Source organism: Manis pentadactyla, chromosome 8 (genome assembly GCF_030020395.1).
Source record: "Manis pentadactyla isolate mManPen7 chromosome 8, mManPen7.hap1, whole genome shotgun sequence".
Taxonomy (NCBI): Eukaryota; Metazoa; Chordata; class Mammalia; order Pholidota; family Manidae; genus Manis; species Manis pentadactyla.
In genome coordinates, this window is record NC_080026.1 from 131,942,809 (window position 1) to 132,013,392 (window position 70,584).

Sequence of the window (70,584 nt, forward strand, 5' to 3'; positions counted from 1 at the left end):
GCTTCCAGCGGCAGTGCAGTGCCATCTCTCCTCCCTGGTGCAAAAGCCCGGCAGCCTCCAGGTCTTGCTCTGCTGATCACCACCGTTACAGACCCCACTTCTGGGCTGTGACCCATCACAAGAGTGGCTCCAGTCTATGAATACCCTTAGGTCGGTCACTCCAGGGAGACATGCCATCACCACCATTTTCCTAATCAAAGTCCTTGAGGTTCTTAAACAACTTGCCAAAAGTCACAGAATTAAGGACCAGAAGTAGGTTTTTGAAGCCAAGCCCCTCAGATGGCTCCTGCCTGCCTCACTGAGTCACACTAACCCATCCTGGAAGGGAGGAAGGGAGTTTCAAGAGGAGGGAAGAGCATTAAATGGGAAGGTATGTTACAGAAGATGCAAGTTATTCAGCACTGGGGCAGCAAAGTGATAGAGGCATGGGGATGGCGTGGGGGATAGGGTCAGGGGGTGGTGAGGACTCAGTGGGACCCTCAGGGACTTATTCTCTGACAGGGAAGGAGCGTGTTGAAGCAGTGGGGAAGCTGCAGTCACGTTTTGTTTCAATCAGCTGGTTCACTCTGCAGTCTGGCAACGTGGAGATGGAGGATGGGCTTGCAGGCAGAGATGGCCGGGAGGGTGCCTGGCTCCATCTCTGTTAGCTGTGGGGTGAGGCCCGGGGAGTCACAGCCTTCTGCCTTTCAATTTTCTCATCTGTAAGAGTACTGGATAAAAAGTTTTCACCAACTTATTCACACTACAGGTCCTGCTTGTTTCATCTGCCCACTGCAGTAGGGAGAGTCCTTATTTCTGAGGGACTTGGCTATTATTTCCCTCACCCCACCCCTTTATAGTGGTAGCTAGCCAGGCACCCAAGGCCCCAGCAGGGGTATGCCCCCTGCCCCTCTGGTGCCCAGGGCTGAGTGAATTCTGGGGCAAGGCCTCCGTTCTCACAGGCTTTAGGTTCTGGCTTTAGGAAATACTGCCCTCGGGTCTAGGCACCCAGGCTCCGGCCCCCAGCATCTTCCTCAGGCTCCATGCTGTTGGACCTCCTGTTTCTTGGCTCTTGGCTCCAAGAACCCCCCTGGACTCTGGAAGCTAAGAGAGCCCGATATCTGAGCAGTGCTTGGGAGGGGAGGGTGGTTATAAATATTTGGATTTTACTTTTTAAAAACATTTTTGTTGTTGTTGTTGGAAATGTATCAGGCACACAAGGGAACAACCCAAATACTGAAGAATAGAACTCCAAGCCTCCCAGGCCAGCCTACTCCACCCCAAGGTCAGCGCTCTCAGCCTGCCAGCCCACCTGCCCTTGAAGGCCTCTGCTCTGGCGCGGTGCAAGTTTGCCTATCTGCTGGGTATTGGGCGGGAGGCCGCTGCCCTGAGGCCTGGCGCCTCCCTGGCACTGGGAGCTCCTTCAGGTCGCCCCTGCCTAGATTTGTATCTGTCCTAAAAGGTGCACCTGATTCTGGTGGGAGATCAAGGGGAGCTCTTCCGTTTAACAATAGTGTTTTAAGAAAACCATGAATGTAGTGAAAAATTCAAACAGTGCAATGCCCCTCTCTCTCCCTAGACCCCGCGCCCCCCTCCCCCTTCGTTACCAACTCCCCACGGGGCTTTCCGGAACTATTCTGTGCGTGTCCAAGCATGCCTTGCGTCTGTAACAACTTTAAAAAAGAATCAGACGTGAATGATTACATTTTAAGTGTTACTGCTTTTTGCTTAACTTTAACAGTGGGTCAGGCGCTGGCTCTCTGCCAGCCCTGCGGGTGCCGCCTTCTGTGTGCGGCCGCACAGGGTCCGCGGTCACGGTCGCGCGTGCTGAGCACCGGGGGCAAGTACAGAGGTGCTCGTCCTCCTCCCCGGGAGCTCGTGACCAGGGCCGGCGGAGCCGCCGCCGCCCAAGGTCTGAGCAGCGGCCCCTCCCGCTGCCGGGGCGGGTCTCCACCTTGGCAGTTTGCGGGAGCTTTTCCGGGCCCGCTGGCTCGGGGCGGCCGGAGGATCCCCGGCGCTGAGTCTCTTTTTAGTTTTAAGGTCTCGAGTGGCGATGAGTGAACCCGCGAAAGGCGGATAAAGAGGACGCGTGGACCGGGAAACTGCGCCCCGCGAGAGGGCGGGCCCCGTCCTGCCGCGGCCCCCGCCCGCCCCCCCGCCATCCGGCCGCCCCCTCCCGGGCGCCCAGCCAGGCCCTGGGGCGGCGCGTCACCGCCGCGAGGCCAATGGGCTGGGCCGCGCGGCCGCGCGCACTCGCACCGGCTCCCTGTCCCTCCCGCGCTCCTCCCGGCGCTGCTCTCCGGCCCTCGCCAGCGCGCCGCCGCCGTCGGAGCCGCCATGCAGCCCCCGCGCGCCTCGTTCCCGCTGCTGCTGCTGCTGCTGCTCGCGGCGCCCGTCTCGGCGCAGCTCCTTCGGGCCGGCCGCTCGGCGCCTACCGCCGCCGAGTGTCCGGAGCGCTGCGAGCTCGCGCGCTGCGTCCCGCCGCCGGGACCCTGTGAGGGCGGCCGCGTCCGCGACGCGTGCGGCTGCTGCGAGGTGTGCGGCGCGCCCGAGGGAGCCGCGTGCGGCCTGCAGGAGGGCCCGTGCGGCGAGGGGCTGCAGTGCGTGGTGCCCTTCGGGGTGCCCGCCTCGGCCACCGTGCGGCGGCGCGCGCAGGCCGGCCTCTGTGTGTGCGCCAGCGGCGAGCCGGTGTGCGGCAGCGATGCCAACACCTACGCCAACCTGTGCCAGCTGCGCGCCGCCAGCCGCCGCTCCGAGAGGCTGCACCAGCCGCCGGTCATCGTCCTGCAGCGCGGCGCCTGCGGCCAAGGTACCAGCGGGAGGCGTCCCCAGGCCCGCGGCGCGCTGGGTTCCGGGGAGCTCCCCGGTCTCGCCCTCCGAGCGCTGGCCAGTCCCGGCGGCACGGCGGGAGCCGAAGGGCAGCTCAGCGTTGCGGGGTCTTGAGGGCCCCCACTCGCTGGGAGAGGGCTTCCTCGGAACTAGGCTTTGCGCCCAGCACTGGGTGGGCTCCGCGCCCGGCGGGTGCTGGGAGCGCTCTGTCCCCGCAGCCCGGGGCCGGAGTGACGGGACATCCCGCCGCTGGCCAGCTGATGGGTGCCCCACGGGGAACCGCACAGCGCCGGGGAACGGGTACAAACAGGAGAGGAATGTGGGCATGAAGAGAAGTCCTGGGGACTGAGGAATGTCCCTTGTGCTGAGCGAACCGTAACCATAGGGACCTCTGGGATCTGTGTCTGTCATTTCTCTTGCCTCTACTTCTCTGCATCCGCCTCCCCCTCCTCCCTTAAAATTAACCCAGCATTCATTTTATTGGGGATCCTGTCCGCTGAAACTTTATTTAACTTTGTATTTGAAAGGACCGGAGTTGCCGGACCCGCTCCGGTTTCCCCAGATGGTCTGTCCGGGCAGGCAGCCGGGTTAGCGCCGCCGACGTTGCAGGAGCCTCGCTGCCTGCCTTGCTTCCCGTGTTTTGAGTCAACCCTACAAAAATAAAAGTGGCTCTTTTGGAATAATCTGAACGGGACATTGAATCGTGAAATCTGCAGAGGCAGAAAGGGCAGGGATTCGGGGTAGGGATGAAGAAGCAGCGTGCTCCTTCTCCTTTAAGCATCTCTTCTGTGTTAAGGAAACCGGTTCTGGCAGGGGGTGTGGTGGAGACATGGTCTCGCCCGCGGGACCTTCCAGAGGGATGCTTCTCATCTGCAGGCAGAGAGAGCATGTGGAAAACAACCTCCGGGGTTCAGCTGTGGCCGGTCTAGCCGTGCAGGGCCAGGCCGCCGTGCTTGGCGGTGCCCTTGGCCGCCTGCTTACGGGGAAGTGCTTGGAGAGGGGAGAGGGCAGCTCAGCGGGAGGGGCCTGTCTAGATTTTATTCTGGTCCAGGACCACCAACTAGGGCTGGCACAACAGGGCTCACACGGCGAAGAAGGTGCCAGAGGGGTGTAGGAGAAATTGGAGGCTGTGTATTCCCACCCAGGGGCAGGAACCCAGCTTCCCTGCTCAGAAAAGAGCCTAATGCGGAGCTGGAGGAGAGTTAGGCCAGAGAGAAGTGATCCAACAGCGACAGAAGGGTGGACATGAAGAAAAAACGGGTTGAGTGCCCACTCTGTGCCCCAGTCCGCGTCCCAGGTGTGCTGCACAGGCAACTTCCTCTGGTTTCACGGACCCTGGAGGAGAATGCTTCTGCTACCGTCCTGTTTTACAGATGGAGGGACTGAGGTGGAGCGATGTGCCCACGGCCACTCAGCTGGAATTTGAACCCAGCGAGCCTTACTCAGAGCCAGCCCAGTGCTCAGCTGCCCGGGCGGAGGAACAGAGGTCAGGCAGGGTAAAGGAAGTTTCCAGAGTTCTGGGAAGTACATCCCAGGCAGAGTGGAGAACAGCCTGAGAAAGCCTGAGACCTGTTTGGGAGGTGGTGTACACACTGGCCAGACTGGGGACATTTGGGGAGGGCAACAGGAGTGACCCAGGCTGGTGGCGCAGAGTCCCAGAGTCGAGGCCCGGCTGTGCTGTGTACTCAGATGTTCTTGAACTGGGGCTGCATAAAGAAAGTCTGGCAGAGCCTGGCTGAGTGGTGGTGGCTTGTGGACCACAGGGGTGGGGAGTTAGGGTGGTCCCAAGAGTCTGGGTGTGACGGGGTGGCTTTACAAAAGCATATTGCATATCATTGTCAAAATCAAGCCAGCTGTTACTTTGTAGTCTTGCTGCATGGGGTCCTAAGTGGCCCGATTTGAGCCCCTGATTTATTACCAGAGAGGCAGAGTTGCTCAGGAGCTTTGGAGTCTGGGGGAGTCATTAGTAGGCGCTGTGAGGAGAGAAATAGGTCCTCTCCAGTTGGCCCTGAGGCCCACAGCAGGCTCCCAGGAGAGCCAGGCAGGGACAGCACAGAAGGATGAGTGTGCCTTGAAAGGAGAGACAGAGGGCGGGTGCTGGTCTCTCCCTTCCCTTCTGCTGCAGATATTTATTGAGCTCTGCAGTGTGTTCAGCGCTGTGTGTGCTTTGCCTGCCTGCCTCACATATAGGAATCCCCTGATGGATAAATGGAAATGTGAATGAATCAAGAAATAAGAGGGCTGGGGATACACGGCCATCCAGTCTTTCCTTAATGGAGAGCTGGGCTTTGCGTTTCCCTCTCCCCACATCTAACACTCTGCCCTTGGGAGGCCAACTCTTCCCAGAGGTACCTCTGAGGACAGGAGCCTGGCAGCCGAGACTTCATTCAGAGGAAGCCCAGCCCACGAGCAGGTCCCTTGACGTCATTGTTAAAGGGGGTGAATTGGCCGCCTGCTCTGGCTGAGACAGCTGGCAGGAGTGCTCTTTTAGCTAGGGTGGACCTTTTGGAGAAGGGTGCCCTTGGGCTGGAGGCCTGAAGTTGGAGTGGGCCGTGTGAGGATGTGGAGATGCAGCTCCCCTGACAGGAGCAGGCTGCACGGTTTCCATGGTCGTAAGGAGGGTTTGTCAGGCGCAGGGAGTGAGGGAAGAGAGGTAGGAAATTGCTTCAGACCGAACAGCACTTGGGAGTCGCGGTGCATCTTTGAATAGAGGAATGTGTCACCGTTTAAAAGAAAGCACTTTTATTTGTAAACTATTTAACGAAGACTTCAGAGAATGTCTCTTATCATGGTTCTGGAAATGAAGGCAGATAATCTATTTCAGAAATCAGTGCGGCTGTCAGGGTTTGGATGGGAAAGTGTACAATTATTCTAGAGAACAAAAATCTGTCACCTTCCGCCATGGGCAGAAGTTTGATTAGTTTAAAGCAAAAACTCTCTATGGTTAGGAGACTCCAAAAAAGAAAGAAATTACAATTAATAATAGTATAATAATAAGGGCCAACATATATTAGTGCTTATTCTGTGCCAGGTGTGCATTAACCCATTCGATCCTCCAAGCAGTCCTGGGAGGGTGTGCTGCAGTCTTCCCAAGGCTGCCCCTGGGAGACAGTCACCAAGCAGTTCCTTGCCCAGGACTTGAACCCATGTATCTGGTCCGGAGCCCATTCATAATCACCATGCTGACCTGTTGACAGAGAAACTATGGTTGTAAGTCAACTAAGTTGCAGCTAACAGCTGGAATAAACAGCGCTCCAGATGGCCATGGCCTTGCGATGCAGCACAGCACACGGTACAGCTTTCACTCCCCAGGCACGGGGACCAGAGGACCTGCTTGCCCCCAGTTGCCATCAATGCAGCCCTTGCTGAAGAAAAGTAAAAGAGCTGAAGGGGTTGTAGTAAAAATGTTTTCAAACTGCTTTTGGGGAGAGAGAGGCCCCTCTGAATTCCCAGACACTGCAGATGACTCGCCAGGAAGTGCAGCGCTACAGATCTCTGCTAAAAATGTCCAAGAAGCCAGGCAAAAGGCCTGAACAAGTCTCCCCAGACGTCAGAAACGTAGTCCATTTCTCCTTTTACTGTACGGTTCTACTGCCCACCTTCCCCCAAACATAGTCCCGATGAACATGGACCTCTCCTGCCTGGTCTCACCTGGACCTGATGAGGGAAGGCCTCCAAAGACGGAGGCTGGCCTCACCTTTCTGGTGAAGAACCGCTGATTTTGAAGTCTTTTGAACCATTCATAAGGCTTTGCTCACTCTCATTGGCTGTCTTCTTTTGTTCTCTGCTGGTCTTGCTAAAGAGTTGAAATATTAAGGTTTCATAAAGTCAGTGAGTTAACAGTATCAAAAGCCAAGCATTTGAGTAACTTCATCCCATCCAGAAGAGCTGTAAATAGGTTGCATTAGAGCTTAAAATAACTGTATTCAGTAAGCAATTATGGGGGGGATGATGAGCTAACTGTGGTCAGACACCCGACAGCCTCAGGACCTCGGGGCTGGATTCTGAGTCCATTTGGAGTTGTGTGATCCTGGACTCAATTTCGTGCTTTGGATTGAGAAATCAGACTTTCCATGAGCTTATATTTCAAGTGAATAAATAGCTCTGGTCAGGCCTAATTTGAAGAAGAAGTCAAGCTTGGCAGTGGTTGAGGGTTCCTTAGAAGGCCAGCTGGAGTGGAGGGGCTGGGGGGCTTGCAGCTGGCTCTGACCCTTCCTAGGCTGTTACCTGACCAGGTGACTGATCCCTGACCTCTCAGAGCTCAGCAAAGGGAAAATTAGACTGGATGATCTGAGGTTCCTTCTAGCTGGAAGGGTCTGTGATTCTTGTAAGAAAACCAGTCTCTGAAAAATTGTGCTCACCTCCTCCCTATTTTAAAGTCTGGGCTGACTTCTTTAAGAGTTATTTCTCTTTCTTAAATTATTGATGGTTAAAGTCAAGGTTACCCTTGAATATATGTGGCCCATCTTGGGCTTGGTTGCCTTGTACGTCAGCTTTGTGCCAGCCACTGAATGTCCCTGGGTGAGCGCTATGCTGACCTGCCCACCTCCAAGAGATGAGCTCCCCCAAACCTGGTGACCCTCACTGTCTCCCAGGGGTCCTGAGGCTGGGCTGCTTGGGTTCTCTGCAGGGAAATTCTTCCTGAGCCATTTCGCCTTTCCTTCCCCACCTTCTCTGCCATTAATTTTTTAAGAAAGAAGGAAAACTATTATCAACAGAGAAATGAGAAATTTCAAGTGCTTTTCCAAAAGGTTCCCAGAAGTGGCAGAAAAGCTAGTGTGATTCAGTGTGGCTGGGTGACGTGTATCTAGAGCCACCTATGGACACCAGCCAGTACAACATGCCACAGGACAGAAACGAGTGGCAATGAAGAGGCCTGTTTATTGCTGCTGGAAGGGCACAGAGTGTGGCTGTTGGAATTAGTGATGAATTGTATTTCTAAGTTCATATAGAGCATTTCTTGAACACCTATTAGGTACTCTGAAGGTCCACATATGGGGAGTCAGATGTGAGTAATGCTTAGTAGCCCATGATCTCAAGGAGTTTGTAATAGGTTATGTAACACCCAGCTTCAGGAGTCTAAATGTGTGATTCATTGTACGTGACTTTATCTCTGTAAATCTCAGTTCCTCCTCAGTAAAATAATGAAAACGATAGTACATATGTGCATACTTCATAGGGTTGGAGAATGGAAACATCTAATCATATGAAGTGCTTAGAAGTGTGCCTGATGTGTTACTAGAACTCAGTCAACATTAGCTATAACAGTGTCATCATTGACCCATCTAACAAGGGGTCCTCCTGGTGGGGAAAGGGCAGCAATGATCTTGGCTCCCTGGGGGTCAGGCTGGTGGGTGGGAAGGCTGCATAAAGAAGGAAGGTGATACGATATGGCATGTGTGTCCCAGAGGCTGACTTGGAATTTGCCAGTTTACACATTAGAAAAGTTTCTCTGGGTAGAGGGACTCAGATGTTACCTTGCCTGACAGCCCTTGAAGCCCCCAGTAGCTGCCTGTATCATCTGAGAAGTGTGTGATTTCTCGTGAACAAAGAGCTGCGTATCTGCAATGCCTGGATTTAACAAATGTCACCTTGTTCACCCTCCCTGCAGTTTGTGACGGGAAGGGGACAGCTGTGTATAGAAGCCCTGAGACCTTGAATGAGGATTGGTGGTTTCTATGCTTTGGGAATTCCTCACAAGGAAAGATTTGTCACATCTTAAGGAAAAGAAAAAGTTTGGGAATCTATGGATACCCTATTATTTTAGGTACCTAGAACAAATTGTCAAGTAAGTGCATTTTATGAAAACAGTCCTCCACAGCATCATGTGACAGCCAGGAGCTAATCCCCTCTCTCTAGGCACATAATGGTCTCGGAGGATATATTGTTGTGGCTGGAATTTCTGATAATTTTCAACTTTGAATAAGTCCTGTCTTAATGAGTCAGAGCCTTGTGCAATGTTTGCAAGCCTTAGGAAACATCGTTTTCATTAGTTGTGCAATCAGATCTCGAGATGAAGACGGTAGGCCTGTCTGTCTGAGGAGCTGTTTTTTTTCTCAGTTTGGTGAGATTTGCAGTAGAGTCCCTTTCACATAGTCTTGGGAGAGACTTTGCCAGATCATTCAGCGGTTGAGTCATCTCACATCCCTTGACTAGGAGAGCCCTTTCTTTGGTGCCAGTATTCCAGGTGGCCATCACCACTTGTTGGGGGTGGATGGACACAGAGGATCTGCTAGTTGGCGTTGCTTGGGCCGGTGGTGGCCACTTGGGTACAGATGAGGGAAGGCCCCATGTTTAGCTGTCACATCTGCTTTTCTCTAGCATAGAGTAAGCTAGCCCAGGGGACTGGGGGCAGTACTTTCCAGAACAGCCAGAAACAGTGCTGGACAAGATTGTGACCTACCACCTGGACAAAACACTGCCATCGCTGGTGGCTTCCTCAGAGTTGGGCTCTGTGCAAACTATGTTATGGGTTCGCCTCTTTCTTCCCTTAAGGCCTCCCAGGGAGGTGGTGGTATCATCCCCAGTCCCTATGCTGACGAAATAGATATGGCTCCAAGAAGTGAGTTGTTACTGTCCAAGGCTACCCAGTAGGGAGGCGGGGCCAGGGTTTGGATGCAAGTGTGTCTCACTCTCAAATGACTCTTGGGACCTATTTGACTCAAACACTATTTAGAAATATGTTGTTTAACCCTCACATCTGGGGAGTTACCCAGCTGTCTTTCTGGTATTGATTTCTAGTTAAGTTCCATCATGGTCTGAGAACATGCTTTGTAGGAGTTCTGTTCTTTAAAATTTGTTAGGGAGTGTTTTCTGGTCTAGAATGTGGTCTGTCTTGGTGACTGTTCCGTGAGGACAGCAGAATATTCTGTTTGGATAGAGTGTCCTATAAACATCAGTTAGGTCTTGTGGGTTGATAGTGCTGTTCCGGTCAATGCCGTTATTTCTGATTTTCTGCCTGTGTGGTCTGGCAGTTCCTGAAAGAGGGACGTGGAAGTCTCCTGAGACCGTTCTGAAGTTCTGAACCGGTGTCTCCTTTATAGCCCACTGGTGTTGGGAGACCTGGGTTCCAGCCCCGCTGGGACCTTCTGGATGAGTTACTGACTCCCTTTAGCCTCAGTTTCCTCATCTGCGACCTGGGGGGTAGTGCAGCTGCCTGGATGACCTCAGAAGGACACTGTGAGGGTCCTTTGTAAACTGGAGGTGCTGAACCTCTGATCAATCATTCCAGACTCTTGGAGGACTTTGGTAGAACCAGCACCGAACAGTGGAGCAAGAAGGGAGGAAAAAGTGGTTTTCTTCCTGGGTGTCAAAACATGGGTCTCCTCTGGGCATGTTCTGTTGTCCTACTAAGGCATGGTAGCCTGTAGTCAAGGGGACTGAATTGTCCTCAGTCACTGACCTATTGTTTCAGGGACGCCAAAGGTGGAGTTTACTGGAAGCTCCAAGGGCAGAAAGCTTTGGTTCAAAACACCATCCCAGTTATTATACAGAGCACACAACCCTCTCTTGTGCCTACACCGTGGAGGGTATAAACTGCTCACTGGGGAGCCTGCAGTCTGCATTCTGAGTTTCTATTGAACATTTATTTGCTGGTTAAGAAATGGACTGAGTTGAGATTCCTTAGATGCTAACTCAGTGCTTCTTCACCAATTTGATATTTTTGGTTCTGAAAAGTATTGCTCAATATGGGTCAGCCCTCTTTGGAAAAAAAACCCAGTAGGAGAAATCTGATCACAGCACAGAAGATACAGGATGCAGGGCAAGAATTGGAGACCATGGGGAAAGGACTGCTGTGCATGCATCCCTGTGGCTGTGGGGGGTTCTGTGATCTGCTCCCTTGGGGTGCCCATCACTGGCCAGCCGTAGAACCCCCCATCCTCTGAAAAAATGCCATCCTGCTCTTCTCTTCTGCAGCCCCTCTCTAACCTTAGCTCCTCATTTTTGTTTTTCCTGGGATCTTGTGGAGGTGCTCTTAGACCTCCTTCCCTGCAGGAACACTGATGGCTGGACAAAGCCACCAACCAGCTTGTAGAGAGGATTGAATCCCAGGGCATAAAACTTGAGTGTGGAAGGTCCTTCCAGGTCCGATGGGCTAACCCTTCACTTTACATAGGGGGAAACTGAGGCACCCAAAGTTAATGTGACCCTCGCAGTACCCAGCTCCTCACTGGGGGATGAGTGTGGACTCAGTCCTGAGGCTCAGGGCAGAGCCCTTCCCACCTCAGCCACACCTTCCTGCAGGAACAGGTGGGTGTTTGGGAGAGGCCAGCGTCCAGCCATGTGATTTCCCCATGGGACTGAGAAATGGGGGGTGCTTTCATTTGGATTCCCATTACAGAATGATGCTAAAGAAATTTTTTTTTCCCTAAAAAATGGTCTCTGGGTTGAAAGATGACCCAAAAGCTAATCATGTAGTAACTGATTTTGCCTTCAGGAGTTATAACCACATACTAATTACTCCAGAACCATAATTACAATGTTCTTGTTGAAGGGGAAAAAATAAGTATAAATATTGTGGTGGACACCGCCGATAAACTGGGGCTGAGAAGCTTCAATGTCTGCTTAATCTGTGGTTAGATTTTCTTCAGGATGTATATACCAAGTTTTTCCTCTCTTAGCATAAAGTCTCTTTGATTTCTTTCAACATGCTGTTTAGACATTATGGGAAATGCAGTCCTACTTTTGATGAAATAATCTATCTGTTTTTAAAAATTATGAATATAGTTTAATCACATCAATAATAAAAGAAGGAAAAATATGCATGATGCCACAATCCTTGCAGTAGCCTCATCACTTCTGTCCTGAGCACGACGCCATTAGGGTCTCTAGTCCCGTCTTTGCGTCCATTTGGACCGTGGTTGTTACTGTGTTTTTGCAAGCACACTGAAAGGAGCATCTGCACTTTCATGGTTACTTCTTTATCTAGGGTTATTCCCTGGGATAGATACTAAGAGTGCAACAGCCGGGGAAAGGGTATGGATTTGTTACAGCCCTTGGTGCACACAGCCAAGTTGTTTTCCAGAAGGCTGTACCCATATTTGTTGCCATCAACTATAGAGTTATCAACCTCTTAAGTCACTGAAAGTGGGGGCAGCCACAAAGAAATTCTCCTGAGAGAAATCCTCCAGGAGATATGGATAGGAGGGCACCAACCTAGCCATTCTGCTCAGCTGGTAAATTAGCGGGTTTGTCTGTAAGTTACTTTTATTCTCAGGTTGATTGTTTTAGGAGATAAGCAGGGTTTGGGGTAGAATGAGCACTTCTAAAATTTGGTTTTACCTGGGGTCAGAGTTGTGGTCACAGACCATCTGACCTGGAAGGGCTCATATGGCTGGCAGGTCGTCTGGTCCAGCACTGGTGCTTTCAGCAAGGAGCAGGGCCTGGCTAGGGACATGAAGGCCGCGGTCACCAGGCAGGCTGGGACGGAGAACCAGAGCCCCTGGCTGCCCAGCCCAGGGCTCTTCACACTGACCCTCTGCATGCCAGCTCTGCCCAGGATACAGGAAGGGGCCAGACTGGTTTTGTTTGTTTTGAAGAATATGTTTATCCAAATGTTTTGTACACACAGACAGAAATATAACACGAGCCACATATATAAAATCCAGTTTTCTAGGAGCCACATTAAAAAACTGAAAAGAAGCATGACATTTTTAAATTGCAGTTCTTTGAGATAAAATTCACATACATTCAACCTTTTAAAGTGTGTATAGCTCAGAGTTTTTCTTTATTCATAGAGTTATTCAACTGTCATCACTGTCTAATTCCAGAACATCTCGTCACTTCAAAAAGAAGCCCAATCCATCCCCATTACGTGCATCCCACACTTCTCTGCCCGGCCCTAATCAACCACTCATCTGCCTTCCGTCTCTACGGATTCCCCTGTTCTGGACATTTCATATAAATGGAACCAGACAATATGTGGCCCTTTCTGTCTGGTTTCTTTCACTCAGTGTAATGTTTTGAAAGCTTATCTGTGTTGTAACATGTATCAGGACTTCATTCCATTTTGTGACAGACTAATGCTCTGTTGTGTGGATACAGGACTTCTATTTGTCTCCTCTCCCTGACGGGGAGTCCTGATCCAGCCCTGAAAGTCACTTTGAAAATCTCAACCACTGAGGCAGCACTGATTGGTTTTGTCAGAAGTAATGAACACATGACACAGGAAGCCGGTGTGTAGAAAATAGGAATATTCTATACAGGTGGGAGTTGCTTGCTGAAAGGGAAAGATCAGAAAATGCACTTTTCAGATTCATTAGCTCGTAAGACTTTTTTTGGAGCTGGAAAGGCTGTCGGAAATGGTCTAGTCTACCCCTCATCTTGCTGGTGAGGTAACTGAGGCCATAAGGGGGAGAGCGACCTGTCTGGGGTCTCAGGGCCCATTTTTCACTTCTGACTTGAGCCAAAGATTCCTTCTGGCTATTGTTTTGGTTTCACAAGTTCCCCTCATCCTCCCCCTGGTATTTTGAGGGTAGTGCCCATCAGCAAGTGGGCACAGGGTACTTGTGTGCAAGAATTGTCTGCTTCCTGGATGGAGGGCCTTGGTTCACCGTCACATCCCTCCCTCCACCTTCCTGCTTCTCCCTGGGCCCCAGGCCCAAGTTCTCCACAGGGCTGCGGACAGCTGAGGAGGGTGCTCAGGGCCCCTTATCACCCAAACCGTGTCCTCCCTGCCTGCTGCCTGCGGCTGGAGGATTTGGGAGCCCCAGACATAACAACCAGGAGCAGTCAGAGCAGGGAGAGTACCCAGGGGAGAAACCTGGGAGTGTCAAGACCGGAGCCAGATGCTTATCAAGAGGAAAGTTAAGAGTGTTTTTGTGAACTGAGCAGTCAGCCGTTTCCTTGAAGATAATAATAGACACATCTTGCTGGGCTTTCAGGAGACTTCTGAAAAAATAATTGTGTGGTGGAATTGATTGGAAACTTGTTTCCTAATACATAAATTAAGTCAGAAAGGACTGTCAAATGCAACAGTACTGATACCAAACGCAAGCATTTCCTGTGGTGTGCAAGCGAGGACTTCCTATTTTTTTGCTCCCGAGACTGGGGAGTGATTATCAGTGACACCTTTAAAGGCGCCTTTAAACATAGACACATTGTCTGGAAACCACCTTTTACCAGTGAGTTGAAGCTGCAGGACTGGGCTATGCTTGTGATTGACAGCACATTTAGGGGTTTGCAGCCAGCTGGCCAGGTGCCCTGAAGGCTTGTTGCTAGTCGGGGGGACTGTCTTAGTCTTGTTTGGGTCCTTTTGCTCCTTCACTTCACCTGCCCGTCTTTTCCAGAGCCATCCGCTGCAGCCTTGGCCCAGCCTCTGCAAACAGTTACTCGCTCAGGGCACCATGGATGTGGGGGACAAATTTGCAGTCTGAGGTCTGGCGTCCGGCGAGCTTTTCCCACTCAGAGCCGTCTGGGAGACTGCCGGAAAGAGAGGGGCTGCCAGCGCTTGGAAGTGCCAGTGTGGGCTGGAAACCGAGGCCAGGCTCCCGGGCTCCACCTCCTCTCCCTCCTTTATTCTTTATGAGGGAAGAAATGGGTCACACGTAACTCTCCTGATTTTTATTTGTTTATTTCTATGCAAAAGACAGGATAGTAGTCCATCATTCAGTTTTGAACCTTAAACAAAATTAACAGTTGCTACTTGTGAATTCAGTTTAACATAAATAGGCTTGAAAGCCTTTGCCCGGGGGCCCCTTGACACCAAAGCTGTGTCTTTTCCTCTTCCTCCTTCCTTATATTTGTGGACTGAGCCCCTGAGGATACACAGGATTTTCAGGTTTACTTAGACCCGTTTGCTGCCTTGGACACAGCCAGGTGATGCCCCTTTCTTTCCTATGCTTTTTCTCTGCAACGTTCAGAGAAAGCTGGTTGCAAGGGGGTCTCCAGTGCCCTGAAATTTGCAGCCACAATAATTAGAATGAGGATCTGGTTTCCTGGAATGTGCAGTCTCGCTTCTGTTTCTGCTGCCTCCATGCCCCAGACCAGCTCTGGGCCAGCCTCTGGGTTGGAGCCGTTGCTGACAAGTTTCCTTGGAATTTAATGGAGCGGACAGACGGAATGCCGTCACTCAAACTGAAAACACGGGGAAAATGAGTCTTGCAGGGCATCTTTGCTGTATTCACTGAGTCATGCTTTCTTTCCTCTCACAGACAACTGCTCTTGCAAACGGGAGGCCCCGTCCCCTTTGCACTTCACGCCTCATTACCCGTTAGGAACCTGATTAAATTGATTTCCTCCTGACCCTCAGGGAGAAAGTAGTCAAAGTTCATTGGAAGAGGAGGAAGCATTCTGTTTCTCTGCGTGCTGGCTCCCTCAAATGCGGCCTGTCTGCCTGTCCTTCCCCCTCCTCTGGTCTGGACCCTCCACGCCCCTGCCAACCCCCCTCCCACCGTGCCCCTCACAGTATTCTGGAATTCATCATGCCACCTCACAAAGAGAGCTTTTCTTTGTGAAAAGTCATCCGCCTTTCCCTCCCTGAATGCAGACCGGCACCCCTCCTGGCTGCAGCGTCAGGTTAACCACCTGCCTTCCACTCCGGCCTCTGTGTACCCGCACGAGTGGGGCAGGTGTTCTCCTTGGGCCTCAGGTGCCCATGCTAGGATGGAGCGGTGGGGCCCAAGTCCCAGTTCTGACCCCAGAAGTCCTGGTGTGGCAAGCAGCACGGTGGGCACCACTGTCAGCATAAAGCCCAGTGTTCCAAGTCCTCTGTCACTCCCAGCTGGCCTTGGCTGAAGCCTGCTCATTCTCTTGGCTGTTTGTCTCTGTTACTGTGCCCCCCACCCCCCCGGAAGTGTGGGGCAGCCTTGGCCCAGGGCAGTCGATGCTGGGGAAGTAGGAACATTGGAGGGACAAGCTCTGGATCGAGCCCGGACTGCTCTGGCTTCCCCCAGCCTCAGCAGGCTCCACTTGGCCTCCCTGTGAAGGTGCCAGGCCATGAGAGGGACAGGATGGTGAGCGAGGCCCTGGGCACATGAATATGCTATGCCTAGAGTGGAGTCCCTCCTGGGGCCCTTCTAGGTTTTGGCCTGGATTTACTTACCCAGCAAGTAGCCTCTTTACAGTTACTTTGAACCTAGTCATGCTGGAGACAAAGAAATGTTCAGATGTGACCCTGAGACCATCTAAAGACGAAGAAGGGAACAGTCTCCAGCATATATGCCCACGGCAGTGCCTTCTGGGGGTGTCACTGGATTCTAGCCCTGAATCCAGGCTGGTCCTTGGAGGATGGGGCTGTTGAGAGCAGACGCCATGTGGGGGACTCCTGCTTGGAGTGCTGGGGCTGGGAGGCAGCTGATGACAGCTGAGGAGTGTGTCATCACACACTCAAGCAACTGAGGCCTCATTCCCAAAGGCCGTTAACTTTTCTGACACCCCACTCAGGGTCTGCTCGGCTTGCTTCACATGTACAGTTTCTAAAATAGTGGGAACCTCACTGGCTGTGCAGAGGCTGCTGGTGTCCAGGGGAGACTTTCCCAGGCTGTCGGCTGGACTTTGAGTCTAGAGCCCGTGGTAGCTCCAAGCTGGCATCACCGGGGTAATCACTTCGGGTGGTCACATGGTCAGGAGGGGGTCTCCTGGCCCTTCACTGACCTTCATGTCCAACCTCTGTACAATGCACTTTATGCCCCTGCCTTTGAAACTTTCTTTCTTCTGTCACCTGTGCACAGGCCCGTGAGACAGAAGGAAGATCAGGGCCCATCTGGCAGCATTAGGGGACAGAAATAAGAGAAGTTGAGGGAGATGCCCGACCCACCTGCCACAGCCCCTCGGCGAGCCGACTGTGGCCAAATCCAGTCATTTGGCCAAATGTCTTCCTTCACTTTTCATCCTTTTCCCAGAGTCCTGCCCGTTGCTGGAACTGGGCTGTGCTACGATTGGTAGTCTTTTGAGTACCGAAACCTTCGGTGTCATTTAAAGTTGAAGCAATTAGGTGAAAAATCACAAGTGATTTCTTTCCTTTCTCTGTGGGAGCCAGGAGGGACCTCGGGGGCCCCCACCCTACGAGCCTCCTTACTGTAAAGCTGAGGAACCTTCAGCATGGGGGACTTGCCTGGGCTTGTACAGTGTGTGAGCTGTGCCCGGCGCCACAGATGGAGGAAGGAAGGAGCCTACCCCACACAACGTGGCGTGCTCAGCTGGCCCCCCAAGACCCCTCTGGGCCCCCAGGGTTTGGCCAGATGAGTGCAGCGTCTCAGTCGGCTCCTGAGCAGCGTTGGCCACTTCTCAGCACTTGACCTGCACTGTGGGTTTAAGATCAAATGAATTTGAAATGCAGGCAGGGCTGGCTTCTTGGTACAGCCTGTACAGCCCACTCTCAGAAGGGCCCCATTAGCCGGGTTAATGCTCTGCTGCTACTATCCTGGATTTCTTAATAAGTTTGGAACAAGGAGCCCCTGCACTTTCATTTTGCACTGGGGTCTGCAAATTCTCTCTCTGGTCCTGAATGTAGAACAGTGCATTAAAATGCCAGTGATTTGATCAATCTGCTCTTACAACTGATTTGAATTTTGGGAACATGCTGTTCCCTGTGAATAAAGGAGGATTCATTTCTTTTCCCCCGAATACACTGCATTCTGTTTTCCAAATTAGCTCTACTTCTCAACTCTGTTGAGAAATTGGAAGGCACGATTGTTCTTGCTGGAAGCAAAGGTTGGGTTGTTAATCCTGAGTCTTGGCCCCTGCGGTCTCGGGCCCGGAAGTGGGGCAGCAGGGGGCTGGAGGCTGAGTGAAAGGGCTGGGACCTGGAGGGAAGGCCACAGGTGCAGAGCAAAGAGCTCCAGCTTGGGAGCCAGGCCAAATGGGGTCAACCAGATGGGGTGAGCCTCCCACCTCAGCTGCCAGCCAGCTCTGGGGCTTTCCTTCTCTGATCCTCTGTTCTTCCATCTCTTTGTAGGCTGGGGATAAGCTCCACCCCTAGGCTTGCATAATGTTTATGGAGTGCCCAGCATTGTGCTGGACACATAGTAGATGCTCAGTAAGTGAGTGGTGCCATTCTTCTTGTTGGTGTTATTATTTTACTGCCTATATTGAGGGTTGGGTGGGATTTGATGAGCTATAGGGACACAAAGCAAAGTAGGTGTGAGTGCAAGCAGATGGAGTGGAGTGGTTTTGGAAGCCCAGAAAGAAGTTTGCAGGAGTAGAGAGTAAGCATTCAGGAGTCCTGGGAGGCAGTGCTGGGAATGAGAGCCACGTATGGAGGGAGCTGTGGTCAGACAGGAGTGGAGACAGCCATGGGGATCCTGTAGTAAGTTCATGCACCCGAGTGGCAGTTATCAGTTACGGGCCATGTGCATCTGTTGGGTGCCATGCAACCCCTTAAATCTTGGAATCAGATTGGGCACTGCCACCCCATTTCCAGTTCAACGTTGATTTCTGGACGTGTTTGCTTTTAATCACAGCAACCACCAGAAATCCAAATTAAGAAAAATGTGGGATCATCAAGAGGAACAGAGTGTAATCTGATTTGGAAGCTGAGAACTACCCAGAGCTGGTTCTCAAGGTGTCCAGCAGATCGCAGATATCACGGTGTCTCCCTCCAGACTTGAGTGTCCTGTGAATTTGCTGTCGTCTGAGGTGCCCCTGGGCAGAGCTCGAGAACCATGGTGTTAGTCCCACAAACACTTGCTTCTCTCTTCTTCCTATTTCACATCTCATCTTTACCTTTTTGGCTTTAAAGATGAAGGAAGCCTGCATTTTGTTGTACATAAAGCACACATCCAACTGTTTGCTAAATTTTGTAAGAAACACAGATGAAAGTCTGTCTGTGGATTCATAGTCCCTTGTTGGGGTTTTCATGTTCATTTCAACAGTTTTTCTTCAGTGTGATCAGGTATGTCAAGAACTTAAATTAGTGCCTGGCTCTTTTCACTAAACACTTAATGATGGAAGTGTCTTAGTTTTAATAATAGTTATTGAAATGTCGCAACACTGTGTGTGTGTATCTCTCTTGCCTCCTATAAGGAAGTTGGTAAAGTAGTTGAGAAGTATTATCTATGAAGCTTCGGGGATGGTGGGTTCCAAGGAAGCCACATTTATGGAGTTGCGTGCTTTCCTAGTAGTTTATAAAGAGGGAAGATGAATCATTTATTATCTTCGGATGGAATTCTGGCAGTTTTAGAACTCATAAAAGTATAGGAAACGTTGGCTGCTCTTACTGGGTCATTTGTTTTGTTAAAAATCAGTAATGATAAATATTTATTAGGTGAGTGGAAAAGTCTGTCTCTGTAAAATGTTGTGACTCATCCTTCTACAAATCCTAGTTACTGAGAATTTCTCTGTTTAAAATAAAATCACATACTAGAAGTCATTCAGTTTTCTCTTTTGGAGAATTATTTTGGGTATCCTAGGGTTTTTGCTTTCAGACTCTGAGACTCTGATCCATCCGAGACCAGAACCTGTGCTCTTATCCAGTCTCCTCTTGCTGAGAGGCCTGGACCGTCTGCTTTGCTTGGAGGTGGAGTGCAGCCGAGCCAGGCTGGGTCCGTCTCTGGGTATTCTCCACCTGGGTTGACCTCTGGAAGGAAGATAGTTGACTGGCCGTTGAGATGAGAGCAAATGAGACCAGCCAGGGTTTCTGAAGACCAGGAGGCAACAGCAGCCGCCTCTTGATTGACGGACAACCTTTCACATGGAGCAGGACCCAAGACTGAGCCAGGCTGCTCTTAGAGACTCTTTTATTCCTCATTCTGAAATTGTGTCTGGAGAAGTCAAACCCGTCTACTTTGTTCTGACATCTTGTCCATCTTTGAGCAATTAGTTGGTGTTCCTTATGTTCAATTATTTCTGCTCTATTTAATTTTCCTGTTAATAGGGGTCCACCAAGTGAAGGTAATGGAGGTCACTGTTACTTTTTCATCCGAGCTGCACAATTAAGGCCTTTCAGTTGGGCTTTTCATTATGATCTGTCCTCCCACAGCTCCTCCTTTCTGTTTACTCATCTGCAGAGTTTGGAGAGCCCTGTGCCAGTCTCAGATTCCACAGGCGCTTTATCTTGCTTCAGCATGTTGGAGTGAGAGGGAGAGGCAGGGATTAGATCATGGAAGGTTGGAGCCGGAGTGGACTTCACACCTCATTCTGGAGGCAGCTGTCCCCATTCTGCAGATGGGGAAATGGAGACCACCCAGCTGACTGAGGATGGAGATGGCCTCCTAGTGCTCAGGCCAGCCCCCTCCCTGCTCCCCCATGTTGCTTTCCCAGGGTGGGCAGATGCACGGCCGCTTTCTCTAGTTTGTGTGAGAAAGCACATGGTCCTCATTTTGGCTGGAAAAGCCATGTTTGTGTTCACCCTTGCTGCAGACCAGCTCTCCCAGGCTGAATTCAGAACGTCAGAAAGAAGAAGTGTGCTAATGATCCTTAGTGGCAAGATTCTAGTAATCGTCCTTCTTGTGAAGGCCCAGAAACCCCACGCCTCCCTGGAGGTTGCTGGCCTTTGGCTTTCAGCCTCCTTTTGGCCTTTTCCTGGATGCTGGTCTGAGGAAGCCCAGATGCATTTGTGTACAGCTGTCTCTGGGCGATGTCCACCAGGTTCTGCGCTCAGAAGGAGTGTTTCTGTCTCCTTGTTTGTATCTCCGTTGGAGTTCTCAGGGGGACGGACCGATTACCCACTACTGCCTGGAAACCTGGGGGTGGGGGCAGCAGGTACGTGTACACCCAGTATTAAGAGGAAAATTTGTGGATTTGCCCAGACTTCCCTCTTACTTATACTCACTATTAAGAAAACTTAATGTCTGTGGAGAAGTCATTTAAAGTCTGTGAGCCTCAGTTTCCCTAAACATAATATGGGAACAATCTCTGGTTTTCCTATTCCACAGGAATGTGGGAAAAATAAAAACAAGGTACCTTATGAAGTGGTTTTGAAAGCGAACACGACAAAGCAGTGCCACCATGAATGTGTTGTATTGGTTTGTCCTGCCTCATAGGTGCAGACTGCCTGCACCTTGGGAAATCATGCTGTGAGAGCAAGCAGATGCCAACCCTGAAGTAAAGTGGCCCAGAGCCCCGTAGCAGGATGGAACTGCCCTCTGTTCACCTGTGGTGTCTCACTCTCCAGGAGGCAAGCCTGGGAGAGGCAGGCTGGTCCCTGAGATGGCTCTGTGCCCCGTGGCTCCAAGCTGAGGTTCCTGGTGGGGACATGCAGCTGTGGCAGGAACCCGGGGAACAATCCGCACAGGTGCTGTGGTGCCACTGGGAAAGCCTGGCTTGGCAGCTCTGGAAGCTGCACAGGCTCAAAAGGGTCATAGCTTTTCACGTGACCCTTTCATGGCCTAGAGCCTGGTGAATGCTGCACCCCAGCCTAGCGGGGGGACGCCTAAGTGTTTGTGTGTGTGAATTAGGTGTGTGTGTGTGCGCATTAGGTATGTAAGTCTGTGTATGTGTGTGTGAGTGTGTATATGAGTATGAATGAGTGTAGGTGTGTATGTGTGAGTGTATTTATGTGTGAGTGTATGATGTGTGTGTGGAGGTCTGAATGAGCGTGAGAGTACATGTATGTGTGTGTATATGTGATGGAGTCTACATGAACGTGTATGTGTGAGCACAAATATGTGTGTGTACATGTGAGGGTATGTATGTGTGTGCACATGCTTGTGTGAGTGTGTAAGTGTGGGTGTGGGCCCATGTGAGGGTGTGTGAGTGGAGTGCATGTGAAGGTGAGCACACTCGTGTGTGTGCATGGTGCCTCCGTGCATGTGTGTGGGCTCGGGGGCGCCCCGGCCCTTGGGTTAGCGAGGGACAGTTGTGCAGGCCAGTGGTTGCCTCTTACGCTGCAGGCCTGCACTGCGGATCGGGCTGCATGGGTCGGGCTGCAGAATGCGAGGTGAGGGCAGGCCAGCACCCCTTAGGCCATCTACAGTGAAGGAGCCACAGGGAACGGAAAGTTTTCTTTTCCTTTTATTTCCTATCCCTCAGGGATTGATGCTTTTGTAAAAATGCTCAAAGTGAATCACTACGAAAATGCAATAGAGAAGACACAAAACACAAGCCTCCACTTTAAATTTCGAGTTGCGACAGGCCAAAGCTTACTCCTTGAGGTACTCTGAAAGCTGCCTGTCAGTATCTGCGCCCCAGGCTGCTGTGGCCACGCTCAGCTGGACTCTGGGGCGAGGCGGAGACCAGGAGGAGTGTGCGGTTCTCAGCTGCTGACGCCTGGAAGCCCTCTCGCCTGTTTAGGCGCAGCAACGTGCTGAGGGATGTCAGCAGGTGGCCCAGGCTTGGGGCCAGAGCAGCAGGCTCAGACTGCCCTTCTGGGTCACACTGCTGACCTGAGTCCCCAGTAGCCCATTTCTGAATCACATGCTCTGGGTGTGTGCACCCAGTTGGTGGGAACTAACTTTTGGCCTTGCTGGGTGAGAGCCCTACACGGGGATATGGGAAAGCTTGGTTCTAAAAGTAGCTTTAAAGGTGCCCATTGTAAGGGGGCCCACTAATGGCAGTGTATATGTTTATTTAGAAAAGTATGGCTGTTTGATATACTTTTTTCTCTCTCTCTTTTTTTCTAAGAGTTTATTAAGGCATCTCCTGTGCTTCTGGACCTGGGATGTCCCAGGGGGTTGGAAAGAATAGTTAAGGTCTGGTGGAAACTGCTTTGGGAACAGATTGTGGCCTCTCTTCACCTTGTGGTATCAGATGGAAAGACAGGGTCTGTGCTTTCACCTTAATGCTTTGCAATAATAATCTTTTAAATCTGTAATGTCTGATAGCATCTTGTCAAAAACAGACTCAGCCCTCCCTGGATGATGGCATCGTGGGAAAAGGGTTGCTTCTCTGTGAAGCTGTGGAGGGTGGGGAAGGGACGCTGGCAAGGATGATGCCATGTCAAGGTGACACCCTTTGGGGACCAACGTTTTAGAATAGCTGCTAGGAGGTCCAGGTGTTTGCTCGCTCAACATTTCCTTGGTGAAATTATTGACAGTAAAGAAGCAGAGGGAAGAGATCACCTTTGGTGGATTTGCTCCTTATCTGAGGGGGCATTTCCTTGAGAGCAGGAAGGATCTTGCCCTCACCCTGTCCAGGTTTCCCAATACCTCTGAGCAAGCGTCTGGCTTCCTCTAACCCATGCCTGTCTCACGGTGCAGAGCACAGCATCAGTAAGTGTCTTGTTTTTGTTTCTGTTCCCAGGAAAGGAAGATCCCAACAGTTTGCGCCATAAATACAACTTCATTGCTGACGTGGTGGAGAAGATCGCCCCTGCCGTGGTTCACATTGAATTGTTTCGCAAGTAAGGGAGACTTCCTTTCTTCCTATAGCTCCTCAAGCCTCCACCAATAAATGCTGCCCTTAGCAAAACATCCAGGCTATTTTTGAGACACTTTAAAGTGTCAAAGTGTCATTGAATATATTCCTAAGGAAGATAACGTTTCTCCCTTAGGATGTTTTCCCGTTTGATTAGTTAAATATACATCCTTGACCCTTCTAGATGTGTTAAGAGCCTCTGGTTCTGAAGAGATCCCCTAAGAATACTTCCTAAATGGACTTTTTTGATGCATGCAGAAATTAGTAACATTCCATTTTTTAAAGGTTAAATAAACACAGTGTGTAAACTAACAGTTGCTGGATGTGTATTGCTGGTGTAGAACCAATTAATCAATGACTTGAAGAGTTGATTTTAAGGTATTTCGGGCTTACCTGAGTACTTTTTGGGTTCTAGGCTTCCCTTTTCTAAAAGGGAGGTGCCAGTGGCCAGTGGGTCTGGGTTTATTGTGTCTGAAGACGGACTGATTGTGACAAATGCCCACGTGGTGACCAACAAGCACCGGGTCAAAGTTGAGCTGAAGAATGGCGCCACCTACGAAGCCAAAATCAAGGATGTGGATGAGAAGGCGGATATTGCACTTATCAAAATTGACCACGAGGTAAGCATGTTCCCCACATACAGAGGAAGGTTCTCAGCTGCCCGGGATGAAACTTGGCAAAACCTGAGAGGTCAGAAGGGATGGGGCTCCCTGATTTCATAAGATTGTCAGGGCGGACTGAACCAGTCAAGTCTGGACCAGAGGGGAGCATTTAGGAGATGCTGAGTGTAGCTCAGGGTGGCAGAGGAGAGACTGTTCATGGAAGTTTGTTTAATAAGTAGTCTGTAAGATCAGAGAGTGTTACAAATAGTTTACATTTTTATAAAGGAAAGCAATAGGTTTGTAAAGAAATTAGTAGGTTAGCAGTGAAAATTGAGTCTCCTCTCCATTCCTGCCCCTGAGGCAACGTGTGTTAGAGCTTTTTGTTCATTTCTGTGTTCACCAGGTTTGAAAACAAACCAGGTCTCTGAAATTGGGTTTTGCAGGGTTAGTACATGTGTTTTAATACTTCAAAAAGTTTTGGTAACCTTGCATTAAAACAAGATAATGGATTTCTTCCTTACAGAACTTCTCAGAGCTTTTAATTATGCTAATGTGCATCTGACACTCCTCAAAAGGTTGTATAATCCAAGTTATGATTATCTGGGTATAGAACTTTTCTTTTTTTTGCAAAACTGAGACAGAGTGAGCTCAATTTGGGACGTGTTATGTATGAAAGTGATTGGCTTTCTATTTAAGTATTCTTGCAGTCATTTTTGCTCTGTTGATTTGTTTAGCAAATTCTCCATACTTGAAATTAAATGCAGTTCTTAGACCATCAAAAATTCCTGCTTCTTGGTATGTTGGTACAGAGGTTTGGTTTGCTGGGTGGCATGTGCACTGAGATTGCATTTTTTGTTTTTTTTTTCATGCCCTAGTAATTTTCCTGACTTCGTATGGAAGAAAGACTCAGGGTAGGTCAGCAACTTATTGCTGGCCCAGGATCTGACAGCCAGGAAGGGTTTTCATTTCAGCTGTTTGTATAGTGTTACATGGATGTAGGCTGTGAAGTCAGGGGCAGTGTGGTATTTATTGCCCGGGGCAGAAGCAGGCTCTGCGTCCTGTGTAGGTAGCTGGCCTTAAGTGAGGTCTCAGCTGCATATTATTTTTATTACGTCACTGTGGAACTTCTAGTAACAACTTATCTTTCAAATGTGTTTATTGGTCACAGTGTAACTATAGTATCTTCTACTTCATAAGCTCCAGTGGTGGGCCAGGCTCTGCTTTCATTTGTAACTTTCACCAAATCTGCAAGATAACTGTATTATGCCCATTTTATAGAAGAGGCAACAGGCTCAGAGAGGTTAAGTAACCTGCTCAAGGCCACACAGCTATGCTCTGGTGAAGCTGTAGCCTGCTAGGCTGGTCAAATTGCTGTTCCCCAAGAGCCCAAGCCTATGGCCATTATGGGGGGGATGGAAATTGGCCTTTTGGTGCGATGGGACGGCTTGACTTTAAATAGCCCACGAGAAGGCTGGTGCACCTTCAATTAGGAACATGCTGCTAGAAGGTGTCCCGGATGTGGTAGTCTCACCGGAAGGAGGCTGACCAGAATAGTACATCCTGTGGCCAGACGCAGGATCTTTCAGCACCACTGAACCCTTGGAAGGCGGCCAGCAGTGGGGGCCCTCTGCAAGCAGAGCGCTAGCCTGGACACTATGTGAGCTGCCCCCACTGAGTCATTTTGTGTTTGGAATGCGTGGGTGCAGAATGTGCAAAGAGGTCGGGGATATTCTTTTCAGATTTAGAGCCAAGGTGGAGACTGTATCCTGGTGTCATCCCTGGCAAGTCCAGGCGGGATATGAAAGATCTCAACAGACCAGCTTTGCAGTATTTCAGACCTGGCTCCTGCTGCCTGGGGGCTAGTCCTCTGCCAGTAGCATGCTATTTGAGATGTGTTTCTAGCTCAGGAAAAGGGCGCTTGAAATTTTAAGGTTGAATTAAATATGGCTTTTCAAAATGGAATTGGAAATGAAAGGATGTTAAATTGCAGACACCCACACAAGAGACCTGTTTCCATTGGCTACACTGCTTTTTTTTTTGCTGATGTAGCTGGAAGCAGGGAGAGTGAAACCGTCTCTTCCAGCTCTTTCCCCTTTGTCCCCTTAGTTTGAGGGCTGATTATTTAAGAGAGAGACAGAGACTGGCCTGTGATGAGGCTCAATTTGGAAAGAGCCTCTCACATCAGCCAATACAAATTCGCCCAGCACACAATGTAATGAATGAACAGGCAGTGGATGTCCAGGGGCCCAGTGGCTGACTTGGTGGCTCATGACCTGGGCCCACTGTTTCCCCCCAGCACCATGATTTCACGTGAAGGGCTACCCATCACTGAAGCAGCTGTTGGCCTTCCTCACTGTGGTATTCTTGCCACTTTTTGAGAATGGAAATTACCATGGACACTTGTCATCCAGCCACCCATCTTCTGGGAACAGCAGCCAGCATTTCTTTGGGGGTCTGCTTCCTCCCCACCGGACAGTCCCGGTGGGACCATCAGTCATGGTGCCCCACTCTTCCACCGCCCCTGGGGGGACACACAACCCACTAGACCAAGCAAATGCGACCATGGAGCTGCAGCCAGATGTCAACCACGGAAAACAATGTGGCTGCGGCTAGCGGAGCCCCTGCTGCTGAGACCCCGGCACTGTCTGAGTTGCTGGCCTTTCTGAGACTTTTCCGTCTGTTCTTGGAACTCCTCTCGTGTCTCTAATAAACCCCCCTGGACTTGAAGTTGACAGAGTTTCTGGGCTCGTGACCAAAGAACTCTATTTTTTTCTCACTTCTCACTGCTGAGCAGACATGTGCACTCACTTTCCCTGCGGAGTTCTGAGGCCGGGGGAATGCTTGGAGGAAGGCTCCCCGAGCAGAGCAGCCGGCTCTCGCCTGGCCTTCTGCCTCCCACCAAACCGGAGGAGGAGGGGGTCCCCTCCAACCGCAGCCTGCTGTGCTTCTGTGCTAGGATCTGCCATCTTCGCTGGGGGGCAGGGGGTGGGGCTGTGACTGGTGACTGGGGCCAGCATTTGCCTGGACTGGAATGCCAGCTGCAGGAAGTGGGGACAGTGTGCACGCAAACATTTTAATAGAAAGCAGCTTTGAGGGCAAACCAGTTCAGCTTCACATACGAACTGCTTCCAAATGTGTTCAACATGACACTCAACTGTGTTTGCAGAATATTTAAAATTTTCATCCAAAGGCAGCATTCTGTCCAAATAGTCTTTTCCCAAGCAGTTGAGAAAAAGAGAGAGAGGAGAGACAGAGAGCAGGAGAAATGTGAAACGAGAGCTATTTGGTTTCTTTAGGCCAGAGTACCTGGCAGAAATACTAGGGATGTATTGAAAAAGGTACGAGGGGAAGGTTCCTTTTGTTACAGCTGGTTTTCCAGCTGCCTTGATTAGGAGACATGCAGACATAAACTCACATAAAAAGCGCACACCCCCCTCGATGATTGCAACTTTCAGGTCATGTCCTGTCTACCCTGTCTAAAACCCTTTACACGTTTTCCACTTTTCTTACAGAGAGATCTTAACTCCTTCTGACCAGGGCCTCGCCGGCCAGCACCCCCTCCTTCCCCAAACTCACCTCCTCCCTGCTTAGCCACCCCCTCCTCTGTTGTGTCCCACAAGCCAGGGATGTTCTGCAGGTCTTGGCCTTCCCTGATATGTCTCCCCGATCCTCCATGACTGACCTTCCCATCCTTCAGGTCTCAGACTAACTTCTGCCTTAGACAGCCTTGCCTGACCCCCTCCCCAGGGAGCGCCCCACATCCCAGCTTCCCCAGCCCCAGGCACTCTGGACACATCACAGACAACCAGGTTTCACTGTTCATTTCCCCTGCTCACCTCCTTGTCACAATTTTCTGTGGTCTCACTTGTTTGTTGATTTAAGTTTCTATCTCTGCTGCTGGAGTGGAGGGACACACCTGTCTTACTGACTTGTCAGGTAGTAGGCGCTGCACAGCGGTACCCCGAGTAGGAATTTCAGAGCCCTCTGCCCAGACAGAAGCGAGGCCCGCTGCTCTGTGGACCGGCGGGCCGGAAGGCACCTGGGCTCACGCGGCCAACTGCCTCCCACTGGCAGATGAGGCACAGAGCAGGTCCCTGCCGGCCCACATGCCCCCAGCTTCCAGCGCTCATCTGATCCCAAGGGCTGCCTGGAGATCGGGGCTGGGGACCACAGTAGCTCTGTGGTCTTTGTCGCTGAAAGCGCTGGTGATGTGGTGAGGTTTCCTGTGGGCAGTTTCCCCTGTCGCCAGCAACCAGGGAAATATTTGGAAGCAGCCTTGTCAGGCTTGTGAAGTGGTTTTCTCCCCTCACCCCTAGGCCTGCATCCAGCCCTGGCCACCTTCAGGCCAGAGGCCACCTACAGATCTGTTTGAAGTGGCCTCAGAGTGAAACTTCTGGGCTCTGGGGGCTGCTTTGTTTCCAGAGGGTCCTTTTCCTGCTGAGCTGGCCGCGGGGCAGGAAGCGCTAACAGCACAATGTCTGTGAGGTTGAGAACTGGGGTCCCAGGGGGTGAGGGGCCTGGGCCTTTCATGCCCAAGCCCCAGGGGCTGCCAGGCTGGCTCTGGTGTCCTCAGGCCGGTCTCAGAATTTGGCAGCCTGTGAATCAGCCCGAGTTCTCCGAATGAGGGGGGTCCTGGGCCCGGGTGACTCACGCAGGCAGCCAGTTCCCCTCAGGCCACCTGCCGGCCAAGCAGGCGCTGACTAAGGCGCTTGAGCTGGGCCAGAAGTGAACCAGATCGCACGCAGCCTGCATGGCCGGCCCCCCTCCCTCATAACCAAGCGGGAGCCCGGGGTGCGGGAGCTCTGCCACGGCGTCCCTCTGCTTTGGGGTCTGTGTTTTTCCATCGTGAATTCCTCCCGGCGCTCCCTCTGCATGGGTCCTTCTGTGTCTCTCTTCTTCCTCGCCCGGAACTGAGAGGCCTGCCCTTGCCTTTGCTCCCCACGCACAGGCCCTGTGATGTTACCGGGCTTCTATTACCGTCTCGATCTTTACCATGTTTAGGGGACAGGGATCAATATCTCATGAGGTCATGTAAAGCCTGACACTGTACGCCGGAAGTGGAGGCAGCGTGTCCTGCACTGGGCCAGCTGTGGTCCAGAGGCTGCTGGGGACGTGGCTTCTTAGGCTCTGACTGCAGCTCCCTTCGGAATGTGAAACGTTTCAGTTCCCCAAACTATCAGAACCGGAGCCCTTGTGTTCTCTGGCCCTGTTTCAAGAACTTGGTTGATTGTTAAGGAAATTCTTTGGCCGGGCTTTTCTCTTAATATGGTAATGCCTTCTTCACTTTGGTGCATTCCCTTCAGGGGGTTGGATTAAGGCTGTTATTTATGGTTGGACAAAGCAGTTCCCAGGTTGCTGGGACTGAGTTTGTAGGTACCTCACTGGGAATGTCTCCGGTTCCCTTCACTGGGGGGCCATGTATGGTTCCTGACAGTTTATGGAGGTGTAACAGTGTGTTAGAGTCCAGAGTTGGCCAACCATGGCCTGCAGCCCAATTCCAGCCCTCCATCTGCTTTTTGTTTTTTGTAAATAAAGTTTTATTGAAACACAGCCATTTATGCCCCTTCTTTGTGCGGAAGTCTGTAGCTGATGTTGCCCCACAGCAGCAGAGTTGAGCAGTCAGGATGTGAGACTATGGCCCCCGAGGTCAAAAGTATTTACGTTCTGGGCTTTCACAGAAGAACTTTCAACCCCAGTGTGAGGTGACCCCACCTTGTCCCAGGGAGGCTCCTGAGACCCAAGCGAAGCCCTGGGAAAGGACAGGGAAGCCGATCCCACTCGCTCTTCCTTCCGGGAGGGGCTGTGCTTCTTAGCTGCTGCTCATGCTTCCGCTGGGCCCCACGGAACAGACAAAGGCCTTAGTTTTGCCCATTTCTCTGGAATACCAGCAGAGAGTTTACATGAATTTCAAGATGTTTTGCAAATTATTATCCAATTTCAGTCCTAATGCTCAAGGTCTGGTTTGTTCATCCTTTCAGTAAGGAATAAGTTATTCCTTATTCATTCACAGATTCTGTAAATATTTATTGGTCATCTGTCTTGGCCAAACACCGTGTTAGGTGCTGAGGATGTATCAGCAATGGGTGAGATTACAATGTAGCGCGGGAAACAGCCAAACTGGGATAAATGCAGTTGTAAGTACAAAGAAAGACAAACAGAAGGAGAGGTGGAAGGCATTGAGGGCTGGGCAAGCCTTAAAGGAAGCTCAGAAGGTGATAGCTGAGCTGAGGCAAGGACAGTAGAGCCGACCTGGAAGAGTCTGGGGACAAGAGCTGCCTAGTCCTCCTTTTCTGCCCAGGCTGGAGGATCTGGATTTTGGACTAAGTGCAAACATATTTTCCCAGCAAGTTTCTTAGAGCCCTCTGGAACACAATCCATTAATTCTGAGACATGGTTTCTCTGCATATTGTCTATATTTCTCATTGGCCTTGGTGCTTTGGGCCCTTGCTGGTCAGACTCTGAAAAGTTCCAATTTCTTTAGTAGTCAATCTCCTGAGAGTCTGGAACTATAAAGAGTTCCTAACAAACTGGTCACCTCTCATTCATGGCAAGATAGATGCAGCTTCTCAAAACTGGTTTCCTAAAACCATCCCGATGACTTTCTATGTCAGGGAAGAAATAAGACAGTCTGGTGAATTGAGGACTGACTAGTTTAATAAATGTGCTAATTAACAAGTCCCTTCTGTTAATTAAGGCACCAGAATCTGGTAACAAGAACATGGAACCCATGGTATTTCCCTCTTTGCTTTGGCTACCAGGCAGCTCATAGAAACCACTGACCCTGTGATTAGAATATTCTTTATTTTTCCTCATTTTATGTCATGAATATATACTGATCAACTTATTATAACATGCCTTGTGTCATTAACATCTCAAATTATTTTTATACAGAAGAAGTTATACATCTTAAACAATTTTTTTCACGACTTTTGGAAGGAATGATGTATCCTGGGCAACTTCTCTGCATGGGACTGCACAAGCTCTAAGTGTTCCTGGGGAGTGAGGAGCCGGGGTGCCTTCTGTTCAGTCAAACAGGCACTGAGTGGCTGCTGTGGGCTGAGTACAGAGTGAGACAGCGGCCTTCCCCGTCGGGGAGCTGGGGGGCACAAGCCCTTCCTTTCCTTCACTGCAGCCCTATAGACGGCTGAAGACCAGGCTGCCTCCAGTCAGTTACCTGGACTGAAATACCAGGCCTGGGCGAAACCCGCTTTTAAGGTCTGGTTTATTCATTCTTTCGCTTACTCACTTTCACATTCACAGATTTTCATAAATATTTACTGGCCGAGCACTGCTATAGCGGCGTCAGCCAAGCTGCGGTCAGTCCATCGGCGTGGAGGACCGAAGGGGCTGATGTTAGGGGAAGACCAGAGTTACACTTGACGGAGACAGTGTTCTTCCTCCTCTGCTGCCACAGAATGTACACAGCCACCGGCAGCTGGGCTTCCATGTAGAACTGTTGACATTTTGTGGTTTAAACGAGAATAATGGAATATGTGAAATGTCAGCATTTCTTGGTATAGCTTAAAGGAGGCTAAAGCTCTGGTAGTGGCGTGAACCACGGCTGGAGGAAGGCTGTTTCCTTTGCCCTTTGCCTTCCTGTTTTCCATGACTGTCTCCTGTCTCTTTCTCTCCATCTCCCCCACTTCTTTCATCCCACCCCAGCCCCACTCTGCAGCTTCTCCCGTCCCTGTACAGTGACACTAATATGTCATTTGGAGAAACAGATGGTGGCCCCTTGATGCTGCCATTTTTCTGTGTGTGTTGGTGACTCGGCGCCGTGGAGCAGGTCCTTCTTGCATTGGCCTCTTGGCCTCCTGGTCGTGGCCCCCCGACACCTGCTGCATGCAGCCACCTTCCCTTGCTCATGCCCATGACCTTGTCATCACTGATAACTTCCATCCTCTCTAATCAGAATCCCGGGCCATCTCACTCTTGGCCCACCATCTCCTCCCCCAGCAGGGCTGCTTTATGGCCATGTGACCTGGGTACTTACAGGCCTGATGCTCAGAAGGGCCCAGTGCTTGGGGGTGTAATGCTGTGGGATCACCTTCTGAATTTTAGCTTTGAATTTGTGTTTCCTAAGTGAAGTCGCATGAGACAGTGGAGTTTGTGCTGGGCTTGCAGGCCTGGCTCATCACTGTTCCTCCTCCTGCTGCCCTCCCACCTCCCCAGGATGGTTTCGCAGCCTTCTCACTCTCCTGGCCCCGCAGCTATCACTGACACCCTCCTTCCTCCAGGGGGCATAGGCATGGGGAAAGTTGGGTTTGTGGTTGCACACCCTGTGGCATCTTGGGGTAGCAGGTGGTGGCAGAGCTCAGGCAATGATGCCACGGGGCTTTCTCCCTCCCCATCTAGGTACCTAGTGCAGAAGGAATTCAATGCCCTTGGAGATCATACATCCTCTGAGGTTGGGTGGTGGGCCCCTGGGATGGGGAGATGCCTGGCTCAACTTCCTCAGCTCAGGTTGGGCATAGTGCCTGGGTCCTGTCCAGCAGCCGGTGGGCAGAGCCCTGAGTCCTGAGGCTCTCTGGGTCTGCACTGGCCTCCGTAATATCTTTGTGCCCCAGGGGAGTGCAACAAATCGTAAATAAGAAGCATCAAAACAGATTAAGAGAGAGAGAAAGAAAAGACTTTATATTTTAGTACCTTTAATGGCACTTTTTATGTGCTTAATGAACAAGAGACGTACATTTTTATTTTGCTTTGGGCCCTACAAATTACGTAGCTGGTGCTGCCCCTAGTAAATCAACTCCCCCAAATCTCAGGTTCCTCTGGGCCCATGGTTCTCTGATCTGTCCTCTTTCCCATTGGCCCTCTCCCGCGTGGGCTTGCTTCCCTCCTCACTCAGGCTGGGTCGCTGTCACCCAGGCAAGTTGTAGATGTTGACATCCCTATAAATGCCTGTGGGGCCCAGTTTGTCCTTCCTTAGGACAAGTACAAGTTCTATAGTGCTGCTTCTTGCCGGGTGTGGGGGATGTGCTATTTTCCCCATTGCATATTTTTTAAAGAAAATGAGAGGTTAGCTTAACTGTTTCCAGAAGACACATCAAGTCACTCATTTGAGCTGCAGCCAGCTGCTGCAACGTGAGCCTCTGAAGCCAACTTCACGGGACCTGCAGGACCAGCCTGGAAGCCCCAGCTCCTTGAAGATGAGTGTGCGGGGCGCTGGCAGATGCAGTGACTTCTGCAGATTCAGCAACAAAAATATTTCTCTTGCTTTTCAAGGAAGAGAAAGAAGGAGTTGACTTGCCATATGAGGTTCAAAAAAAAAGTTGCCAGTTTTTCCTTTATTTTATTGCTTCATTTTATTGCCCTTCTCGCCAAGCTTCAGGGAATGAGGTTGCAATGAAGTGAGTGCTCAAAGTCTGTTAGGCAAAACCCAGTCTGCCTGAAGCTGAAATATTGATGGGCTATTGCTTTCGGGTACTTTCTAGATGATTATTGGCTGAGCCAGCATCTGGAGAATTCTAGAAATGCCCTCTCCTCTTACGACTGTAGGAGTTTGCAGGAGTCATCTGACCCCATTGGAGAGTTGTATGAAAGTTGTGTTAAGGACTTTGGTGCCTTTTGATAGTACCAACTTAACCATTGTCTGCTAATAGGTTTTTTGGAAATCAACTTCGGGATTTCCAAAGATCTGGATTTTGGAGATCTTCTGGAAAGAACTCTAAATTGTCAGAGGCAGGATGACCTTGGACATCACCAGGCTCAATTCTCTTATTTAACAAGTGGTAAAACCAAGACCCAGAGAAGTCAATCAAGTGGCTCAAGGGGATAGAGTGAGTTCATACAAAACCAAGACCTAACCCAAATGTCCTGCTGCCTGGGACAGCGTGCTCCCAGGATCTGTGGAGGCTGAGGTGGCATTGTTTGTGCATACGTGTGTGTGTGTGTGCACGCACACTCATGTTGAAGTCTTCATTTCTGCACCACCCTTGGTGGATGCTGGACGATAATCTCAAAGCTGGCAATGAGCCTGTGGGTCTTACTTAGCAGAGACCCAGCTTTTCTTCCCTGGGGGAAATCCAGCAGTTATCCCTAGTCTACCCAGAGGCTGCAGGGTGCTGCACAGGCCTGCCTCCCTGCCCTGTCCTGGCTTGCCTGAGGCTAATGCAGGCTCTGCCAAGGGAGAAGCAGTGCGGCCCAGCCCTCACCCTGAGGGTGCACAGAGGTGCTTCCTCTGGCCAGACTCTATTGTGACTAGTCTCTGCCTCCCCCATTGCCCTGCTGTGTGTCGTCTCTGCTCTTGTCTGCCTGGTGGAAAGGTCCTGCTCTGTGGGTGTCTGGGCAGCGGGCAGAGGGGGTTGGGGGGAAGAACACTGGGATTGGAGGCTGGAGGATTGTAGTCCTGGTCCTGCCACCACCTGGACCAGCTGTGGGAATGTTGGTTCCCTGGTGAGTGGACAGTGCCTGTCCCGTGTCCTACAGAGGGGCTGGTTGTGAAGGCCAAGGGAATGACAGAGCAGGAGGCATGTAGGGCATGCACACGATGGGGGAGTTTGTCTACACTGGCCAGGCTCTGTTTGGACCATGCACTGACCACCCTGGACATTTTGTGACCATTGCTTTCCTTGGGGGCAGACTTCCCCTCGTGCCCGCCCCCAGCCCCCAACCAAATCCTGCAGGGAAGAGCGTAGGCTTATGAGAGTCCTCTGCGACCATTGTAGGTGTTGAGATCACTGCTCTAAATGAGCCATTTCCCCACAAGCTCCGGTAGACTCTCATGGCCGTCCTCCTCCCAGCTGGCAGGGCCCCGGGATTGTTTTCAGTCCACCTTGACCTACCCCATTCCTAACTCAGGCAAACCCTGAGGTGCCTAAGGTTGTTACAGGGGCCATGTTCCCCCCACCAGAGGGTGGCTGAGGATGGCCTTGCTCCCGGATGCCGGCTGATGACCCGCGAGGGGGAGATGCTGGGCTCCTCTGGGTGGTTTGCTCTTCTGACGGCACACGGGGGAGAAAAGACCCTTTTACTCCCACTGGGCATCGTCCTGTCTTGAAGGGCCTGGACTGGTGGTGGCCGTCGAGTGACCGTGAGATCAGGCTAAAGGAACTAGACAGGAAGGAGACTCTCGATGCCCTGGAGCCTTTGAAGTGATCAACCCTTGCACCACCCTGCCTTTGAACAGATGGATATTCACTCCATTTTGAGTTGGGTTTTCTGTTATTTGAAGAAAATAACTCCCTAATTGATACACCCAAGTCATTTTGGTGTTGATTTCTATTTAGCCCTAATGGCTAAGCTGCCCACAGTGATGGAGATTGGGGTTTTAGTCTCTTTTACTGCTGTGTGACTCTCCACCTATCAGACTGCAAGCCTGGAGGGTACAGGAGGATTTCATTGATCTTTGCGTTCGCTGTGCCCAGAGAGCAGGAGGTGCTGAGCCACTGCTGGTCGAGCAGCTCTCTCTTCATGTCCACGGTGTTTCTTGGGAACAGAGCTGCCCGGCCAGCTGGTTGTTACTTGCTTGTCGTAATCTAAATGAATGGTAAGCGCCTTCTTTAATCATGCTATTACCAGCCTCTTCCAAGTTTTAGCGTTACGTCTACCACACAATGAGTGTCCTGCCTGCGGCTGGTATTTAACCATTTCACACAGACATGGTAAGTCTGCAGTCCACACCCAGGACTTCTGACAGCCTTACCCGGGCTGTTTCCCATCACCTTGGGTGGCAGTGGGCTGACAACGCAGGGGTTAGAGGGATTCACCCTGTCTTAGAGTCGCCCTCATTGACTCTGTTGTGAGGATGTCATTCATTTAGCCTTAGGGAGTCACTTGCAGGCTGTGGGCGGGTCTCCTCCTTTCTGCTGGCTTCCCCCCTTCCTGTGAGCACGAATGTGAACTCAAGAACTGGCAGTGCCTTGGACTCACCTTCTTCCGATGTCCTTGATCCCAGAAGGACTTGGGCCGAGCCTGCTGTGGGTGCTCCGACTCGGAGCCTCAGAGCTCTGCTTCTGTGCTACGAGCTCTCAGCCTCACTGCTGCTTTGGTGCCCACACTGCTGTGCCTTTTCATCCCGACTGGTTGGCGAATTGGACTCGAGGAGCCACATGCCCCGGTTCTGCCTCCTCGCCCCCTTGCCCTTCCCACCTGCCGGGTGGAGGATGGATGTCTGTGCCTTTACTTCATAGACGTGCTGCCAGGCTCCCGCCAGATGGTGAGGTGTGGGAAGCGGCTGCTAGGAGAGGGGCTGGCATCTCCAAGATGGCCTGTGGCTGGTGCTGCTTCTGAGGGAGACTCAGACAGAGGGTCTGTGTCCAGGAGCCTTGAGACGGCTTTGATGTGGGTGGCGTGGAAACAGCCTGAGGGGAGAGCACAGGATTAAGCCAGGACCTGGTGTTTCCCATCTGCAGGTCAAGGCCGAAGCGTGGCTTTGTGCTTCCAGCCATATCTACATTTCATCTCCCCCAAGCTCCTCTATGGAGCCTGTGTCTAGACAGCTGTGGAATAAGACGCTAAATTACTGAGTAGAAAGCTGGCCAGCAGAGGTATAGCTGCCCTGAGCAGACGGACCCGAGGTGGGGGTGGAGGCTGAGATGAGCCCTACTTGGATTTGGGACAGGTTGGAGAGCCTGATGCTTGCGAGGCCAGCAGCACCTGCGGTGAGTAGGGGCCAAATGGCCCCCAAAACGCATCTGGAATTTGCGGAGAGCCGTAAATCTTGCCTGGCCCACCTCACTGCTCCATATCACTGCCTTGCAAAGATTCCTGCCTACATTAGAATTCCAGGTTAACACATGCTAGGAGTGCAGGTCTGAAAGTCGGGAAGCCTGTTCTCTTTGCTCGCCAGTCTGCTCTTCATTAGGTGTGAGAAGCCACTCCATCTCTGCGCCTCAGTTTCCACACATCTATAAAACATGGGGCAACCCGCCCTGACTCCCAAGGTGGTCATGAAAGTACTTGCCTTCTGAGAGGGGAAAGGTTCATCAATTCAGGCTTCCGGTCATAACTGCTCCCATCCGCCGTGTGCCCATTTACTCATTTCTGTCTTATGATTGTCCGTCATTATCTGAGATGCTTGAGTGAATAGAAACTTAAACAAGGTGATACTTGGTGTTGCCCCCTGGTGCAGGTTTGACTACCTGGCCACATGGACCCAGATTTCCTCCTGACGTGTTCTTGGTTCTTGGGGAGACTCTGGGCTTGTAGCCTTGGTGTGCACATGACCAAGCCCGAATGGTCCCCTGCTGTGGGCGGCTTCACCATGCTGGAGGCCCCTGGAGGCCCGGGCCTCCCCGGTGAGTGGGGCTGGATATTCGCCTCCCCTCGCAGGGTCCCTGCTCTGTCCTCACAGCTCTGCGCCCTGAAGCATTTGCTTCCTTCCCTCGTCCTCCAGGCCTGAGCTCAGACTTGGGAAAGAAGAACTCAGCAGGGTGTTGTCTTTAGGCCCCCTTACCTTCAAAACCTCCTGGTGCCTGGGAGCCTGGGCCCAGCACCCCTCCTGGGAAGTGGAGGTGGGGGGGCAGGGATGGCAGCGGAGAGATGCTAATTAAGATCTCCACCGGGAGTCCTGCCACGTAACTTTCTGATGTGGTTCCCTGTTTGTGGCTGAGCTGATGTGGGCTGGGCCCACCTTCCTATGTTTGAACTTGATCTCTTGCCTTAAAGTCGGTGAAAACCAACTGTTATCTTGGGCAGCAGGGAGGACCCCCCGGGAGCCTTTGCTGCTCTGTCCCCTTCCTGCCCCTCCAGCCCAACCCTGGAGGCTGTTCCCAGGCTCTGAAGGAGCAGCAGTGACCCCAGCTGCTGAGTGCATGTCGCCAGCCCTGACTCCTGCTTGCCTCCCCACTGTGTCTGTTGGATGAGGTCATTCCTGGCAGGGGTGACTGGCTCAGGCCCAGGGTAAACAGGCTGTGCTGAGCTTGCTGGCGTGCCGCCGGATGCCCGTGAGCTCAGGGAGTGCTGGGCTGCAGACCTGCCCCCATCAGAGCAGCACCCTGCACCCGGGCCCAGGTGACCCCATGGGCAAAAGTCACTGTCAGGGCAGACTGCACCACCGGCCTCTCCTGCATGGAGAACTGGGTGACACGGATGAGCTTGTGGGCTGTTAGTTGGTAGGATTTCCTCCACTGGATTTGCATGGACCTGAATACTAATAACAATAATCAACACATCTGTTGCTTACACATCCCACTCACACGATGTGTAACACGAGCTCGGTGCCATTCAAAGAACTGTTTGAATCTTGTCACTTAATTCTCACAACTAACCAGTGAGATAGGCTTTTCTTCCCATTTTTCAGATGGGAACACTGAGGACCCGAGTGGCTGTAAGCTTAGGCCAGGATCTAGTCAGGCAGCCCGGCCCAGGGTCTGTGCTCCTGCCCACAGTGCTGTAAGGGGCCTGCCAGCGCCTGCGAACCGCGGGCGTTACTTCTCATCAGTCCAAACGTCCGTCTTAGGTCTTGGATCCTTTTTGCAACATTCCTTCTTCCTCCATGAACGTTCTGGCCCAGCATCTCCCATATTTGGGGTGGGAGGGGTCTTTGTAGCACTGTACAGTGGGTGAGACAGTCTGGCTTTGGGGTTACCACGTTTAAATCCCTGCTCTGTCTCTCGCTCTCATCACCAGATATTTGGAGCCACAGTTTATCTGTTCAATGGACTTCATCCACTTTGGTCTGTACCATCCCTGACAGGAAACACTGGTTCTCACCTGCCCCACCCTCCTGGCCCCCCTTTCTTCCTTCTTTGAGATGGACACACATGAGGACTCTTGACTGCACTTGGTTGGCATGAAGCCTGGGCTAGGTCTTCGCTCTCTGGGCCTCGTCCACGTTGTTTGGCACAGCTGCTCCTTTTGACTCAGGGAATAAAACTGAAAGGAACTCAGCGTTTGCCTGGGGGGAGGAGAGAGGGGCGAGACCCACGCTTCCCCGACAGGAGCCCGGCCCTCTGCAGCCCTGCGGACTCGAGCTGGCTTTCATTCATTCCTTTCTAGTTGGAAGAGTGTTTGGGGCTCCTGGCTGTGCCCGGCCTTCTTAGGCACCATGCTTGTTGGGTCAGTCAGGTCCCTGGTGGGTGATGGGAGCACAGGTGGGTGATGGGGAACTTCTTCAGATAAGGAGGGAGCCCACCTCTTGGGCCTTGGCATCTGGGCACCCTGGGTGCCTTGCTGTCTCGGTTCCACCTTTGCCCTTCGGCAGAGCTGCCACAGACTCAGCGCAGAGACATCTGGCTGAGTCGGTGCAGTGCCGGCCCCCAGGGCTCCCGACTCTCCAGAACCTGGGCGGATGGTAAGTGGGGGCACATTCCCCCTTTCCCTTCTGCCCCAGGGTCTGTGGGCTCAGGATCCTTCTGGGGGGGGCTTTATTCTCTAAGAGCACCCCAGGCAGTCTTGCACCAAATCCAAAACGTGTCTCCCTCTGTCTCGGTCTCACATTTTCAGAACAAGTCTGTGCTAATAGCTTCAAGATGTGGACAGACCCCGAGATGACCTCCAGAAACCCTCCCACACGCCCCTTGGCGTGCAGCTTCACGTTCATCGGTTACAGCGGGTGGGAGAGAAGCAGGGCCCTTGGCCTAGGGAGGGACGCTGGGCCTGACCTCAGTTTCCCTCAAGGCTTGGGGAATGGGAGTGACCTGCTATTGCCTGGCACCCACGACCCCTGTGCCTTTATCCACTCTGTTAAGCTCACCACCTGCAGCTATGCCAACCTTGTGGTTGCAGGGAAAGCTGCCTGTCCTGCTGCTTGGCCGCTCCTCAGAGCTGCGGCCAGGGGAGTTCGTGGTCGCCATCGGAAGCCCGTTTTCCCTTCAAAACACAGTCACCACCGGGATCGTCAGTACCACCCAGCGCGGTGGCAAAGAGCTGGGGCTCCGGAACTCAGACATGGACTACATCCAGACAGACGCCATCATCAACGTGAGCCGTGGCGGCCGCCCACCCGGGTCGGGGCAGGTTCTGAAAGTCAGGCTCAGGAACTTGGGAGGAGTCAGTGTCCCAGGTGCTATCCAGGGAGTTCCCTTTGACCCCCTCAAGAGATGAGGTCAAGGGCTTGCCTGAGCCCATTAGCAGTCCATGGGGACTTCAGATTTGCCAAGGTCTGCAGCCTGGGGGAGCTCCCCAGGCCACCTGAGGGGAGTTGTTTTGTAGCTCTGTGGCAGGAGGGACACCCTCTCAGGCACAGCCCTGTAGCCCCAGGAGGTGTAGGCTCTGCTTTGGGGCACAGTCTGAGCATTAGGCCTACACCACTCCGTGTCTAAGGAGGCCAGGTCTTGCACCACAAAATCTCGTAAATGGATCTTTTTAAAATCACGTTTTTCCACTCAGCTGTCTCCCACAGGATTGGCGTTTCTGTAAAGCAATGTATTTTTTTCCTCCCTACATCTGCTTAATAAATAAGGAACAGTGAGGTTTGTGCACTCACTGCCTCTGATAGGTTTTATTCCCAAACTGGCTTGTGATCTGCATGAAGTAATGGAAATAGAGCACACGGCGTGGCTTTCCAGCCCCCGCAGCCGAGGGATCTGCTGTATAGATCTGAGACGCTGTGGCTCTGGAGCAAGTGGGTGCCAACCTCCTGCCAAGAGAAGGAAGCTGGGTTGGGTATTTTAGGGAATTCGTAGTTGGCCTCTGGGCTTTGGACAAAAGAAAAAGTTTCCATTTAAAGCATACCTAAAACGTTGCTGAAAATTGTTAAGGTTCTTATTTTTGAGCAAAATATTAAGTTGACAGAGACAAAACTCAGGCAAGAACCGTTATCAGGAACCTGCGAGGCAGGAAAGTAGCTTGTTGGGACTATGTGGTGACACAGACTCATAACGTTTTAATTTTTGCTTAATTTCAGTATGGGAACTCGGGAGGACCGTTAGTAAACCTGGTAAGATCTTCTCAAATGCATGTGCATGCTTTTTTTTTTCTTTGCAGAACATGTACTTTCCAAAGCCCATTATCTAATTCTTTTCATGGGAACTCTGTGCTTATACTGTACCCGTGCACGTGACCCTTCTCATCTTTCCTACACAGAGGAGGGTGTGTGGAGTTGAGGGTTGGGATGCCAGGAGCCACGCCTGTGTTTCAAGGTTAGCAGTAAATGGAGTGGAATTCATGTCCATCCAGGAGTCCCTAAAGGAGCACTTCTGGCCTGTCACAGAAAGGCATGTCCTTCAAATGCAGCCTCCAGGCTGCCCAGGGAGCTGGCCTGGCCCTCCCACAGCCTTGGTCCTGGATGACCAGGAGCCCTCCCTCAAGGCCTGGCTGGAATAAGGACTTACCCCACCCACAGAGATGTAACTGACATCTGTATTTAAATACAAAAGCATGAGAGGGGGAGCCTGAGAACCCGACTGTCAGCAAGCATGCGGCCCAGGGGTCAGCCAGCTCACCTCTCATGTGCAGGGGATGAAATCGAGGCCAGCGTTAGCAAGGCCCAGGAGAACAGGGCCCACTGCATAGTCCCTCGGAGCTGGGGACTGAACTCTCAGTGCCGCAGCAAGTGGGCGAAGAGTGATTTATACTTTCTTGACAGTTTTCCCTTCTAAGGCCAGGCTGAACAAACCACTTGACAATAGTTTTGAGAATAATGGCTGAATGGCGGAAGGTGAGCCTGTTATTCCAGGAACGTTTCCCGTTGAGTGGCGTTCACCAAACTGTGGATTTATCTTGACTGGAAGCACACCCTGTCGACTGGCTTCCTCTGTGATTTAAAGCCAGTCTGGGACAAGCAGTGGAAACAAGGGGTGTCTGTGTTCCCACTGCCCCCTGCAGCCCTGCTCCTGCTGCTATCTGAGATGGGACTGCATTTCCCTAGAAATGAAGCATGCGGGTCTTAAATCTCCCAGATGTCAGCAGAGGAGTCTTAAGATCGTTGGAAATGGGAGAAGCCGGAGGGTGTAGACAGCCGCCTAACAGACTCAGAGGTTTTGGAAACATTCCTGGGAAAGGAGCACATACATGTACATCTTAAAGCTCCCCGTCATGTGTTCCATTGTGGAGCAGGACCTTACTTAGCCCAAGCCTAGGCCTGAGCCCCTCCCTCCAGCTCCCCCACCCACTCATTTCGGATGAAGCACAAACGCGTCTTTCATGCACATTCTCCATTCCCTTTTGATGCGTGTGAATCCTTAGGTAAGCCTTCATGGATCAGTCATTCATTTCCATCTTGCTTTTCAGGACGGTGAAGTGATTGGCATTAATACCTTGAAAGTGACAGCGGGAATCTCCTTTGCAATCCCATCTGATAAGATTAAAAAGTTTCTAACCGAGTCCCATGACCGACAAGCCAAAGGTAAGGCAGGGCCCAGGCTGCTGAGGCCAGGAGATTCAGGCCCAGGGCCTGGCTGCTCCTCTGCGACTTGGGGCCGGAGAAAAACACCACACCTGAAGATCAGCAAAGCCTTCCCTATCAAGGAGGGAAACGGAATGCATGTTAGAAGGCCCCTGATAGGAGGTTACAGATGTTTGACCATTTTTTGACCTGTGTTGGTGAACATTTCATACAGTTTAATCTAAAATATTTCAGGCACACCCCCTAGGAGATTTCTGTGCATCATTTCACTTTATTAAATTCCTTTACCCTATCAGGCAGGAATTACTAACCCCATTTTACTGATGAGAAAATTGAGATTCAGGGAGATCATTCATTTTACAAATGCTTATTCACCCATCTGTTTGGGGGCAGGTTCCATGGCTCAATAGCATCCCTTGTAGGTGTGTTGTTTACAGTCTCCTTGAGGTGGGTAAGGATGACAGTAAACAAAGAAATAACATTTCAGGAAATAGCAGGTGCTTCCCAGGACATGAAGCAAGAGTGCTGGGCTAGGAGTCAAGGGGAGGGGCAGCTAGTGGGGGCAGTAGGACCAGGAAATGTCTCCCAGGGCGAGGCCTCAAGGAGAAGGAGCCAGCAGGCAGGGATGTGGGAGTGGAGAGCAGAGAGGCGGGTGGATTCAAGGCCTCCGCTCTGGTCACAGGTGGGAGCCCTGGACCCTGGACCGGGCCCTGGGGCTGGAGTGCAGGGAACATGCCGAGTCACACATGGGTGTGGAAGGAGGCGAGTCAGGGTCCCAGCAGGCCATGCTGAGGGGCCTGAGTAGCATTTCAGCTGCACTGGGAATGGGAGTTCACGATCTTTGAAAGGTCCCTCAGAGTCGGGACGAGGCTCTGCTGGAGGGGTGGGGCAAAGGGGTCACATTCTGGATTCCTGGGGGAATAGAAACCTCCTCGGGTGTCAGGATGAGGCAGGGAGGAATCGAGGACCATTCCTAGATTTTCGGCCATTAACCAAAATGACAGGACTTCCTCCTGGTCTCATGACGCATAGGGGTCCAAACCAGAATTTGAAACAACTTCAGCATATCTCCTATGACCCTGACTTTACATTGAAATGGGGACTTGAACCTCGTGACGGCACTGCTGTCAACTGGCTGACCTTCTGTTGCCCTTTTGCTGTCATACCAGGCAAAGCCATCACCAAGAAGAAGTACATTGGCATTCGGATGATGTCGCTCACATCCAGGTGGGTAAGCGGGACGTCTGTGTCTAAGTTTTACATTTATTTATTTATTTTTAATTGTAAAATATTTTTTTTTAGATGATTATTTTTTATTGAAGGGTAGTTGACGCACAGTATTACATTACATTAGTTTCAAGTCTACAACACAGTGATAAAACATTTATATGCATAATTCTAGGTTCCAGCTATCACCCTACCAAGCTGTTACAATATCTTGACTATATTCCTTATGCTATACATTACATCCCGGTTACTTATTTATTTTACCATTGGAAGTCTGTCCTTTTTTTTTTTTTTTTTTTTGTGAGGGCATCTCTCATATTTATTGATCAAATGATTGTTAACGACAATAAAATTCTGTATAGGGGAGTCAATGCTCAATGCACAATCATTAATCCACCCCAAGCCTAATTTTCGTCAGTCTCCTATCTTCTGAGGCATAACAAGTTCTTACATGGAGAACAAATTCTTACATAGTGAATAAGTTACATAGTGAACAGTACAAGGGCAGTCATCACAGAAACTTTCGGTTTTGCTCATGCATTATGAACTCTAAACAGTCAGTTCAAATATGAATACTCATTTGGTTTTTATACTTGATTTATATGTGGATACCACATTTCTCTCTTTATTATTATTATTTTTAATAAAATGCTGAAGTGGTAGGTAGATACAAGATAAAGGTAGAAAACATAGTTTAGTGTTGTAAGAGAGCAAATGTAGATGATCAGGTGTGTGCCTGTAGACTATGTGTTAATCCAAGCAGGACAAGGGCAATAAAACATCCACATATGCAGAAGATTTCTCTCAGAACAGGGGGGGTGAGGTTCTAAGCCTCACCTCTGTTGATCCCCAATTTCTCACCTGATGACCCCCCTGCGACTGTGCCTGTCTTAGGTTGTTCCTCCCTTGAGGAATCTTACTCGTCTCTGGCTAACCAGTCATCTTCCGGGGCCATACAGGGAAATGTAAAGTTGGTAAGTGAGAGAGAAGCCTTATTGTTTGAAATGGTCAGCTTTTTATTTCTTTGCATATTTATGCCCTGTAGCTTCTATGCCCAGCATTTGTCTTGAGGTATCTTTACCACTTGGAAGAATTATGATACCCGGTAAATTTGATATGAGGCACGAATTCTATTTAAGGGTTGTAATTAGGAAGGAAGAAGAAAAGCTATAGAAGTAGCAGGCAGAAGAAAACACGGGAAGATTGATTATTTCTTTGACATATCTTCTTGTAGAGTAACTTCAGCATGTATAGGTTTTAAGCTACTACTTAAATTGCACACACATTAACATAATAGGAGTATAGTTACATAACCAAAGCATACCTGTAATTACCAGCCATCTCCAGTGAAACCAAGAAAACCAGTTAGGCACCTTAGGCATTTGTGAAAACTTATCTATGATATGGTGGATATTGTCCAACTGAACTTGAACAGTCTGAGAGAAATCAGACAAATTAAAACAACCCATTCCTGGGGAATGTTCACATCCCTTATGTTCTTTTAACAGTAAATAGTCTGTAGTTGTAAGATTTTGGAGTGCTACAATTTGCACTTCTCCTAATTCTTGGTTGAGTTCCAACAGTATAGATCCAGTCAAATTTGTTGTTTTACTGTATGCACAGGCCAGCTTAGATATCTCCTTCATTCCCATGGCAAGTCCAGGAGCTGGTGGGATGAGTGCATCTACAGCTGTAGCAGTGCGTGGATCTTTGTTGGGGTTTTTTGATGATCATCTTCTGGCATGAGTCTTCCAGAGAGTGCTGATGTTGGAAGTTCTCTTTCATATCATATCTTAGTTCATTTTCGGGGTAGCCCAATTAGGCTTTGATCTTCTGTATAAACGCAAACAGACCCTTTGCCTACACTTTTATGTGCCCTTTATACCCTTGTGTAGAACTCATTGGAGGTTACCATACAGGAACTGCCTTTTTTTTTTTTGTTTTTTTTGTTTTTGTTTTGTTTTTGGTATCACTAATCTACACTTACATGACGAATATTATGTTTACTAGGCTCTCCCCTATACCAGGTCTCCCCTATAAACCCCTTTACAGTCACTGTCCATCAGCATAGCAAAATGTTGTAGAATCACTACTTGCCTTCTCTGTGTTGTACAGCCCTCCCTTTTCTCCTACCCCCCCATGCATGTTAATCTTAATACCCCCTACTTCTCCCCCCCTTATCCCTCCCTACCCACCCATCCTCCCCAGTCCCTTTCCTTTTGGTACCTGTTAGTCCATTCTTGAGTTCTGTGATTCTGGTGCTGTTTTGTTCCTTCAGTTTGTCCTTTGTTCTTATATTCCACAGATAAGTGAAATCATTTGGTATTTCTCTTTCTCTGCTTGGCTTGTTTCACTGAGCATAATACCCTCCAGCTCCATCCATGTTGCTGCAAATGATTGGATTTGCCCTTTTCTTATGGCTGAGTAGTATTCCATTGTGTATATGTACCACATCTTCTTTATCCATTCATCTATCGATGGACATTTAAGTTGCTTCCAATTCTTGGCTATTGTAAATAGTGCTGTGATAAACATAGGGGTACATTGGTCTTTCTCATACTTGATTGCTGCATTCTTAGGGTAAATTCCTAGGAGTGCAATTCCTGGGTCAAATGGTAAGTCTGTTTTGAGCCTTTTGATGTACCTCCATACTGCTTTCCACAATGGTTGAACTAACTTACATTCCCACCAGCAGTGTAGGAGGGTTCCCCTTTCTCCACAGCCTCGCCAACATTTGTTGTTGTTTGTCTTTTGGATGGCAGCCATCCTTACTGGTGTGAGGTGATACCTCATTGTAGTTTTAATTTGCATTTCTCTGATAATTAGCGATGTGGAGCATCTTTTCATGTGTCTGTTGGCCATCTGTATTTCTTTTTTGGAGAACTGTCTGTTCAGTTCCTCTGCCCATTTTTTTAATTGGGTTATTTGTTTTTTGTTTGTTGAGGCGTGTGAGCTCTTTATATATTCTGGACATCAAGCCTTTATCGGATGTGTCATTTTCAAATATATTCTCCCATACTGTAGGGATCCTTTTTGTTCTATTGATGGTGTCTTTTGCTGTACAGAAGCTTTTCAGCTTAATATAGTTCCACTTACTCATTTTTGCTGTTGTTTTCCTTGCCCGGGGAGATATGTTCAAGAAGAGGTCACTCATGTTTATGTCTAAGAGGTTTTTGCCTATGTTTTCTTCCAGGAGTTTAATGGTTTCATGACTTACATTCAGGTCTTTGATCCATTTTGAGTTTACTTTTGTATATGGGGTTAGACAATGGTCCAGTTTCATTCTCCTACATGTAGCTGTCCAGTTTTGCCAGCACCACCTGTTGAAGAGACTGTCATTTCGCCACTGTATGTCCATGGCTCCTTTATCAAATATTAATTGACCATATATGTCTGGGTTAATGTCTGGATTGTCTATTCTGTTCCATTGGTCTGTGGCTCTGCTCTTGTGCCAGTACCAAATTGTCTTGATTACTATGGCTTTATAGTAGAGCTTGAAGTTGGGGAGTGAGATCCCCCCTACTTTATTCTTCTTTCTCAGGATTGCTTTGGCTATTCGGGGTCTTTGGTGTTTCCATATGAATTTTTGAATTATTTGTTCCAGTTCATTGAAGAATGTTGCTGGTAGTTTCATAGGGATTGCATCAAATCTGTATATTGCTTTGGGCAGGATGGCCATTTTGATGATATTAATTCTTCCTAGCCACGAGCATAGGATGAGTTTCCATCTGTTAGTGTCCCCTTTAATTTCTCTTAAGAGTGACTTGTAGTTTTCAGAGTATAAGTCTTTCACTTCCTTGGTTAGGTTTATTCCTAGGTATTTTATTTTTTTTGATGCAATTGTGAATGGAGTTGTTTTCCTGATTTCTCTTTCTGTTGGTTCATTGTTAGTGTATAGGAAAGCCACTGATTTCTGTGTGTGTTGATTTTGTATCCTGCAACTTTGCTGTATTCTGATATCAGTTCTAGTAGTTTTGGGGTGGAGTCTTTAGGGTTTCTTATGTACAGTATCATGTCATCTGCAAATAGTGACAGTTTAACTTCTTCTTTACCAATCTGGATTCCTTGTATTTCTTTGTTTTGTCTGATTGCCATGGCTAGGACCTCCAGTAATATGTTAAATAACAGTGGAGAGAGTGGGCATCCCTGTCTAGTTCCTGATCTCAGAGGAAATGCTTTCAGCTTCTCGCTGTTCAATATAATGTTGGCTGTGGGTTTATCATAGATGGCCTTTATTATGTTGAGGTACTTGCCCTCTATTCCCATTTTGCTGAGAGTTTTTATCATGAATGGATGTTGAACTTTGTCAAATGCTTTTTCAGCATCTATGGAGATGATCATGTGGTTTTTGTCTTTCTTTTTGTTGATGTGGTGGATGATGTTGATGGACTTTTGAATGTTGTACCATCCTTGCATCCCTGGGATGAATCCCACTTGGTCATGGTGTATGATCCTTTTGATGTATTTTTGAATTTGGTTTGCTAATATTTTGTTGAGTATTTTTGCATCTGCGTTCATCAGGGATATTGGTCTGTAGTTTTCTTTTTTGGTGGGGTCTTTGCCTGGTTTTGGTATTAGGGTGATGTTAGCTTCATAGAATGAGTTTGGGAGTATCCCCTCCTCCTCTATTTTTTGGAAAGCTTTAAGGAGAATGGGTATTATGTCTTCCCTGTATGTCTGATACAATTCCGAGGTAAATCCATCTGGCCCGGGGGTTTTGTTCTTTGGTAGTTTTTTGATTACCGCTTCAATTTTGTTGCTGGTAATTGGTCTGTTTAGATTTTCTGTTTCTTCCTGGGTCAATCTTGGAAGGTTGTATTTTTCTAGGAAGTTGTCCATTTCTCCTAGGTTTCCCAGCTTGTTAGCATATAGGTTTTCATAGTATTCTCTAATAATTCTTTGTATTTCTGTGGGGTCCGTTGTGATTTTTCCTTTCTCGTTTCTGATACTGTTGATTTGTGTTGACTCTCTTTTCTTCTTAATAAGTCTGGCTAGAGGCTTATCTATTTTGTTTATTTTCTCGAAGAACCAGCTCTTGGTTTCATTGATTTTTGCTATTGTTTTATTCTTCTCAATTTTGTTTATTTCTTCTCTGATCTTTATTATGTCCCTCCTTCTGCTGACCTTAGGCCTCATCTGTTCTTCTTTTTCCAATTTCGATAATTGTGACATTAGACCATTCATTTGGGATTGCTCTTCCTTTTTTAAATATGCTTGGATTGCTATATACTTTCCTCTTAAGACTGCTTTTGCTGTGTCCCACAGAAGTTGGGTAAGTTTTACATTTAAGTAAACCTGAACTTCAGAAAGCTGGCACCACCACCCCAAAAGAGAAACCTTACACTGCGTTAAGACATCTCAGTCTCTGGTTAAAATTAAGTAACATTAGGAGAGAGAGGAGGGGCCATTAGCCCTGGCTTCCTCTTGTTTTATCCTCCATTTTTTTTGTGTTCTGAGCAGGTCCTTCCTTCTAGAAGATTCTGCCTGCCTCTTTGATGGCAGGCCTGAACCGCAGGGCGGGTCGGTCACTCTCCCTCCTGCCTTCCTTTCGGCTCCTGTCCTGTTGGAACCCACAGTGCGGGAGTGCCCCGAGCACTGCCCTCAGGCCTGGGGCGCCTGCCTTTCCCGGCTCTGCAGGGCGTGGGCTGTGGCCCCTGGAATGCCGGGTGGGCCCGGCCTGACCCGTGGGCATGTTTTTCCCAGAGCTCATGGAAGTTGTGCCATGCGGCTGCCAGGCTCATAACATAGTGGTGTTTGACTTGATGAAAAAATCTGGGTAATCGCAATCCTGGTAACTAAGAGCATGGTTGAAGGTGTTGTACGTGAAGTAGGCAACAAGCAGGGCACATCAATATAGGAATTAACACTTTAATTAGTATAATTAATTAACTATTAATTAATGGTGAATACATTACTACAGTTTCTATACACCTTAGGAATGGTGGTATGTTTCCTAGCACTCAGAATATGGGCTGATTTGCCGAGACTAAAATGTACACCAGTTATTTGCCTGGGAACTGGGGGAGACGGAGGTGTGGGGAGAGAACACAGGCCCTGGGGTCTGGCCTCCTGGGTTCTCATCCCGGCTCTGCTACTTCCTGGCTTGGACCTTGGGAAGGACGTGACCTCTGAGTGCCTCAGTTTCCTCCTCTCCAGGATGAGGATAGCAGGGCAGGCATTTTGATGTGTGGTGAGGACTGAGCATCTTAAAGGCTGTCAAGGCTTGGATCAGTGGCTGGTGGTGATGGTCACTGGTCACAGTGACACTAGCCACTATGAGTCCTGTGCTTGCTGTGCACCAGGCATGGGGCCAGGTGCCGGACTTAGATGATCTCATGGAATCTTCACAAGAACCCATGTCACAGAGTATTGTCATTGCCCCCCTATTCTGTAGGTGACGAAACTAGGCTCAGAGAGGGTTAGCAACTGCCCACAGTCACATTTGAAAAAGTAGCAGAGCCGGGGCTCCAAACCAGGCCGATGGCTCTACTGGAATGGCTCCTTAAGCTACTGGAACTACTATTAAATAATAAGCAAAGTTAATACTTATAATGATACAGCACTTCCCTGCCTGTCAGCCAACAAACCTTTTACTCTAGTGGGCAGGCAATTTAAAGTTTAATCAAAACTTCTGGAGGAATTTAAAGTTAGAATCAGGGACAGGAGGAGAGGCTGGTTGGGTCTCAGCAGAGGACCTCCCCGGTTATGTAAGGTTAACACCGGTGTATTTTCTCCTGAGCAGCAAAGCCAAAGAGCTGAAGGACCGCCACCGAGACTTCCCAGATGTGCTTTCAGGAGCGTATATCATTGAAGTGATTCCTGACACCCCAGCAGAAGCGTGAGTTAGGAGGACTTTCCCTTTGCCTGATGTCCCGGGGGTTCCTGGGTGCAGTGGAGTGGGGGGCATGCTCTTTTCACATGGGCTCAGGTGATTGTGAGGGTCCCTGACAAAAGGTCCATCCTACTGGTCCAGATGCCCCACCTGGGTCAGCTCCAGACTCATCAGGAAAAGGATCCTTCCTACCTTCCAAAGACCTCACTTCATGAGGGGTCATCCAGATGGAAGAACAATGTCAGACTTGTTGCGGGTCTCGTAAGACCTTGGGCAGTGGTCCTATCCTGGATTTTGGGATGCATCTCCTCCCAAAGCCTTCTCTAATTATCCTGTTATCAGTCAGGCCCGTTACCTGTCCACCCCTCTAGAAAAATAACCTAGGTGACAGCAAAGTAACGTGAAAAGAAGTAGCTTAACCAATAGTCAGGGTTTGATTCCTGCATTGACATAATGTCCAGAGAGAAGGGCTAGACCAGGGCCGGCACACTGTTCCCTGGACCCAGATCTGGCCTGCTACCTGCTGTAACACAACCCAGAAACTAAGAATAGAATTTTCATTTTTAAGTGGTTGAAAAAAACGTGAAATAATAGCATTTTATGACCAAATTATATGGAATTCAAATTTCAGCATACATAAATAAAGCTTTACTGGAGCATAGCTATTCCCAGTAGATTATATATTATTGTCTAGAGTGGTTTTTGGACCAGAACGGTAGAGTTGAGTTGTTGTGACAGAGACCACAGGGCTTGTGAAGCCTGAAATATTTCCTATCTGGCTCTTTACAGAAAAAGTTTGCTGACCCCTGTGCTAGACCATTAGCAATTTGATGCACACGTGAGAGCTAAACTTACAGCAACAATAACAAAAGGAAGTGTCTCATCAGAGACCCAGTCTGTCCTTTCCTTAGGAACTTCTCTCTGAGTTGTGATATCCATTACAAGCAAGCTGTCCAAGGTCATGATACATGGTAAATGGTGTATGGTACCGTCTTGCCTCCTTTGAGGTCAGTCTGTCATAAGATCATACATTTCTGCATGATCTGGTAGGTATTTCTTGTCGGCATTTCTGCAATGGACTTGATTGCAGATTTGGCCTAAAAATTTCAAAAGGAAATAATGCCATCCATTGCTGGTTTAAACTATTTTCACATAAGTTGAAAGCCCAATCTGCTCTGGGTTTTTAGGTTCTAAATTGTGCCTCTCTCAATACACACTGATCACCTTTCATGGCAGTTGACCAGAGGAACGGAACTGTTACCATTGTGTTTCTCTTTGTGTTGCAGTGGTGGGCTCAAGGAAAATGATGTCATAATCAGCATCAATGGACAGTCGGTGGTCTCTGCCAATGACGTCAGTGACGTCATTAAAAAGGAAAGCACCCTGAACATGGTTGTCCGCAGGGGCAATGAGGACATTATGATCACGGTGATTCCTGAAGAAATTGACCCATAGGCAGAGGCATGAGCTGGCCTTCATGTTTCCCTCAAAGACTCTCCAGTGGACGAAGCACGGTGACTCTGGGCTGGTGGCATAGGACACCCAAAACTCGATCACCGGGTTGCTTGTTGAACAGAAACACCCTGGCCAACAGAATCCCTCTTGATAGTTTGCAGACCAAACAAATGTAATGTTGTAGATCTGCAGACGGAAGCTTGCCCTTCTGTATCCTATGTATGCAGTGTGTGCTTTTTCTTGCCAGCTTGGACTGTTCCTGCTTAGACAGTCAACACTTGTCTCCTCCCTTAACCAAGTCGTCATCTTAGTCCAACTAAGGCAGTTGATGTAAAGCATAGGTGAGAGGAAGGCCCCATGGGAGCCAGCGTGGTGCCAGGTGTGTTTATGCTTCCCTCCAAGTCTGTGCCCAGAGGAGGTTGATGCTGGAGACCACAGGCAGGTGAACGCTGGCTTCCAAAATGGCCAAAGTTGCCTCTTTTAAGAATCTCCTCAGAACTGGGAGCACAATGACTTTGAGTCTGAGCGATTAAAATACTTCTTCATACTTAGCTTTCTGGCACGCTTCTTGTCCTTTCCTGGGAACAGCTGGTTGCAGTCTCTTGAAATGATTATGTCAATGGGCCCCTCATTAAACCACATCGTCCACGAAGGGTTGAGCCCGAAGTCCTACCAATTATCTCAAAATCATCCTATGGAGTTTACCAGTGTTATTAACAACTGTGCTTGGCCACTCTGGCTTAATAAAATAGGATTTGGGGAGAGTTGCATTTGCATCTGGAGCTTTTCAAACTGAAGAGAGTCTGTTGATCCCATACGTCATGCAGTAGTCAGTCAGCAAAGACTTTCTGGGCCTCTGCTGTGTGCTGGGCATGGTACTAAGTGTAGAGGGGTCAGTGCAAAGCAGGGTGGACCCGGGCTCTCCATTTCCAGAACTTCAGTTGAGAAACCATGTCTCTTTCTGAAAGGGAGACAATTCAGGAAACCAGGACATGACCCAAGACCTATCCTGTCCCAAGTCCCCAGAAAGCACAGGCTGAAGCTGACTCCAATTATCCTGGGCTCTGAAAAATCTAGGCCTTATGTCTTGGGGGGTTTAGATCAAGGCTTCCCTCCACATATCCCTTAACAGGTGCAGCCTTAAGCAGCTGTAGGCACTTCTGTCTCCATGAAAGCTTCCTGGAGTGTGGGAGGCTGGACCCAAGCAAACTGTTGCAAAATTTTAGGTTGGAAGTTAGCATAGGACTGAGTCCCCACTGGAGGCACATTCCAGAGAGGAGGCTGTTTACACCAAGAGCAGAGGGTAAAAGGCTTTCTGATTGTCAGCACTCAAAAGGGGGGCCTTGGACAGGATGGAGGTCAGTTCTCTAGATTGAGAGCTTAATCCTCCTTCAACCAAGAGATCTCTAGTGTCCAATTCATAACTAAAGAGACTGTGGAAGTTTTAAATGTAGCAGTGATCCAGTTGAGCAGGGCCCTCATCAGTAGTGACACCAGGTAGCTGAGTGGCTTGTGGTCCTTTCCGACCCTGGCACATCCCTTTGCTTTCTGCTTAGGTGGCCTTGGGGAGTCAGGAAGGAGCCAGTTAATCCTTTCACTCCTGGGGTGGGTTTTGCGTTCCCTCCTTCTCCATGACAGGGGATGACCCAGAGAATGGTGTGTGTCTCCAGGGGTTCCCCTCAGAGGTTTTGCCTGCGGGCCTGCTTGTCTGGGTGGTCCCTGGGTGGGGGTGCTCCCACAGGTGGGAAGGATGTGCTGGGTGGCAGTGAGGTTGGAGCAGCCCGGGCCCGAGCCCATCTGTCTTCAGCCTGTCAGCCACTCGAGAATCACAGATGTTTCTGCTGGAAAGAATCAGCCTGGAGACGGGCAGGCTGAATCCTCCGTAAACACTAAGCAGCATCCTGAAGGTCTACAGGACTTCTGGGTGGGGCTGGAGTTTTGTCTGCTTGTGGTCACATACAAGTCCACATGAATGGCAGTTTGGCACCTGTGGGTACATTACAGGCATACCTTGTTTATTGCGCTGTGCTTTTTTGCACTTTTCAGATACTGTGTTTTTCACAAGCTGAAGGTCTGCAGCACCCCTGCACTGAGTGAGTCTAGGTACTTGCATTTGCTCACTTTCTGTCTCTGTGTCACATTTTGGTAATTCACTATTTAAAACTTTTTCATTATTGTGTTTGTAATGATGATCTATAATCAGCAGCTATGACTCACTGAAAGCTCAGATAATGGTTAGCAGTTTTTAGCAATAAAGTATTTTTAACTTAAGGTATGTACCTGTTTTTAGACATAATGCCATCACACACCAAGTAGACTGGTGGGAAAATAACTTTCACAGGCACTGCAGAACCAAAAATTCATTTGACTTGCTTTCTTGCAGCAGTTGCTTTATTACAGTAGTCTGGGCCCAAACCTGCAGTATTTCTGAGGTATGCCAGTATCTCAGGATAGTTGTTTCTTCTTGCTTTGGGCTGTAATGGAGTTTTTTGCGATATAATTTAGCCTTCAAGCCTGGGAGGCAGAGTTGAGTTGAAAGAGCATGGCTTTTGGAGCTAAATGAACTTGGGTTCAAATCTACCATCTATTTCTTGCTGGCTGTGTGACCTTTGAGCTATTTACTTAACCACTCTTTGCTGTTTCCCATTTATGATATAGGGATAAAAATAGTACCCACTTCCTATGACTGTTGTGGAGATTAAATGAGTTAATACACAGCACATGGTAAGCACTGAATAAATATTAATAACATAAATGTTAATGTCTTTGAGCCTCAGTTTCCACCTCAGTAAAATGGGGAATAATGATAATATCGGCCTTGCGCTGGAGTTGTGGAGGTTAACCAAGATGACAGCATGCCACTGGATAACTACAGCTGCTACTGTGGTCGTTACTAGCCTGCCATTGTTTTAGTCTGTAATGAATTACAATAGCTAACATCTGTTGGGTGCTTGCTGCATGTCAGATAATGCTAAGAATTTTACATTTATTAGCTGATTCAATTCTCACATCAGCCCTGAGGTGGCTGCTATATCTATTCCCTCTGACAGGTGAAGAAATTGATGCTTTGAAATTAAGCATCTTGCTCAAGTCACAGCGCTAATAAGTGGGGAGGTGGGGAGCTGTGACTTAAACCCAGGAGTTCTGAGCCCCTGGCCTGTGCCACCAGCCCATCTTTGCCTCCTCAGGACCAAGACTCCTGGTCCCTCCATCTCTGTGCCAGTCCCTCCATCTCCATTTCTAGAAGGCAGTCACGGGGGCCTTTGGACTCAGTGCCCTACACAGCTTGTGGTTCCTCCTGACCCTTTCGCACCCCTCCACGGTCCCATCATGCCTCTGGCTGGTGGATCAGCTATGGCTCCCTTCTGCATCACGGACTCCCTTCTCCTTGCCCAGGCGTCTTCCACCTTGGGTCCCCAGCTACAGTCCTCTCCTTACAGCTTTTGTGGAACTTTGAGTGACACCAGCACATTTGCATCATTTAACTGGTCACCTTCCAGCTTCTCTAGATGCAGGGCCAGGAAAGAGGGCCTAGGGCGAAGGGGTCTCCTCCCTGTACCTTCTGGGCCCCACTAAGAGGGCACTGTGCTGGCAGCTCTGTGCAGGGTCCTACTCTTTGCTGGCTCCATTTCTCCATCTGCAGATTAGGAAGAATGCTCATGTCTGGTGGGGGTGGTGAAGAGCAGCACATATTCTTATGAGAACTTGCATGGTGCTTGTCTCTGCCTGGTTAACACCTCAGACAGCCCCAGCCTTGGACGGGGGCGTCTTCATCAGCTGGCAAGGGTGCCTCACCCATTTTGGCAGATGTGGCTGACATCAGGCCAGCCTCTCCGAACTTGTTCAGAAGGAGGCATGTAATTGGTTGAACGGGCCAGTCCAGATTCAAGGTTACTTTGCAAGCTGCCTTCTCTGAAGGTGCTTATAGGTGAGGTTGGAGGTCTGATAGCACCAGAGTGGCTTCATGTCAGGATGGTAGGTAGATCTGTACAGTGCCCTGCCAGCGCCGGTCAGTGGTAGGGGCTGCCTGAAGCCCTGGGTGGGACTCAGTGCAAAAGCGTTCTAAAGGGAAGTGGTTTGGGGGTCACCCTCAGCTCTTCTGATGTGGCTGACGCTGCAGGCTGCAGGACCCCTCACCTCTGGGTCAGCACCACCTTCCCCCGACCGCCAGTCCTGCGTGCAGGTCTCCTGCGCTCCACGGCCCCGCCCACAGTGCCCCCCAAAGCCAGCTCCACCGCTGTCCGCACACCGCACACCCCACCAGCTCTCCTGCGGGGACTGCAGAGTCCTGAAGACCCGTGGCTAGCATTGGCTCATGAGATGTGGCTGCCTCCTGGACCCGAGAGGACCATCAGGATGCTCCTTAGAGAGCCATCCCCTGGCTTGAACCCATGCTGTTGGTTACATTTCAGAAAGCTCCCACCCCGCCCTCAGCCACAGTTCACAGTCGGGAATCTGCCTGCCAAGCTTGCGGCTGGTCCTTGGGTTCAATAATGCCTGTGTTTGGAAGCACCTCCCAGCGGGCCCTGGTCTTTGCAGGGTGCTGGGCCTGGCTCTGTGGGAGCCAAATGAGCTGCCACCGTCACGTCCTGCTGGGGCCCTGCTGGGCCGACTCACTGCTGCTCCGCAGGCTCCTACCCGGGCGACAGTGGCCTTCTGCTGCTTCCATCAGAATGCGGGTGGGGTTCACAGGTTTTCCTGTCAGTAGGCACTTGTTTTATTTAGCGCTTGAAAAAAACCATTGCCTCAGTGTGGTGCCTGCCAAGAATTAGCAAAGATCAAATGAAATAAACATTAACAAATGTATTTTTAGTTAAAAAAAGAAAAAGTGCCTCAGACTCTTTACAGAAACAGTTCCTATGAACAGTGTCTTACTGGGTCAGGTGAGCTGTGCATATTGTTCCTGATCCTTTGACCCTACTCCCCCTCCTCGTCTCCCCCCAGGGTCACCACCAGCCACCACAAGAATGTGCTGCATGTACATGATTTCACAGTCGCCTAACGAGCAGATAGTATTAGAATCTCTGTTCTACAATGAGGCCATCAAGACACAGAGCAGTTAAGTAACCAGCTTGAAGTCACACAGCAAGGAGGAAGGCAGAAATGATGCACTGGAACTCAGGTGTCTGGCTCTGGAGTCTACCTCTTATTTTATCCACTTTGGCTGAGGATGCCCAGTGGCATTTGTAACCGAAGACCCATGCTTCCTCTTTGGTATAATATTCCACTGGCTTGTCTCTGAAGCAGTGAAGAGAAGTTGGCCAGACACAGGCTCAGTGGCTGCCTTGTGAGATGACTCTGCAAGACTGGAAACCTACATTGGTTCACGGGCATTGCCCATGAAAGGTCACAAGTGCTGTGGGCAGTAAGTGAGCCTGTGGGACCCCATCTCCTGCAATTCACAGATGCCTGGGTTCTGCAAACTCCAGCTGGTGTCCCTGTCTTTGTGCCTTTTCCACTGCACTCTCCTCCAATGAGCCATTAGATCTGGAACGCAAAGTCTGAAACTACACCCACGGCAAGAATGTGCTTTGTGGTCAGAGGCCCTGCATTGATACCGAACATGACAAACACATCCTAGAAACCTCAAGGAAGGCAAGACTAGTAAATCAGGTAGGTAGGATGCAAACACCCTCAGAAATCCCAACAATCAAGAATCCTCAACTTTCTAAGCTATTTCCTGGCTTATGGATTTGTCTTTTCCCTCATAAAATAATTGCACTGACATTTAATGTCAGAAATTGAAAAAAGGCAGAGTTGATATGAAGGACCATGAGGTGCTTCTTGTGTTATTGCAGGTGGATCAGAGTGAACAGGCTTCAAGAGAATGTTCTCTTGAGACGCGGCAGCCGAGTTAGGGGCTTGTCAAAGCAGTTTCTACTTTCAATCTCGGTCATGCCCCTGCTTCCGTGACCTTTATCCAGCACTGTGCTAAGGCTTTACAGCCCCCAGCCCAGGGAATTCTGATGGAGCCTTAGTCACCGATGCTGCCCCTCCTTTTAGAGGAGGAAGCTGGAGCTCAGAGAGGCAGCTTTCCCTGTTCAACGACACACAGTGACAAAAGTCAGAGCAGATGATGGAGGCCAGGCTGTCTGCATCCGGAATCTGTGTGCTGCCCCACTGGGGAGGCCGCAGGGCATCCTTCAGGTGGTTCAGCAAAGTCTTGTCCTGGCAGGCTTAGGGGTCTGGAGCCCCAAGCCCAGTCCCTAGCCTGGACTGGGTGGAGAAAGGGATAAACACTTACTCGCCACATTTTTCTCATCAGTAAAAATTACTTAAAAGTGTGTTAAACTGAAAATTCACAGGGTAAAAACACTTCAAAGCATCTGGAAAGAAAATTTATGTCCACACAGGAACCTACACACAGATGTTTATAGCAGCTTTATTCATGATTGCCAATACTTGGAAGCAGCCAAAGTGTCCTTCAGTAGGTGAGTGGATAAACTGTGATGCATCCAGACAATGGAGTATTATCCAGGGCTACAAATGAGCTGTCTAGCCATGAAAAGACAGGGAGAACTTCACATGCATATTACGAAGGGAAAGAACCAGTTTGTAAAGGCTGCACAGTGTATGATTCCAGCAATGTGGCCTTCTGGAAAAGGCAAAATTGCAGAGACAGTAAAAAAAAAAAAAAGCAAAACAGTGGCTGCCAGGAGTGAGGGAGGAGAAAGGGATGAATAGGTGGAACACAGACGATTTTTAGGGCACTGTTCTGTGTGATACTGTGTGGTGGACACGCTGCGCAGGTCCAAACCCGTAGAGCCTATATCATCAAGAGTGAACTCGAATGTAAACTACGGACTCCAGGCGATAACGATGGGTCAGTGCAGGCTCATAGCTGTAACGGACGTACCTCTCTCGTGGGGGCTGTGGATAATGGGGGAGCCAGTGGGTTGGGGGAAAGGGGGGTATGGGGACAAGGTACTTTCTGCTCAGTTTTGCTGTGAACCCTAAAACTACTCTAAAAAATAAAGTCTATTAATTAAAATTAAAAAGCAAACTTCTGAACAACATGAAGCTCATAATCAAGCCCTGGAGCCAAAGAAAATACCTGTCTGACTCAGAAAAAAAAGTTTCAGATTCAGTAGCTCCTGAATGTCCCCACCCCTCTGGCCTCCCTTCTCCCAGACTGCAGATCTGACAGGTGTTTCGGACAAAGGTAAGAGGAACACGTGCTTTAGAGAAAAATTTCCGAAAGGAAGGGACTCTCCCAGCAGCAGGTTCATGCATGCAGGACAGACCAGGTTCAATCTGGGAATAAAAAGGAGAAACCCAGTTGCTGCTGCTCAGAGAGTGGCAGCTGAGCCCCTCGTGACTCCCACGGGGCTCCAAGCCCTGCTCCTCAAAACCTGCCCCACCAGGGTGCTGAGCCCTCCTTTCCGGACGACAGAAACACATGTTCTGATGGAGAAACATCTGTTCTTGATTAACGAGACCTGGGAGTGCTGTGCCTCTTGCTGGTGTCCCCAGGTGGACCACCCTGGGTGCAGACCCTCGTCCTGAGGCAGTGATCTGTCCTTGTGACAAAATTCCTCAGAGCCCAAACAGGATCGAGGAGGCTTTTGATGATGACCAGAGCTGCCTCTGCTCCATAAAGCCGCCATCACCTCCCTCTGGAACACCCGGGGGGCCCACCTGCCCAGGTGCACCTCCATAGCCCTCATGTGGTGTCCCCACCCACCAAGCCTGCTTAGCTACTAGACCTGGGGCCACTTGGTCCCTGCTGACACAGGCCCCCCTCCTCCCATTTATTTATCTGTGAAGATGGAATATTGTATCTGATCCCCAGGACACTGAAACTGTTACTGGGCTAGGAGAGAAGGAAAGGTCCCAATCAGTGTGAGGCTGGGATGGTGGCGTGTGCGTGTCCACTAGGGGGTGAACTGACCTTGTGAAACTCCATCCAGCGCGGTGTTGGGACCTGGATGTGAGAGGGATGGTGGGCTGGAGAAAGCCACCAGGAGGACACCCCATGAGCCCGCGGGCAGCAGTGGGCAGCAGTTCAGGCCTGGGAGCCCCCCGCCTCTCCCTGTCCCCTTTGGGCTCCGGCCACGGCAGCCCCTCCTCACGTGTACACACCGACCTTGTTTGCTTGTTTGTTGCTTGCTTCTCCCTAAAACATAAGTGCTGTGAGGGATCTTACTCGGAGACGCAGAAACAGACGGCCCAAGGAGGGATGAGGACCGAGGGGCGTCTGCGGCGCCCTCTGCAGTGTCCCGCCTGCTCTGTGCGGAGCTGTGCTGCCTCTGGCTTCTGCACTTGAATTCTGGGACTATTTTAGATCCTGCTGGAGTTTCTGGCAATGCGTGGTGGGGTGAATGCAGAGGAGGGGCCAACAGGCACCACGGTTCTGGTCCAGGTGAAGCAGAGGCAGGCGCTGAGCGGCACCAGGCAGGAGCCACTCCCTGGGGTGCACAGCCCGCACAGGGCACTTCAGCCAGCGTCCCAGGGCACGCTGGGAAATCTAACCAACTGGCACCTCAGTTTGTTCCCATCTCTGTCTCAGTATTGCACACACTCATCTGCCATCTGACCAAATTTAACACTTGTTCACACTTTGCTGTATTTGCTTTTTTATAAACAAAAAATATATGCCCTACAAATATATCTGAACTTCCCTTTGACTACTTTCACCCAATCCCATTCTCCCTGCCTCCTCACCCCAGTTGTTATTAATGTGGGGAGTCATTTTTTTCATACATCTATAAATTATATATATATATCTCTACGGGCTCTGTGCATTGGTTTATGTGGGCTTCAAGAATTTCATTAATGATATCTTAGAGTATATGATGTTACAGCTTCTTTTTTCAATCAACCTTGTTTTTTGAGATCTATCCATATACAGATCTCATACATATTTATATTTCACTTCATTTTAGTATTCCATCATAGGACTATGTCACAGCTAATTTTTCTACTTCCTGAATGGTGGACCTTCATGGTGGTGGGGTTCAGTGTCTTGATGTGCGTGTGGGAATCCTTACACTTTTCTCACACATCATGGGTCCTGCGTGAGGAGGCACAGGTCATAGCACCTTGAATGGCAATTGGCCACAGAACCTTCTCAAACCTACCACAGGGAGGCGTGGTTTTCTGAGCCCCAGGGGGAGTGCTGTGGCTGGACATGCTGTCTAGTGCCCTCCCCAGTGCCCTCCTCAGTGCCCAGTGATGGCACCTTTTCAGGCTGGCCCCGTAAGGAGGGCTTGTGGGTCAGCACTGGGGGCTCTGCTCTGATACTGGAGGAAGTTTAAGGGGCCCTGTAACCCCAGTTCATCCACCCGTTACCACCGTGGGCTGTCCACCCCTGCACACACCCCCAGAAATGGGGAAGCCCCTCTCCCTAAGGGCAGCTTAGCCTTAAATTGGGTCCCCTATCTGTGACCTGGTAAGTTCCTCTCTTTTGCCCCAGTTCTGCCTGCAGGGAGGTACAGCAGTGGGGGTGCCACGGCTCCGTGTGGCCCTGTGGGCGGCAGCTCTGCCCATCCCAACTGCTGTCTTTCATTCTCTAGGCTAAACCCCACAACCCTAAAAGGAAGGGCAGCCTTCCTAGAAGGTGTCCTCCATCCCCTTGCCACCCTGGGCACCCTCTGAATGTGCTCGTGTTCCCAGTCTTCACTGGCAAATTCCTGGTGGTGCTGGGGTCCTGCTGAAATGTTAGGGACTGCAGTACACCCCAGAAAGGGGCAGGAGGTGCCCTCGTGAAGGCTTTTTGCCTTGAGTACAAGTAACGTTGTGTGGAACATCTATTGGCTTCTCTGCCTAGAGCCCTCCCCCCATTCACAACTTTTCTTGGAACTGTCCCTGCACCCAGTTCTCATGGAAACCGCAGTGGGCACCCAGGCAGCCTTTTGCGCAGTGTGGCCCTGTCCCCTGGCACGGGGAGGGGACCAGGGCACTGGCAGCTCTGCCCAGAGGTTGAGACCCCACGCGCCTCCTGCCCAGCCTCTCAGCTCCACGGCCCGTAGGCTCACGTCCTTGGGCAGAGACGGCTGACTGCCAGCCTTAGGTCAGCTGTGCCTACATGCGGGCCTCGGGCACTGCCATCCCGCTTGTTGGCCTTTTCCGCTGGAACGAGGAGTTTCTAGGCCCAAGGTTATGAGTCTCTTTAAAGGAGTGGATTCAAATTAGAGAGCTGCTGGCCGCTTGGGGTTTTCCTGAGAATCAGAGAAAATCTATAAAGAGAAGGGAAGAGGGAGAGAAAGCCGAAGGAGCCCGAGAAGGCGCGGGCTGGGCAGGGATGCGGGAAGGAGAGAGTCCCGAGGGTCCGAACCCCGGGCTCCCATCTGCTCCCGGGGACCACGAGCCACGCTGGTGGCCCCTAATGCGTCTGCCTTTCTGCGTGAGCCAGCTCGCATTGAGTTTCTGTTTCTTGCAACCACAAGAATCTTGATTCATTCAGACACGGAGGCAAGCTGACTCCTTTGGCCCAACCCGCCATCGGACCCACTCCAGAGCCACACCTCCCCCGTGGCCCCTCTCCCTGCGACCACTAGCTCGGTGTCCTCAAATGTCCACTTCGGTTACGTGTGTTTATCCTAAGCCGCCTCTGTGGCCTTGGGAGGCAGTAGGGCACAGCACTGGGATTAATGAAATGTGGGAGCTAAAGAGGAAACTTCCTGTTAAAAGGGTCAACCTGGGCTTTGTTAGGGACCCCGTTCCACCTCTTCATCTGGGCCAGAGAGAAGAAAATGGCTCAGATAGGAAACACCTGTGCCTGTAACTGATCTCGTAGTTCACCCAACCCGGAGAACCGTCCAGACCAAGGCTTCGGGAAACATGCTGATGGCTGGGCCTGTTTCAACATCAGCCACACCCGGTTGCTGGAAAAATCGAATTACCTGAGAAGAAAGTCCACTCCTCTCCCCTGCCCTACCTCCTCGGAGGGCTGAGATTTTAGACAGCACAAAAGGGCAGCTCTGCCAGGAAGAGGAGTGTGCCTTGCTTCCGGTCCCAGCTCAGTCACTTATTAGCTGGGTCACCTTGGCCAGGGGACAGATGAATTCTGGGTGTGTGACTTTTAGTGGGTCTAATGAATCCAGGGCCCACCCATCTCAGAGTTTCCAGAAGATGAAAAATCTTTTTAAATGGGTAAAGAGTTTTTGCCAAGCAGTAATAATAATGACAAGAAAGGCTACCTTTTGTTGAAGATAGAAGTGTGTCAACTCTCGAATTAAATCCTTCTAAGATCCTGCAATAGGGGTGTTATCATCCCTATCTTAGAGATGAGCAAAGTGTGGCTCAGATACGCTAACTAGCTCGTCCCAGGATGCTCAGCTAGGAAGAGCAGGGGGTTGATTCCAGGGCTTTTCTGTCTCCAAGGTCTATGAGACACGTGTCTTTCTTCTTCCAGGAGGCACTTTCAACTGGAAGGGGGCATCGGGCTGGTTCACAAGCGCAGGTTCCTGCCCTTTAAGATGACACTGGTAACTTAGAGCCGGTGGGTCTTTGTGTAGCTCTGGCCAGAAGAGAGGGCACTGCTGTTTGAATCTGGAGCTGTTCGCAGCTGCTCTGCATCCTTGGGCACTAGCTAACTCACCCTCCAGCAGGTGCCTCTGCACTTTGGGGTAGGCGTGGGAGGCCTTTGGGACTGAAAAGGTGAAGGCTGAGCTCAGGTGCAACTCCTGAGCTACAGGGTGAGAGCAACAGGAGGACATGGCTAAACGGGTGGGTTTTTCCTGGGCAGCCCCAAGAGAGAGGTCAACAGGCCCAGAAAAACCAGGAGCAGAGGGGCAAAGAGGCTCAGAACACATGGGAAATTCTTGAAGGTGAGAAGAGCTGAAGGAGACGTTTGTACTTGACGCTCCCTTCTTTGCCCCCGAACTTGGGCGAAGATTTGCTGATGAAACTTCAGGCCAGTGGTGGTGGAGAGGAGCAGGTGGATGAGGTGGTAAGACCACGGAGGGGCCGGCCACGGAGCCTGGTGGGCGTAGGGTTGTGAGTATGAGTTACAGCATCCTGGGGACTGTGCTGGTGCCCTGGTGGGGTGGGAGTGTAGCCTTTTGTGTTTAATTATCAGAGACCCGGGTGACGGTGAAGCGATGGGCTCAAGGACGGTTTCTCAGCCGTTCACGGGGTGTCGCCTCTGCTTTCCAGGTCTCTTCCATGTTCAGTGTCTCCTCCTGATAGGTCATCCAGAGGACACTGGACACCCTCTGACACTTTTTGTTCCTCTGGTTTTTATTCCCTCCCTGGGCTTGGGTTCTGGCATGCAGAGAGGGAGAATGCGAGCTGCCCGTGCTCTTCCTGGTCGGTGCAAACCCCGACTCACCAGCTTTGCACGCTTGGGGGCAGCAGCCAGGCAGCCTGGGAGAGTCGGTCCTCCCCCGGGATCACCCCCGACAGGCCCCGCCAGACTTATTTTTTTCACAAACCCAATACAATGAGAAGAAAACCTCATCTGAGGAAGCTGGGGAGGAGCATTTCCCTCGAGGAGGAGGGCGAAGGCATAAGCTAGAGCCCCAGGCACAGCCCAAGATGGCGCAGCCAAGGGCAGGGGCACTGGGTTGTTATGGAAACAGCTTCCTGGTTGTCGCTGAGGGCATTTCCTTTGGCTTGACCACACCCCAACTGCTTGCTGTTCTGGACAGAAATAGCCACGAAATTTGGCATTTGACCTTGGATGTGGAACTTGCAACTTCTAGGAAGGAGGGGAGCCCCGTGAGAAGCTTTCTTGGTGACTCTTTGGAGGCTGTCTTGCTCACTGGCAGCTTCTCTTTTGCAGTGTCCTTTCAGCCTCTGGGGGAATAGTCTGTAAGGAGCAGTTAAGGTGGACATCATCTCGGTGTTTCCTCTGTGATAGAATCCGGACAGGAGCACCGCCTTTTTGAATCAGCCCACCCACCATCTCAGAGAGACCTAGGTTTCATCTTACTTGGGCTCCAAGCATTCTCCAGAGGACATGCCAGCAAGCCACAAGCCCACCTATTCCCTGACCCCTCCCCTCGCAAAGCCCGCCAAAATCCCTGGCCATAAAAAGCTACTTAGCCTATAAGAGACGCCTTTTTTTGCTTTGTTCTGCCTTCCGGAACAGAGGGGTCCGTCTCAGGTCAGCAGCAAACCTGCTGTGAAGTTCACGTCTCCTCTTTTCCTTTCACTCTGTGTCCTACAGACGAGTCTCACGGCATGCCCACCAGTGCCAGGCACCTTACTTACATTATCTTATTTAATTATCCCGTAACTCTATGGAATTGATAGTATATCAAGCTACACGTAGGGAAACTGAGACTTGAGGTTTGCCTCTCTCCAAAATGTATCTACTCTTCCCCGCCAACTTGCCCTATCACTCATGCTCAGCTGGGAAGCCTTCCCTTCTGGAACGCCAGCACCTCCCAGGCCCACTTGAGGGGCTCCCCCCCAACCCTGTTTCCTGGATCCCCAGATCTGGGCTTGTCTGAGGTAGGCTGAATATCCCTACCCCCCAACCCCCGACCCACCCATCCTAATCTCTGAAACACATGAATATGTTACCTTATATGGCAAAAGGGACTTTGCAGGTGTGATTAAATTAAGTGTCTTGAGATGTGGAGATTATTCTGACTACCTGGATGGGCCCAAGGTAATCACAGAGGTCCTTAGAGCGAGGCAGGAGGGCCAGTAGAAGGGGTGACAGTGTAAGCAGAGGCTGGAGGAAGGGACCACGAGCTGAGGAACATGAGTGCCTCTAGAAACTAGAAATGGTAATGTTATGGAAAATACTGAAAAAAAGCCTGGACTGGATTACCTATGGAAACACCAAGCGGCACTCAGAGGTCTTGGAGTGTTGAGCTTTTATTTCACACCGGCGGGCTCAGAGGGGAGTAATCTCCCAAAAAGTCTGAGCCCTGAACAAAGGAAAAGGGAGCAACTTATATCTTTCTGCTTCCTTATCTGTAACATTCCTACCTGCGCAGCAAGCCAGCAGGCAAGGGGGGGAGCTTAGGGAGTGAACCTTGGGACCCGGTGCTCGCAGAGCGGGAAACCAAGGGAGTGTTTTTTTTGTTTGAGTTGAGGAGGGGGGGCGAGGCGGAGGGGAGCCACCTCGTAAATTACTGTCCTTGTAGTGTTGTTTGAGTTGAGGAGGTGGGGGGCCAGATAGGGTGGAGCCACCCGCTAGGTTGCTGCCCTTGTAAATCTTCCCTATCAGTAAGGAAATGGGTTCCCCCTTAGAGCTCCAGAAGGGACGCAGCCCTGCCCGCCCCTTGGTTTCAGCCTGTGAGACCCCATTCAGCCCTCCAGGACTAAGATAGTGCATTTGTGTTGTTTTAAGATGCCTGGTTTTTGGGAATTTGTTATAGGAGCAATAAGAAATGAATACAGTCAGTGTTTGGTTTCTTTTCCGTGTGTGCTTAAATTCACCTCCTCAGCCAGAGTGTAAGTTTCTGGAGCCTGGAACCACTTAATTCAGTAGCTGTATTTGGAGCATTTTCTATATTTTTGAGCAAACTGCCTCTGTGGAAAACAATGCAGACACAAGTCAAATATGTCTCTGCCCACAAGAAAACCACATCTAAAATCTTTATATTTTTAGAGGTCTCCACTCAAAACCTTGCACAAAAAAGATGAATTGTAATTACCTAGGGACTGAGGGTCTCTGTCATACAGAGCAACACAGATAATACAAAAGAAAACACAAACTTAATAAGCTTTTATAAATGAAACTAAAAACAGGGGTCCTCTGATTTTTAAATGAATAGCAGTGAAGATAAAAATTTCTTTAAACTGAAATTCCAAATGACCAAGAGCAAACGGATGCAGAGACAGCTGCAGCCAGCAGATGAAGGAGAAGGAGGTTTGGTGAGAGGCTGGAGGGAGGAACCAGGTGAGGGGCTGCAGAGGCCCCGGGGCTGGGAGGTTCTGGAATGAGGAGGGCCTGGGTAAACTGCTCTAATCATACCTGCCTCTGTGAATAATAGCTGCTTATCCCAGCCTTTGAACTGCTAACTGACCGAATCAGCCACCTTCCCCGTGGTTCAAATGGTCTTTATCGTTATACTTTAGATCTCCCCTTTGAAGAGAATGGTGGAGAGAAAGGAGGGGACTGTTGGCCTTACTGCTCCCCATACCAGGTGTGGGTGGGCCCCAGGACGTTGCTGATGGGCCTCCTGCCAGGGGAGGGGCTTGCCGGTACCCAGATAAGCCAACTACCTTCTTTTAATGTGCAATTCTCAAAGATCACCTGTATCAGAATTACCTAGGTGTATACCAGGATTCCTAAATCCCTCCTACACCCCTTGATTGTGATGTTGTCTAAGACTTGAGGGCACTGTGACTTTTCTGTTTATTGAACAAAAGTTTGTCGAAGTATGAACAATCTTAGCAATTTTATTAACTTAATTAGCATGAAGTTTGGGTCTTTGGTATACCTAAGCTGGAGCAACTGACTGTTGTGAGTGATTTTTAGATTTTTCAAGTATAGAACAATGGACTAAGACATATCTCATAATTGCCCTCTATTAACAATTATAAGGATTAACAATAGGAGACATTTTATGACATCTCTAACATACATCAATTTCAGTAAATGAAAATTTATTATCCCACCTGTTCAACATGTCACATCAGGCCAGTGTACTACTTGATAGTACAGTATAAGGTTCTCAGGAGCCTGACGTTTGAAAAATAGAAGATGGCGGACTTTGCCTAGAAAACTTTTGGGAATCAGATATCCATAATAATAAGGCCATTCTTGGGACAAGGTGTTTTCCCACAACCCAAGTACTTGATAACCTAAATGTCAGCAATTTGGTTGTTGTATAACGTAATGGAGCAATGAAAACTAATCTTTCTGACAGATTATTTTGTTTTTGGGGCTGTGCATTACCGGCATTGTCTAAGCGGTGAGGAAATACTGTAAATGATTAACTGCGGTGTAAAGGTGGACACACTGGATAACGTCCCTGCCTTGGACGCTAGGTGTTGGGGACAATTTCTCATGCTCATTTTCACACCAAGGAAACCAGCTCGATCAGTGATTGTTCGGCAGCTCCCCAGGATCTGGGCTTCTGGTTGAAGGATAAAGGGAATGGAAAACAGGGAAGAATGGCAGACTTCCTCAACATGATGTTGAAGAGGAGGGCCAGCACGAGATGTTAACTCTTCCTGGATCACAGTGCCGTGTTTCATGGGCCTCCATCTAGAATTACACTGCATTTTAAAAATCACTATTTTGAACATGTTTCTGGAAAGACTAAGTATGTAAAACAGATAAAGCAGAGAGTGTATTCACATGACAGCAAAGGTTTCCAGCAGCAGCCAGTGGGAAGAAGGCAGAGCTCTTGGAGACAAACAGAATTGGGTTCAAGGTCTCATTCAGCTACTTAGTTAATAACTCTGTGCCACTGGGCAGTATTCTCCACTTTATTTCATCTCTAAAAGGGGCCTATAAAACCCACCTCATAGAATTGTTATGAGGTTTTGAGACGCTGCTTAGAACATGCCAGCGCCAGTGTTGGTTCTCATTAGGCGGAGGTGACAGTGGGGACGTGCATCATTGTTAGCATTCTTCAATCCCACCCCTTAAAACATGTCAAACAATGATTTGTGCTTAATTTTTAGGGCTGTATTAATTACATAAAATGTATCTTGCATTCTTTTATTTTTTTTGTCAGGAGAGATATATGAAATGTTTTACTCATCTTTGTGACTACCTTCCCTCCCACAATTGCCTGGGGCCTATTGCCTTGTAAATGATAGGTGTGATGCAGATTATGGTCGAATTGAGTTGAATTGCAGGCTTCCGCAAAGAAATCTTGACAGGGAGTGGGAAACTTGGGTTTTTCACCCTTGAGCCGACGTAATTAAATGGCTAGACCTGGCAAGAGTCAACAGAGACTCTTCTGTCCATCTATTTACCTGTAATTAAGATGCACAATGGTTCTTTGAAACATGTATGCACTGGGCGACAGAGCTGTTAGCACTGTGAGGTCCTGGAAACCTGTCTGGGTTTCCCTTTTCTTTTTATAAGATTTTTTTTCCAGAGACCCCTTTCCTTTTGGTACCAGGCTTTGGACTTGATTTTGACAGCAAGGGGGATAGCTAGAGGCTCTTTGTAGTGATAGGGCTCTTTGGTTCCCATAGGAGGTGGTGCTTCTGACCGGCAAATGTAAGGTAGTGGTTAGACAGGCAAGCCTGACACCACTTAGACCTGGGACTGAATCCAAGTGCTGTCACTTATTATTGGTGATAACAGGTTCCTTACTTAACTTTCCCAAGCCTCAGTTCCTCATCTGTAAAGTGGGTGTGCTAATATTAGTACTTGTCTTATAAGCTATGGGAGGATAGATAAGATACTGCAGCTAAGGTACTTCTACAATGCAGGGAGCCGAATAAAGCATCTTGCTGTCACCGTCACCAGAGCAGGCGGGTTGCTCTTCTGAGGATGACTGCAGAACATGAGTCCACTGCTCTGCTTCCTGCACTTTGGGCCTCTGCTCATATGGCTGGTTAGACAAGAACATCAGCCTCTTCTGAGAACTGGCTGAAATCCATAAACTCCATATGTACCTGGGAAAATGCACACACACCCTGCATGGTAAGTGTTCACAGGGCCCTCAAGCCCATAGGTCCATGGGACCAGATCTTAGAAACCCTGGCTCAAAGGGAATGAATAATAAAGGGATTGTAGAGCCATTACAATGTGCCACACTTGAAGTTTGGCACTTGCAAAATGGCACAGGCAGTTACTCCTTCATACCAGGCCTTTACTCTTCTGAAGCTGAGTGTCCAGTGGGCTGACCCCAGTCTCCTTCCTTGAGTCACGCATTTGTCCAAGGTCAGAATCTGGGTCCTCCATGGAAGGGAGCCCTCCTCAGCTGTTTTTTCCAGGGGAAAGTCCTGTATGCTCAAATTAGAATACCCACCCTAAAGAGAACTGCCTTGATGGCTCTTCACTCAAGTTGAGAAGAGTACCTGTGGCTTCCCAGGCACATATGGAGTTCATGGATTTCAGCCAGTTCTCAGAAGAGGCTGATGTTCTCGTCTAACCAGCCATTAAGTTCAAGCAAGCCAGCCCACAAAGGATGAGGCTGCTCCTGAACAGATACACTCTTCTTTTCTAGTGGTCATTAAATGCGTCCAAACAAGGGCCTTGCTTTTATATGCGTCTTGGTCATTTTGCATTAAAAAACTTTAATAGTTTTTGTTGCAGACCTATTTCATGTACACTCAGTAGATCCCAACAATGCCAAAATGCATACAGCAAAAGGAGAAAGTCCCCTCATAAATTTACACTGCCACTGTCTAAGGTAAATATACTTTATATCTTGCTGGTCAGTGACCCAGCACTTTATGGATGTCAGCTTTGCTGCTATGACTGGCGGGCTGGGAGATGATCTTGGCAGGGCAGGAACCAGTATGAAACGGTCTGCATCTATAGTGAGAGCATAGGTCCTTGTCTGTGCTCTGCACTCTACCCGTGAAGTCGAGAGGTCTCAGTGTGGGGCTAGGGCCTTAGTATTCCCTACAACCATGAATCTCCCTTTCAGCAACAATAGAGCAAAACTGAGGTTCTGACCTATGTTAACCAATCGGCTTCTTGAAAAGTAAAGTGTCTTCATGAGCACATTCTCTGCCACCAGAAGCTTAGAGTTTAGCTTAGGAGATGAGAAGTAAACATGTAAGAAATTTGACAGTGCCTGACAGCATGTATGAAATGCCAGATTAGTGGGCATTTTCTGATGGTCCACTAAAGGTGGCAGCCTGAGGTGGGTGCTGCAGTTTGAATAAGGTTGCAAAAGGAGAGCAGAGCCGTTGTGAGCAAATGAGAAGTGTGGAAGAAGGATGAGGCCTATTTTAGGTCACAGGTTGGCGGGGAAGGACAGAAAGATTGGAGGAAGATTGTGCTGGGCCTTGAAAGTCAAACTAGACAGTCGGCACTGAGGGCTTCTAGAAGATTGGTCCGATGGCAGCTGGAAACAAGTCAAAAGGCTAAAGAATCGATCCAAAGCTCAAAGAAGATGAAGCAAAGAGGTGAATATTACATGGCCTCTGGGTCCATGAGAAATTGTTGCAGAGGCAAAGCTGAGCCTCCTTCCGCTACAAGGGCACCATCTCCCTTCCATCAGGGGTGCACAGAAGGCCCACAGTCTGGCTCCTGCTGGCTTCTCTGTCACCACTTGTCTCCCCAACTTCATGCTTCACCCACAATTCCCCCAGTGTGCCTGTGGTTTCTCTTACCTTCATGGCCCCGCACATGCTTATCCCCCTTCCCTTCCTTG

The 70,584-nt window shown here is 49.8% G+C and overlaps 1 protein-coding gene across 1 annotated transcript; it reads left to right on the top strand.

Moving 5' to 3' along the window:
- Window positions 1-2,225: 2,225 nt before the first annotated feature.
- HTRA1 (HtrA serine peptidase 1) lies at window positions 2,226-51,936 on the top strand. Its single transcript, XM_036898791.2, has 9 exons — window positions 2,226-2,788; window positions 22,927-23,026; window positions 23,456-23,660; window positions 39,312-39,506; window positions 40,432-40,464; window positions 41,757-41,871; window positions 43,041-43,098; window positions 49,841-49,936; window positions 51,217-51,936. The coding sequence occupies exons 1-9, from the start codon at window positions 2,317-2,319 to the stop codon at window positions 51,383-51,385; spliced, it is 1,443 nt and encodes a 480-aa protein (XP_036754686.1). The 5' UTR covers window positions 2,226-2,316; the 3' UTR covers window positions 51,386-51,936.
- The last annotated feature ends 18,648 nt before the right edge of the window (window positions 51,937-70,584 follow it).

What these genes read in the sequence shown, in the direction of transcription:
- HTRA1 (XM_036898791.2), top strand. Translation starts at nt 2,317, where the DNA reads ATGCAGCCCCCGCGCGCCTCGTTCCCGCTGCTGCTGCTGCTGCTGCTC. An exon ending in GCGCGGCGCCTGCGGCCAAG is followed by an intron (nt 2,789 to 22,926) that starts GTACCAGCGGGA and finishes TTCTGTTCCCAG; the next exon opens with GAAAGGAAGATCCCAACAGT. An exon ending in CCATGACCGACAAGCCAAAG is followed by an intron (nt 41,872 to 43,040) that starts GTAAGGCAGGGC and finishes CTGTCATACCAG; the next exon opens with GCAAAGCCATCACCAAGAAG.